We start from the raw sequence: 72,089 nt of genomic DNA, 5'->3' as shown, positions 1-72,089 counted from the left end.
GGCCCAACCTGGACGCAGTTACTCGTTGCAGCCGGCAGGCCGCAGCCCCAACAACGTGCTAATGCCTCAGCATCATTAGCACGGCCCAGCCTGGACCTAGTTTATTGCTTCAGCGTCACATATACAGAGAGAGAGAGAGAGAGAGAGGGAACCTGGGTAGTGATGACAAGTATCCAACCAGCAAAGAAGGAGATATTCCGGCGATAAAAGGCCTTAATGATGTTGACAATGCCTACCGCGTATGCCGATCCGCCACCGAAAGCGTTGCCGGCATTGGCAAATATAGAGATGAGTACGTGCTCCTTCATGTTAAAAGGTCCAGGATTCAAGGAGAATTCCCTGGACCCAAAACCCGGCAGACGGAACTTCGTCCGTGGGAGAACGGAGGCCATGAAGCGGCCGATGGGGAGCGTAGCGATCTGAACTGTGATCTGGGTTATGATGATGGGCTCCGTCCGGTAGGCGAAAAACTGGTTGAGGAACGACAGCAGTCCACATGATAGCAATCCCATAAACCACATTCGGAAAGTCCATACGGACAGCGATGGATCGTCGGTGTTTGCCACCGTCAGTCGCACTTCTTCAATCGGAGAAAGTTCCTCTTCATCTATCTCCTCCTCAATCTCTGTTTTCTTCCCCGTCGTCGCGAGTTCTATTTCCGGTGTCGCCATGGCGATTGGTGAAACAGAGAAGAAGAAAACAAGTATTTGCTATTTTGCTTTTTGCAACCGCATATAACTTGTATGCCCTAGAGTAGAGACCAGAGAGTAGAGAGATATGGAGAGGAAGTGTGAGTGGCTGGAGCCTGCTAGAATTTACTTTTCTTAGGTAACGATTGAATGGTTTTTTGAAGAAATAAATTGCGAGATAATTCAATGTAATCCTTTTGAAAGGTAAATATATTATATATAACGGACATCCTGGTTTTCCAAAATAAAAACCGGGAAATCAGTAAGATAGAGGACGTTTTTGATACGTCAGGAGATAGAGGAGTTGGTATCCTAATTGAACAGGGATCTGCTGCGAAGTGACCTTAATAACTGATCATGTGTAAGTAGTACGGAATATTACCGTGTTCAGTCGTGATTGGTTGCTTAGCTCTTGCGCCAGAATCAGCACCAGATCCGGAATTTGGATTTCGTCTATCCTCGCACGGTCCTCACACCCCTTCCAACCCTACATTCGGAACATCTCCCTACCTGTATTTTTTATTCAAGGATATTTTCAATGCTCGCATGCATGTAAGGGTCGTAAGGAATATAAACAAGATTGTGTGAGGATGAAATACGAATTCTCCACTTTTCTAATTAATGTTGCTGAAGCTTGGGTCGCATGGGAAGTTCATAATTTTGTCAATTTTAAAATCTTGACAGTTTGCATTGAAGGTGATTCATTGCTCATTATCTCTGGCCTCATAAAGAAGACCCAAACTCCTAGCTGAAGACCATCGTTTCGTCGAAGCTAGCTGATTTGTTAGAGTGTGGTGTCTCCTACATTCATTCTTCCAGGGAAGCAAACCAAGCTAGTGACTGGATGGTGAATCAAGTTCTCTCTCTCTCTCTCAGTTCGATTAAGTAAAGATGCAGATTGGATTCCCACAACCACCAATTTTTGGGGGTGGTTATTAGTGTTGTGCCTGTCACCAAATACCAAAAAAACTTATAAAAAAAGGGTAAATGGCTAAAACCTTTTCTAAAGTTCCTGGTTGTTTCTGAAACTTCCCTTAAGTTTGGTAATTGCAATTAGATTTTTGAACTTTATGTCATAGTTGCAAGTAGACTCCTTCTATTAGAATCCTCTAAAAAGGGGATTAAATGCCCAAAATAACCATACGGTTACTTTGACCAAAATGTTCATTTTCCAAGTTTTCTCTACATATGAATTGTTGCCCCAAACCCTTTTAACCTCTATTTTGAAGTTGATTCATTTTTCAAATTTGCCCTTCATATCAATCGCTCAAAGGTAAATCTTTTTAGAGGATATCAAAAAGGAGGGTCTACTTGCAACTGTATCATAAAGTTCAGGGGAGGTAATGGTATTTACCAAACTTCAAGGGAGATTTCAGCAATGGTTAGAAACTTTAGTGGAGATTTCAGCAATTTACCAAAAAATTATCATGCTGTCCTAATTGGATAGAGCAAAGTTAGGGATGGCAATGTTCCTCATAAAACCAGGGCCCCGCTCTGCCCCCCTCCCCCCCAAATGGGGTGGATTTTCGGGTTGGGGTGAGGACAAAAAAATATTTTTGCCCCAAACTAGGGATGGGATTTGCATATAATTTTCCCAAACCTGATGGTAAATTAGTACAATATCCCTAGGTTTAATATAATTTTTTCTAAAATTCTTAAAATCCCAGGACCCATAATTCTATTTTTAAAGTACCCCCAAATTATCATAATCCAATTCCTAAAATACCCATAAATTCTTATAATCCTATTTCTAAAATATCCTCAAATTAATTATTTTTAGGTGGTTGCCTCGGAGCGAGAAAATTTTGGATTTCCCTATCCCCCGATGATGAGTGGGTGACCCACACCAAACCCGTTGCCATTCCTAAACTTAGTACTGATGGAAAGGTTGGGTTGTCACATTTTCATCCCCTAGAAGGGTAGGGATCTACTTTGGTCTCCAACCTTGTATTGGCAAGGATGAACTTGTACATAACAATTTTTTATACAAACTTGTATATAGCAATGTTAAGCACTAATTACTCTCCTCAACTCCCATGAAATGAGAAGCTGAGGTTATCCCATCTCAAAAATTTTCTAATATAGTAGTAGAACCATCCCCTCCGCCCCCCCCCCCCCCCAACCCCCCAAAAAAAAACAGAAAAAGCTAAGGACACACAAATTTGTTTAAGCTGGCAAATGATATCTAATTGTTCCGATTTAAATTCAATGTCATTAGGGTGACCCAAAATCCATTTGTTTATGATTGGATCAAATATGAATCCATCCCTACCTTGGTTCATAATGTAGTTGTCAATTCATCTTGTTCATGAAATATAATATATATCAAAGTCATTTTTAGTTCATTTTATTAATGATATATAATGTTTTAATCTTTTTAGTTTAATTTATTTATAATTTTCAATGTCCTACTGCAATAAAATTCAATTCAAATCTAGTATAAATTCAATGGATAAGATCTAATTTGAATCCAAATATAAATGAGTCAAACCTGGATCTACTTAGATTTGATTCAATCTGTTTGCAGCCCTAATTCTTTACACAAGTCATACTATACACCACTTATTTGGAATATTGCATCATTTTGAGTAGGTCCTTAGCTACCAAGAAGTCGATTACCAAATGAACTATCAGTAGGTGGGTCTAACATGTAAAGCTCCAAATATTAAATGATTCTTCTTTAACAAAAAGGGAGAAACATCAAAGATGCCCTTACAAGGTTTTGGATGTTTGAATCTACTTCCATAAATAATGTAAAGTTATCTGAATTTTGACATGGCCAAATCAATGGCTTTATGAAGTCAAAGCCATCCATATTAAAACTCCTCCTCTGAATATGCCACCTACAAAATTTAGGCCTAATCACATGTTGCCACAGTCTAAAGTTTGATGTCTACTTTTAAAAAACTTCAGTGATCAAATAATTATTGGTTGATATATAGCTAACATGATTACTTTATGGAGGGATATTTAGTGATTGATCATCTCAGCTACAAAAACATAAGTGACATACATGTGTAAGACACTCTTTGAGAAGATAGAACTTTTAGTGAGCATGTATTGTAAATTAAAAGTAAGCCAAAATAGGCATTTTGGTCCATTTGATTTAAAGTCAAATTAAATAGGGGTATTATAAGGATTTTAGTAGAATTTTACCAGTCATATGCTAAGAGCAATTAATGGTGAAGCGAAGTGTTGTTTTAATTTTGTCTTGCCATGTCAATCAACAAGGGAAGATAGTATCCTTTTTAGAAAGGTAAGGTGAGAGTTCACTTTGGCTGTTTTGAAAAAACAGCTTGGCCTGTTTTGGGAGCCTCTTGCACATTGAAATTTTAATTAATTCAGATCCTCATTTGTCTTTTCAACTAAAATAATATTGTGTAAATACCTTTTTGCCCACATTCATTATGAGATGTTTCACAGCAGTCTCCCAAAACAGCTCAGGCTGTTTTTTACAAACACCCAAAGTTTTTCCCTAGGACTGAGTTTGGAAGGAGTACAAATGCAAATATGTAGAGTGCAAAACCTTATATTTTGTATGTATTTACGCTGTACATTTTTGCATTTGTACTCTTTCCAAATTGAGTCTAAGGTGATGCCTTAAAATTTATAAGAAACCTTAGGGGAGGTTAGACTTGAGAGTGGACGGGCTCCCCATATAGTATGCTCCATAGCAAGATTCACCTGTGCATTGGGAACATCTCCCAAACTTGAACTCGTTAGATTTTTCATTAAATTATTGTACCTTTTTGGTAGCATAAATTTTGTGGTTGTCCAAAGTTGTAACATGTTAAATATTGTAATGTCAAAAAAATTACAAATATTCAAACTTTAATGGATCAGAACTCGGCTCACATGTGATGTGGGACTGCCTGTTCACCTTGGTTTTTTTTTTAGTGTTTTCTTTGTTTTAAGTAGCAAGTAAAGTAGTAAACCCATACGATGCTTTGATTAGGTTAGGACTGAAAAATGTTTTCTACCGAAACAAAAGATTGGCATTTTTTATTTTGACATCAGTTTGGATTTAGGTCAAGGTCCATCTCTAAGGTTAGCCTTAGGTTGGCCCTTAACCCAACCCAACCCATTTAATTATACCCCTACTTTATTAAGAAAACCAAAAAGCGTCAAGAGAGAGTTAAGAGGAAAGAAGGGGTTTAATTAGTGGAAGGGGGACATATTACAAATATTAACTATTAGAGAAAGAGGGGAGAAGAATGATCTTATCAAAGAGGATAATGATAGATTTTATTAGAGAAAATAAAATAAGCTTTTTAATTGTGACATTATATTTTTAATAACCTATACCACTATTAAAAGTGTGAATGAGAGTTGGAACTTTTGTTGACTAAAATATCCCAATTTTTGAAATTGGTCATTCTCTAGTTATAAGGACAAAAATATAATTTGAATTATCACTTTTCTCCTCATTCAAATCCCTTTCATTATGTATTATATTTAGGGGGCGTTTGTTTTTTAGATTTTGAGAGAGGGTAAAGTTGGTCAATGGTATTTTGGTTCCCATTTACGAAGAAACCCATGTTCTTTTTTCAATTTTATGTGGGGACCAGGGAAATTTTATTTTCTAGGTTGGGTAAGTGATACCCATCTCCCAAGTGGGTAAATAACTTTTTCACCTAGGGGAAAGTTGCCAACACTTGGATGAGACAAAAATGCCCCTTCTAATAATGGATTTTTATGGGTAAAACAGTTATTGTCTTATTTACCTATAAAATAAAAGAACATGAGTAGCTTATCGAAAAGCAAATATGGCCTTAATGTATTAACTCTTAACATTCATTGGATCCAATTTTGATTATAACACCCCTATTTATGAATATTGTTCCTCTCTAATTATGAGGGCATAAAATGTAATTTGAACTACAATATGTCTCCTCATTCAATTCCCTTTCAATAAGTCTTATATTTAAGGTATTGACTCTTAATCCTATATTGATTAACTATATTAAAGGAAAATAAGTGTGGCAAAGAATAATTGTTTTTATTGATGATAGAAATAAAATACAAATTTAAAACTAACCCCAAAAGGAGTTATTTTCCAATTTGGTGGTTGTTCAACCAGTTGTGGAACCAATAATAATGTTCCACACCAACAATAAATTCATGGGTCCCCCTATGAAAAGTGTGGGTTCCATGTATTTTATAACTAGCGTGGAAGATTAGTGTTGGTTCCACAGCCTGCTGAACAATTATCGCGCTCAGCTAATCCTTACTCTTGGATCAAGTGTATCAACATTTGATGTCATAATTAAATAATAATAAAATTAATAATAATTAAAAAAGTTGAATGTAAGCTTTTAGCTTGTGGCTAGCTCATAACAAGGAGTTGCCTCCCATTTAATTTAAAAGGAAATGTGTCCTCTACAAACATTGGAGAAATGATTTTATTTTGAATATAGTGGCTCAATTTCTCCACCAATGAGGCACATAATCAGGAGATTCTAAATTCATTTGGATTGGGAGAGGAAGGTGTTAGAAGCCCCTCCCTCTAAGCTATAAATGATGGCCCATCATTGAGTTGTCTATGCTTATAACTTGATAAGTTTCCATTAAAAAAAAAGATAAAACAAAAATATTGTGAAAAATCCCTTCTACCATTTTTTTAATTTTCGTTTTTTAAGGTGATGTTGTCGAGAATTAGGTTCTAAGCTCCCTAAAACCTTCACCCCTCTCCCTCTAATCCTAGGATTACAATAAGCTTGAAGAGAAATTTCCAAAAACTTAGAATCTCAAACAACTTGAACTTAAACTAACAAGATACATGATAAAAATATAGCCAAGAATTAACTAAAGAAGATTAATAGCATAAGTTAAAATACTTATCTCTTATATTTAACCTTGGTAGATTTTGATAAAAGCTATTCCAAAGATTGAAAATGGTGTTTTTTAATGTGTTGGACCAAGAGGATGATTAACAATTGTTCCCCGATGGAAAAGAATGAATAGTTAAGAGGATTTTATTCTTTTTTTAAAGTTAGAACGTGAACACAACAAGAAATAGGGCAGTTTTGGCAAGTTCTAACCCTAGATTTGGAATTTTTCTCAAGTTCTTTTTGTAAGTGGTTAGGGATTCGAATGAAGTTTTTCACTTTTGTTTCTTGATTCTAAAAAAACTGCTTTTAGAGCTTGATTTTTGTCCATGGGGAAGGTCTAAAACTCATCCACCATGTGTCCTAAGGTTTTAGAAAAGCCTAAACATCCAAGAGTACTCAATAAACTCAATCTAATAGGTTTTATAGAGGATCTCCAAGGGTTCAATCAATCAATCTAAGATTTCCATGAATTTTTCTAGGGTTTCTTGCGCCAAGTGGAGTTGTTTTTGAAATTGTCTATTAAAGTTTGAATTTGATCTCTTAGTGGGAAAAAATGCATAAATTTGAAATAGCCATAATGGCCCTTCCCCTTATGTCATTTCCTTTGTTCAAGAAGGGTTACTTTGGAAGTTTGGGTTCTTTTAGTCATTTTGGCATATCCTAAATGATCTAAGGGGTCAGTGATGTTTAAGTGAAGGGAAAATAACAGCCCCACCCTCTTAAGGTCTTATGTTGGGATAGATGAAGGGGTGATTTAATAAGGAACGTTGAAATATATTTTTTTTTATTTAACAATCAAACAGGTGAATTAGGGTATGAAATTTAATGCACTAGGGTTTTTATGGATCTCTAAACACGGTGGTGAGATTTAATTGGTCAAATAAGGTTTTTATAATGAATATTTATAATTGATAACCTATAACCAATGAAATTTGCTAAAACAAGATCTTTCCTTGACAATGGGTCAAATAAGGGAATTTTGGGATGAAATTTGGTAAGTAAGCATTTTTGAATGTCCTAAATTTGATAGAAGAGATAGATCATTGATCAAATGTGAGGATTGAAAGATTTGGCTTGAATCAAGGTTTTAGCTTATGGCCCATCAATCAATAAAAACGCTTAAAATGGAATCTTACTTGTTTAACTGTCAAATAGAGGAATTGGGTTATGAAATTCGATGTATTATGTTTATTTGAGTCTTTGAATATGGTGGTGAGGTCCGATTGGTCACAAGAGGTTTGGGTGATGGAGATCTACGATTGATAAGCTTTAATTAATAAGATTTGCTAAAATAGAATCTTTGCTTAATAATAGGTTAAATGAGGAAATATTTTGATGAAATTTGGAGGGAAGGCATTTTTTTAATGTCCTAAATTTGATGAAAGAGACAAATCTTTGATTAGAGATATGGATTGAAAGATTTTGTTTAGATCAAGGTTTTAGCTTATGGCTCATTAATCAAGTATAATGCTTAAAAAGAGCATTGTTTGCTTAACCGTAAAACAAAAGAATTAGGTCATGAATTCTAACGTATTAAGGTTTTTTTAACCGCTGAATATGGTGGTGAGATCTGATTAGTCGAATGAGATTTGGACAATAAAGATCAATTACTTGATATGCTTTAATTAATGAGATTTTCTAAAACATAATCTTGATTTGCTTTGGAAGGAAATTAAGGAATTTAAGACTGAAATTGGATTATTACATTATTTTGAGGATTTTGGAGTCAATGATATGGGCATGGTTTCTTCGGTTATCATTTTTTGTATAACTTAAATATAAGCATCAAATCGGGATCTTTATTAATCAAACGATTAAACAAGGGAATTTTGAGTTGAATTTTGGTGTGTGAGCATGGATTAAGATGAGGAGTCAGGTGGAAGGTTCAGATTCGAGAAAGAGTTTATTGATCTTAATTGTTTAGTTTTATTCATCCAAGGCTATCGAAATGAAATCTTAGCATTTTTATGGTTAATAGCCATAGATTCAAGGTGGAATTTAGGGGTTGATTATATCTTAGTACCCTTAAGACACGTGTCGGATTTGGCTTCATGGATTCACGGTTTGAACATTGGGTAGATTTAGACCATTGGGAAGAAAGTTGATGTTATTAATGGTGAATCTTTAGAGTTTGGTCATGAAATTCAATATGTAATTAAGTTATAATTTCTTAAGTCTAAGGATCAATGTTCATGTTAATTTTAAGTTTATTTGTGTAGTTTAAATGGATGTTTAGGTTTCGATAAGTCTCAGGTCAGTCTAGTTATGTTTTCAAGTTTTGGGGTCTCGAAAGAACTTATAAAGAGATGGAGTGAAGGAATCAAGCAAAAATTTGGTGTTAACATTGATGACACACAAAAGTATAAAATACAAAAAAATGGTAAAAACACTTAGGCACATCTCTAATATTGTATATGTTAGATAGTATGTATTACCGTCAACTCCAATTAATGTATTGTACATAAGTTATCATAAAGGAACATTCATTTCAAGTGTCATTTGGGTTGTTATGTAAATTATCCTCGAACAGGCGTTTACTTATGAGATTAGTTGAGTAGGCTTGCGTTAGTTGTCTGCTAGTTGATAGCTAGTTGTGGGGCTTTCGACATAAAAAAAGGCTTCAGCTTAGAATTATGTATGAGACCACATAATTAATTTAATATGTGCTTAAATCTTCACAACAAGTAGATACACTTGGGAAAGTCTATCTTGACAAGGTTGTCATTCTCACACTACCCAAGTTTGTAAAGTAGCGTGTCTCAATTGCTTGGGTTGTATCCTAAGGTGTAAGGGGTGAGTTTTTATAAAAAACATTGAATTAGACCAAACCTAGCATGTTCCTAAACTTTATGATAGGTAGAACTAGTTGTTGTTCTTAATCCCTATACTTGATATTGATATTGGATTGAGTATTAGATTTGCCTATTTTTTATATACCAACAAGATCCTTCTAGGGTCAAATATCTGAGTATGTTGGAGAATTTAAGATGGTATTTCAACTAATGATCAATGTGATAGAATTTGCTATTATGTCAAGACATAAATAATATTTTGTACAACTTCCTCTTTGGACTCTAGAAATTTCCAATAATAGGATTATTTGATTCCTCAATGAATGATCCAAGTGGTCTTGGAAGTTGGACACCATATCATAAGGACAAAGAGAGAAAAAGTCATTCCCTTAATATGCTGTCAAATATTGTCAATAGAGAGATTAATTGCAAGTGATTAATTGAGTTGCATTGACTTGATTATCATATAATGGGTTGAACTACTGGACTTAGGCCATTAGGATGATAAGGTCCCTAATAGTTAAAGTGTTTAAACACTTTATGGGCCTGATTATAAGTCCATATTAGTATGGATAAAATTAGTCAATGTGGCTAATGAAAATTTAAGTAGTCAACCCCACAAACTTGAATAAAGCATGTAGCATATTTTCTCTCCCATTGAGTTGTGGGTCCCACCCCATACAAACTATAATTTTCCAATTGGATAAGAATTTTTTTAGAACTATTAGAGTGTTAATGGATAATTAAAAATCTCACATTAGAGTTCTAGTCAAATTATGTATTAGAGAAGTCTAATAAGAATAGGATTTGACTAATTAGACTAGTTAGATTAGTAAGATGGATTCCAATCTAATGGCTGATTTAAGAGGTTTGGACTCTATCTAATCTTATAATAAATGAGTTAGGAGTTGTAATTAGATTAAGAAAGGGCTCATGCATCCCTCCCAAATCTATAAATAGATTGGAAAATGAAGGTGTTGGATGCATCCTATTCTCTTATTACTTTTTGAATTTTGTCTTGCCTTTGTGAGAGCTTTTGACTAGGGTTTTGAACCCTATTCGATCAGTCCATTTATCCACTCTTTTCAATACTCTTTTAGGTTTGTTTTGGGTTAAAAATGTTGCCAAATTTGTGAGAAATGCCAGACATTTACTGTTATAACTTCTAGAGAAAGAATTCAAGACTACAAGATCAAAGTAGCACCATCTTCAACTTGTTGCAGTGATTTGAAGGATTTGGCCTGATTGTGAACACAACATCAAATTCTACATTTGTGGATTTCAAAATTAGGTAATGCACAAAACCTTGTTCCAAAAGGATCAGATCTTTCATGGTCCAAAACCCATTTGATCCCAAGAAGAAAAAAGCCAAAATTTTCTCCTATGGAATTTCAACATTAGAGTTTCAACAAAATTTTGATTTTTCACTATTTTAGTGGCTGGAATTTTTGCATAACACTATTATTGGATGATCATCTTTCAATATATTCATCATATTGAACAAAAATAAGTGTGACAAATAAGAAAAAATTTTATAACCATAGAAATATAAAAATTGTAAAAATTTTTGAAAACATATTATTTACTATTATCATCATCATAAAATATTACCACATGCAAAGCATATATAGATAGTTTAACTTAAAAAATATAATAACCACATCTATGAGAAATGAGAGAAGAAGGAAGACCATGTAAGCTTTGTGGTGAGAGGAACCTTCACCTCCTCTTTTTTCTCTTTCTAATATAGATATAGGTATCATATGTGGCCTCAAAATATTGATTACTTGGATGTTTTATTAAACCTCAAATGTCTTAATTTGGAATTGATTTGGCAAATCTCAAATGTCAGGCTTGACCTCATGCTTGGTTTGGACTTGGGCCTTCGCCCAATTCTTAGGGTTGGGCTTAGGTTGACCATAAACCTAATCCGACTTGCTTAACTTGCACCCCTAACTAAGATGGGTTGGAACCATGGTGTTATATTTTTGTTTTCGATCCATATAAACAATAAGCACTATGTGAGCATTCTGATTTTATTATACTAAAATCAAGTTTGATTAAACAGATTTAGCTTTATTTTTTTACCCTTTTACATCAGCTCATGTGCATTTAATGTTTTCCTCAATTGGGGGCTTTTATATTTTATCTGTTGCACTTATGTACTTAAAACCATAGTAAAAGATTATACTTGCAATGGTGGATCTATGTAGAAGTCAGTGTGGGCAATTGCCCCTACTAATATTTGAAAATGATTTTATATAATTATGAAAATTATGAAGAAATTTAATTTTTTTACAATTTCTCCCACTCAAATAAAATAATAGGGGGTCAAATAAAACTTAGCTTCTTAATTATATGAGGTTATTTTCTTAGAGGCGAATAGATAAGAAATAAAGAAAAAACATAAAAGAATAACACATATGTCTCTATTCCATATTCATCAAGTTATAAGGCCATTTTCTTTCCATTTCATATCCCTCGACAATTCAATCTCATCTCTCTACTTCATCTCCTCAAACCTAGAGATGGAAATTTTCCTTATCCCTATTGGGTATCCATCCTCACGACTCGGTACCCTGCCCCTATCAATCAAAGGTCCTAGATCCACCACTATATATATGCATTGTTTTTTGTGCCAAAAAGGTAATACTTAAACACCTTAGGTGTTTAAACAATAAACCATCCATGTACTTTTAAATACCTTATTTGGCTTAGTAGACAAACTAACATTCATTTAAACTCTCAATATTTCAAGATCATTCCCTGATTGTGCAAGCCAAAGGGTGTGCGATGGCCAATGAATTCTGAAGATTGAGGTCTAGATGTTAGTGTTTACGTGGTGAGAGGAAGATGTTTTAGGTTTCTTGGAAAATGTCCCCCTTCAATGGGAGACCAAACCTTTTATTTATAGAGGTGAACTTCCCATATAAACTATGTACCACCCAAGGATATTCCAGATCAATGCATGTTAGTTGGGGTAAAAGATCTTAGATTTCTTCCAATTCAATGGAGAGATATGCATGGAGTGAGGGATCAAGTACTAGTTGAGTAGGCCTTCCCTGACACCATTCCTTTGATCTCATGATGTGTGGCACAGTCCTGGTCTTTGAGCCTATCACACATTAAGTGCCACAATTCACTTCCATGTGAGGGAGGTTACGAGTATGAGCTTGAGGTATTTGTTGTCTCAGAAAAATTGAGACCATCGATTCTCATTGGCATGCACGAGCTTTTCATCCACACAGCCAAAGTTAGAAAGACAAAACAAGGAACTCCTATTCATGAAGCTAGTTTTACTGTGCTAGTTCAAGATGATAGAATCATTGTGCAAGTTAGGAGTAGCTTTGTTGTGCGTGTTCGGAATGGCTTTGAGGTTATTTGGTACTATAACTGTTTTTTAGAAAATCAATGCCAACTAGACACCACCTTGTTGTTGACGTTTTTTGGGTAAGAAGCAATATTTGGTTTGGGACTCAAGCTCAATGCCCGATCTATGAATCGTAGTGATGTGCATGTTCACTATCTTACATATTGGATGAATGCAGAATAGATTTCTCAACCAGTCTAGAACATGATCATGAAACTCCATAGTTTGGTTTAATATTCTAGCTCTAGCAGCCTTAGTATGAGGTGTGATGCTTTGATCCATCAAAATATAAACAACATTACAATATTCAAAAATATTCAAAAAATACAATATATAGAGTTTTTCGTCCCATTTAAGTTGACTTAGAATATTTATCGCCTTGGTGACATTTTAGGCATCTATATGAACACAAACTATGCTAATCCCAAGAACACGAGATACTACTATAAAAAGTGGGAATAACTGCCCATGGTTTCTAGAATTTTTCTTGATCAAAATGCCTCTCTCTTTTGAAACACTTCATCTCTATTTAGAGAGTAAAAACTGTAATTTGAATAGAACTATTAAATTCATTTTATTCCCTCACATTAAACATATATTAATAATATTAACTCTTATTCTCCCTCATTGAATCTTATGTTTAAGTTATATTTATTTCTCATCATTAAATTCTACTAATTAAATCCATAAACAATCTATACTATATATATAGTGTGAAAAAAATTTTGGACTAAAATAACCTTGTATTTCTTTGTTTGAGAAAGGGTATAAAAGTCATTTTATTGTAGCTTTAGTGTCAGTTTTAATGGGTACTGTAATGGCCATATTTGTGAATTTAATCAATTTCTAATTGTAAGAGTTGTAAATGTAACTTCAATTATTACTTCTCACCTTATTTAATCCCTTCTCATCAAGTCTTATACTTAAAGGTATTAACTCTCATTTTCTCTTATTAAATCATATATTTAAGTTATTTTTCACCAATAAATGGTAGTAATTAGATCTAGCTCAATATTTTAACAATATAAACTCATATCTTTTAAAACTAGCTAAAAAACAAGAACACTCTTTATCCAAGTGATGGCTAAGCAATTCAACCATTGGAATCAAATTGATAAACCTATTGTTATTGATACTTTTATTAATCAAATTAGACACATTTATGATACTTTTATTAATCAAATTAAAAAAAATAGGTTTAACAAAAAGAACTATTTTTATTGATAATGAAAATGAAATACTTACTTTAGAACTGACCAAAAATGAAATTAATTTACTATTTGGCAAAGATCAAAAGTTCAACCTTTGGGTCAAATGTATTAATATTTAATGTCATAAATAAATAATAAAATTGATAAAATATAAAAATTATAAATAAAAAAATACATAAATGTTGCAAAAAACATTCACACACATGTATAATATTAATTAATTATCATATTAAACAAAAAGTATATGCGACATATCAAAATTATTTTTAAACAAAAATATAAAAAAATATAGAAAAAATTGAACACATATATAATTCTATATTTACAATTCTATTAAAAATATAAATAAGATTGTGAAATTTTCTTTTGACTAAAATCAATGTTTTAAAAACCGACCCAAAAATGGAATCTCTTTGGATTCCAGTTTCTGAGTCAGCGGTTCAACCATTGCTACAACACCGCTTGCCCTCTTCTTACATTTCTCTAAATCTCTCTCAAATCCCAAATCATTTGATTCATTGGTGTATCTCAGATTTTAATATAAGATCAGTGTTTGATCTCTAATCTCTTGCATCAATTTTTCAATTTCTTCATTGAAGTTGCAATTTTTTTTTTGTTGTTACAACTTAAAATGAATCACATAAATTAGAAAACTCAAAATCAAAATGGAATAACTAAAAACCCTAACTAATTTTGACCATTGGGAATAATCGAACAAGATTTTGAGATATGAAATATTCTTTTATCATTTTTTGTTTTCTAATTTCTATCCTTAAAATAAATAAAAAATTTAGAATTAGTTTGAAAGCAACTGAATCATTATATGGGTTGAACATTTTAACAGTTAAACTATCTAGATCAGAAGTGCTTTGACCATTTCAACAATTTTTCATAAAATAGAGGTTAAGGGCCAAAGCAAAACCGGTGACCTAACCAGTTCCCCAACCAAAATGGTTCGGCCATCCGATCTGGTTTGATTTATAAAACATTGACTAAAATACTCATTTTTTTAATTTAGTCCTATTTAATTGTAAGGTTTAAATTATAAATTGAACTACTACTTTTCACCTCATAAAATTCCCTCTATTTAAATCTTACATTTTTCTAATAAATGAACAAAAGAAAAAAGATCTATACTATAATAAAAGTGTGGATGCATAGTAGAATTTTTTTGGACTAAAATTACCCTTTATTTCTTTGTTTGATAAAGCATATGAAAGTCATTTTTTACAGATTTAATGACATTTTTTATGGCTATTAAAGTGCCTATATTTGTCTATTTATTATATCTCTAATTGTAAGGGTTGAAAATGTAACTTCAGTTATTAATTTCCACCTCATTTAATCCCATTTCATTAAGCCTTATACTTAAAGGTATTAACTCTCATATTCTCTTATTAAATCCTATATTTAAGTTATTTTTCACCAATAAATTTTACTAATTAGATCTATGTCAATATATTTAATAATATAAACCCATATATTTTAAAATTGTCTAAAAAACAAAACCATTCTTTATCCAAGTGATGACTAAGAAATTCAGCCATTCAAATCAAATTGATAAGCCTATGAAGTCATAGTTAGGTAATAAAAATTTTAAAATAGAAATAAATATAGAAAATTACAAAAATGTAGAAAAATTTAGACACATTTATGAATACTTTTATTAATCAAATTATAAGTGTAATAAAAATAATTATTTTTATTGATAACAAAAATGAAATACATACTTTAGAACTAAAAATGAAATTATTTTACTATTTGGAAAAGATCAATAGTTCAACTTTTGGGTCAAATGTATTAACATTTAATGTCATAAATAAATAACACAAATTAAGAAATATAAAAATACAAAAATGAAAAAAACACATAAGTGTTGCAGAAAAACATTCAAGCACATGCATAGTATTAATTAATTATCATATTAAACAAAAAGTAAGTGTGACATATCGGAATTATTTTCATACAGAAATATAAAGAAAATATAGAAAAAAATGAACACATCTATAATTCTATATTTACACTACTATTAAAAATATAAATAAAATTGCGGAACTTTCTTTCAACTAAAGTACTCATTTTTTAATTTTATTCAATTGTATGGTTTAAATTGTAAATTGAACTACTGCTTTTCACCGCATTAAATTCTTTTTATTTAAATCTTACATTTTTTTATAAATGAATAGAAAAAACACCAAAAAAATAAAATATTATAAAAAGAAGAATCTAACCAAGCAGGTAGACCTATCAATGCTTGGAACTTCACAACTAGATCGATTATCACATATTTAGATGAGGTGTTTATGTAATCAGATTTTGATTTTGCAATATGCATCCAATTAATAATAAAAAGCAAAAAGCATATTAAAACAAAAAATAAAATTACATATTTATAGAAATTTTTGGATTATTACTCTCATTAGCATCGTCTAGAATTATCATGTGCAAAGCACGCGCATGCTTACTAATAATTTTATTGATATAAAGCACTATATTTTCAAAACAATCCACAAATAAAACCTAATGTTGATCGAAATCATCTTCTTCCCTATTGGAGGACAGCTTTGACAATGAGCGTTGAGGTTGGTAGGCCAATTTGCAAGGCAAACAAAATCAGAGTGTCCAGGAGTTTAGACCCGGGTTGAGCACTCCGATGCTTAAGTTAGTCGAGCTAAAGCGAGCAAGAGAGCAAGGGAGAATCGAGAGCTAGAAAAGAGATTGTTTGCACTTAATTGTGCATACCTTGTGAAGGAATGTTGTGGTCCTTTTATAAGCGTCGGGGTCCGAGTTCCATTTCAGGGTATCCGGGCACATCAGGCCTTATTAGTTTGTTATCTTTAGGGTGTGTTCATCCCACGTGGGTAGTGATCCTCATCTAGTCTCTCCGAGTCGTGCAAGAGTTGGGGTCATCCATACCAAGTAGGTAACATGTCGCCGCCTAACTCTTGACCGAATGGCATACTACCACAGATAAGGGTGATCCACCACGTAGGCCGGTAGCTTGGTACCCCGGATGTGAGCTAGCTAATCAAGTCCTTGGCTACCTAGGTCGAGGTCAACTCGGCCTTCGAGGTACTTGATTGGCTCTCCCAAGGTGATGTGTGTTGCCCAGTAGGGGGACGGTCTGCTATTCTTTCCAGGTCGAGATGTAAGTTAGGCAAGTCGGTTTAGGTCATCTCGAGTCTAGTTGACCTGTTCCATGTGGAGCTGAGGTGTCACCAGACGGTTTGGACATGCCATGTGTCTCTTCGTGGTTCGTTAGCCAAATCACGCTTCATCAAAACTATTTAAGTCGAATAGGTTAATCCATTATAACATAATTAAATACTAAAAATTTTTAAATATATAAATATAAAAATAAAAATTTATACACATCTCTCATAATATATATTAGTTGTGTTAAACAAAAATAAGTGTGATAAATAATAATTATTTTTATTAATGATGTATATGATAATACAAAATTTTAAATTGGTCTAAAAGTGAAACCATTTTCCCATCTAGATGGTAAGTTAATGGTCCAACCTTTTAGATCAAATAGGTCAATCCATGATGTCACAATTAAAAAATAAATATTTAAAAATATAGAAATCCCAAAAATACAAAAAAAAAGAAGTATAGAAATTTTATAGAAAATGCTTAGTCACAACTTCGATATTATATATTCATCATTAAATAAAAATAAGTGTGAAAATAAGATCTTTTTTTACTAATAATGAAAATGGTATACAATAAAATTGGCCCAAGAGTAAACTAGTTTTTATATCCATGCAAGTGGTAAGACAACAGCTCAACCATCTAGGTCAAAGAGATATACCGTGATGTCATAATTAAATAATAGAAATAAAAAATAGAAAGATGTAATAAATTGTAAAAAAAAAATAGAAATAAAAAGTATTCATATGTATTCATGATATTAAAAGTATAAGTATAATAAGTAAAAATAATTTTTATTAATGATGGAAATGAAATACAAAGATCAAGGAAAAAAGAGAATCAATGGCTAACTTGTGACCCCACTAAGGTTGCATTTGTAATTCCTTATTTTAAGGACTTATCTCCTTTTTATAGTTAAAAGCTCAGTGTTCATAGGGGCATTTTGACTACAAAAAGGAGATAAGTCCTTAAAATAAGGAATGCTAAATGCAGCCTGATTAGGTCAATATATTGTTGCTCGAGTTAATTGTTTTTTGCAAACAAGTAATTTGATGATAAATGGATCCAAAATACTGGTCTAATGGATCAATTGGTTGATTTGACAATAAGATAAAAAAACACTAATAAAAAAACCAATGTTCTAAAAATTAAACAAAACCACATTTCCTTCATAGTCAAACAAGTGAACTTGTGATGTCAAACAAGTGACAATAAGGTATCTCATTTAAACCAATAGGAAAGTATCATGTTGCCCCAATCCCTAATCAATTCCTAAAATGCATCCCCCTCAATCTATATCAACTCTCCCTCATTTAAAATATTCATATTAATTAATAAATAGTTAAATATGGTTAATATTTAATCTCACCCATATTCAATGAGTATTAAATAGTGTTAATACCAAAAGTTGATAAATGCGGTTAGTAAATTACCAAAAATTTAATATTCTTATAAGTATGGTTAGTAAATTACCAAAAATTAATAAATATTGTTATTAATTAATTCATTAACAACATTTTATAGAAATTGAAAACTCTTTAACTAATTTCTATAAAATTAAGAATTATATTTAACAATTATCAAAAAGTATAAAATTTTAGTTATTTTTATTATTATAATTAATAACCAAATAAAAATGGGTGAACAAAATATTATAATGTTAGAAAATGAAATTATTAATTAATTTCTATACCATTTATAAAAATAAAAATGGTTATCGTCAAATGACCCTGATATTTCTATTTCCACTATTGCCCCTCAGTCATTATACCCTTATTTTTATGATACAACAATTCAAGCATGGGTAATTCAATTATCTATTTCCATTATTACCCCTCTTTAGTCATTATTATTCCAATACATATCTATTTCTATTATTGCCCCTTTTGTCATTGATATTCCAATTGTATTTTATATTATTATATAGTATTTTATATTTCCCTTATTGTCCCTCCTTAGCCATTATACCCTAATTTCTCTATAACCATTACATATTTCTATAATCTATACCATTTATAAAAATGAAAATGGTTATCGTCAAAAGACCCTGATTTTTCTATTTCCACTATCACCCCTCAGTCATTATACCTTAATTTTTATGACACAACAAATCAAGTGAGGAATAAAGATATGGCATTTTTATTTATTTCTATTAAAATGAGAATGGTAGATGGATAATCCAATTATCTATTTTCATTATTACCCTCTTTAGTCATTATTATTTCAATTACATATCTATTTCTATTATTGCCCCCATTAGTCATTGCTATTCCAATTGTATTTTATAATATTAATATAGGATTTTATATTTCCATTATTATCCCTCCTTAGTCATTATACCCTAATTTCTCTATAACCATTATATATTTCTATAATCTGTAATAAATATAAAAATGAGGATGGTAACAATGTTTCGTCAAAAAGCCTAATTATACCTTCCCTTTTTATGGGGATGCAAATGGATCGGGTCATATTCAAATTACGGTATATCCAAATTCGATCAGATAAATTATAGGTCTAGTCCAATCCGATCAGATCTCACAAATATTGATTTAGATTCGAATTTGATAAGGATGTTGGATATTTGATTATGATCCAATCAGATTTATTTTATAAAATAATAAATTATTAAAAAAGAAAATATAATAATTTAATTAAAGAAAAACAAAAAAAAATTGAAGTATTTTTCAACTATTTTCATCATATATACATGTTTTTTTATAAAAAATAAATAATATAAAAAATTTATAAAAATGTCTATACTACTTTAAAAAGCACAAATGGCCTCAATAATATTTCTGGGATTTTTTTGAGGACAAAACTTACCCTCCTATATTGAAATTTATTTCTAAAAAATTAGGGAAAATAGGGTAATAAGTTACTGATATTAAATGAGTTGAAAAGAGGTGATTTTAAGATATTCAATGCATTCAATTCCCTCTCATTAAATCCAACATTTAAGTTAGGAAAGTTGTCTAAAACTCACCATGAGATTTCAACATTTCTCTTAAACTCACCACAATTTTTCAAAATGTCTAAAACTCACCATGTCACTAACTTGACATTAAACAAACTAACGGTGTTAATATATTATCATTTTAGCCTTCATAGAAAAATATAAAATATATACACATATATATATTATAAGATTTAGACATGAAAAAAAGGAAACGTTCAAAAAATATTTTCAAATATAAAAACATAAAAACACCGAAAATACAAAAAATATAAAAAATTATAAAAATTGAAAACAAAATAAAAAATTATTTTCAAATTATAGAAACTATAGAAATTGAATGGCCTCAAGAATATTTCTGGAACTTTTTGAGGACAAAATTTACCCCTCTATATTGAAATTTACTTATAAAAAATGAGGGCAAATAGGATAATAAGTTATTGATATTAAATGAGTTGAAAAGAGGTGATTTTAAGATATTCAATGCGTATTCCCTCTCATTAAATCCAACATTTAAGTTAGGGAAAGTGTCTAAAACTCACCATGTCACTAACTTGACATAAAACAAACTAATGGTGTTAATATATTATCATTTAAGCATTCATAGAAAAATATAAAATATATACACACATATATATTTTAATATTTAGACATGAAAAAAAGAAACAATTCAAAAATATTTTCAAATATAAAATACATAAAAACACATAAACTACAAAAAATATAAAAGAAATATAGAAACTAAAAAATATATATTAAACTTATTTTCAAATTATAGAAACTATAGAAATTGAAAAACAAAATCAGAAAATAAAAATTGTAGAAAAAACACCAAAAGTTATAAAAAACAGAAATTGCAAAAAAAAGTAACAAAAAATAAAGAAATGTTAATAGATCATAGAAAATAGAAAATGTAAAGAAACAGAAATTATGAAAAAAAACATTGGAAATTATAACAAAACACTAAAAATGCAAAAAGAAAAAGAACATTGAAAACTGAAAAGACCATTTTCCTCTAACTCGCCATTCAAGGGTAATTTGGTCATAAAAATTGTAATTTATGCTGACATGGACACCTCTATTAAGAGGCATAAAAACTTACTGACACGGTGACTTTTAGACATTTTGAAAAGTTGTGGTGAGTTTAAGAGAAATGTTGAAAACTCATGGTGAGTTTTAGACAATTTCCCTTTAAGTTATTAATTTGCATTCATGTTCATTGAATCATATATTTAAGTCATTTTATTTTCTTCTCATCATTAATTTCTATTGATTAAATCCATACTTAATAAATTAATAATTCTAATAACATAAAAGCTTATACTTTTAAAATATACCTAGAAAAAAATAGTGTTTTCATATAGGTGGTGGTAAGAAATTAAACCATTGTAGGTCATATGGGTCAATCCATGTTGCCACAATTAAATAATAAAATAAAATAAATGAGAATATTTTTAACATACATATTAAACAACAATAAGTATGATAAATAAGAAATGTTTTTATTAATGATGGAAATGGAATGTAAAATTTTAAGCCAATTGGAAATAAAAATATTCTTTTGTTCTTTCTCATTAAATCCTTTATTTAAGATATATTTTTCTCATCATTAAATTCTTGTAATTAAATCCACAATATTAATTTTAATAGTATAAAAATAAATATATTTAAAAGCAATTTGAAAACAAAACCATTTTCTTCCTAATTGGTGGTGGGCAAACAATTCGACCATTTGAGGTCATATATATTAATAAATAATGACATAATTAAATAATAAAAATTTAAAATAAATAAGTATGAAATGTAAGAAGTATTTTTATTAATGATGAAAATGGAATGCCAAATTTAAAATCTACGCAGAAATGAAATGATGTAATAGTCAAATAGTAAACTTTTTAAAAATAAAAAATATAAAGAATCACAAAAATAAAATAAAATAAAGATAAAGAAAATTTTGGGCACATAACTAATTTTCTATATTCATAAAAAATAAAATATTGGGTACACCTCTAATATTATGCATACATTATATTGAACAAAAATAAGTATTATTCATAACAAATAATTTTATCAATGATAGAAATGTAATACCAAATCTAATATCAACCTAGAAACCAAACTATTTTTCTTTTTGAGTGGTGGGATAGTGGTTTGAGTCAAATCATATCATAGACATACAAAAATTAAGTGTGATAAGTAAAAATTATTTTATATAATATAAATGAAATATATAATTTTAAGGGAAAATTATAGTCAAAGCCTTAACATTAAAAATTAAGTTGCAGGCTGGTCTAGAAACCAACAAAACTCTGACAATCAGCTCTCCATTTCAAATTACAAAAGCCTATGCCATGTCATTGGAGGCTTATGTGGTTGTTGCCAACATGGGACTCTTTATCCATGTTGGACATAGAGAAAAAGCTATTCCGAAAGAAGGTGTTTAGTTTCTCTCCTACTCTCTCTATATCTCAATCTCCCTTCCTTCTCTCTCACTTTCATAGTCATCTTTCGATATCATGTTCCCTCTATCTCTCCCACTCTCTCAGTTTCGGTCTGTAGCCGAATCAAACCTCTCTCTCTCTCTCTCTCTCTCTCTCTCTCGATCAATATCTCCTTCTCCCTCAATCTCTATCGTTCCCCTCAATCTTTCTCCCACTCCCTCTCTCGTTTTTTATTTTTCTTACAAACTTATACAATATTAATAAAATCATATAAAATAATTAAAGGGACCAACCACCAGTAAATCAAGTTGTAAATTTCTACCAAGTTGGTGTAAATTTTATAGAAACCACAAACCATTTTTATTTATTTTCAAATCACATAACCATTGAGCAAAGAGAGACGACCGTGAGAATGAGAGAGTGGGAGAGAGAGAGGGGGGAGAGAAACTAAAAACCCTTTTTTTATTTTCCAATCACCTAGCATTAAAGGGCAATTTTGGTATAAGATTTTTGTTGTGTCCAACATGGATTAAGAGTCCCATGTTGGCAACAACCACATAAGCCTCCAATGACATGGTGGGTTTTAATAATTTGAAATGTTAAGTCGATTTTTAGAGTATCGTTGGTTTATGAACTAACCTATACCCTAATTTTAAATGTGCAACAACCGGTTCTAACTATAATTTTTCTTAATTTAAAACTAATATGAAAGCAACACTATTTTCTTATCTAGATGGTGGGTCAATGGTCAAACCTTTCAAAGAAACCCATGATGTCATAATTGAAAAATAAATATTAAAAAATAATGAAAATGTACAAAATTTTGTCAAAAACATTTGAAAACATTTCTAATGATATATATATTCATCATATTGAATAAAAATAATTATTAAAATAAAAGTTATTTTTATTTATGATAAAAATGGAATACAAAATTTAATAATAATAATAATAATTGTTATTTTCTACAAACATTTAAGTTTATTTTTAATTATATTGCTACTTTTGTTAATTTTCAATTTCTATCATAACTACGAGATATCTACAATTTAATTAATTAATTTGAAGAAAATTTCTCATGTGCATTGCATGTGCTTAAGTATTTTTTAAATAATAAATTATTAAAAAAGAAAATATAATAATTTAATTAAAGAAACAAAAAATGAAAGTATTTTTCAGCTATTTTCATCATATATACATGTTTTTTTTATAAAAAATATAATATAAATAACACATTGGATCATTTTGAATCGGATAGGAGTGATCCAAATCTGATTCAATTTTTAATCAAATCTGATATTTATTTAACCTATCATTAAATGGGATGTACACTATGAAACGAAGTTTTTTCCAATAAATACTAACCGTTAACATACTGGCTATCAACCAAAGTTGCATCCTTTCATTTTTACCTTCAGCATTTTCTGTTATTCCAATGTTCATCTCTTATTAATGTGAAACTATAAAGTAGATTATACCCAACACTGCTCGGATAGCCCATACCTCTGAGTTGTGTTGGGCTTGGGTTTTGAGGCTCATGCATCAGCACGATATAGAACAAAAAAGTGGACCATGCTGGTATAGGCCCGCAGCCCATCACGGAACAGACATATGTATGTATATATATATTCAATTTTATTTTACTATTTTATTCAAATTATTTTGTATTTTTTAATTTCATATACAAACAATTGTATACCTCAAAATTCATATGGAATAAAATTTTAAGATTTTTTTTCAATTTCTTGTCTATTTTGTTAATTTATTTAACTTTTCATTATTTTTTTTTATTTTTTAATTAAAAATCATGCCTCTCACAGCCTAGTCTATGGCTGAGCTCGCCTGGGCTTGTGTTTTTGGCCTAACCTTTGAAGAGTTTTAGGCCAAGTAGGGCATGACCCACCCAGGACCACGTGTTGGCATGGCACGACCTATTAAAGCATAGAAACCCACAAAATCGTGTCATGTCGGCACGACACAACTCACTTTATATTTTCTAATGAAGTAGTGAAAAGTGCAAATTAGAGACAATACAAAAAAGGGCATGGAAGATAGTAGATAACACACATACAAACAGATGAGAAAGTAATAGCAAAGTATAATCATAAATTGTCAAACATCAATCGAACCATTTTCTAATGGCCTAAATCCAAGTTCTTCCCAACTTGGGTTCAAGTTGACATTTTTTATCACAAATTGTATTTTCTTTATCATACTTGATTTGCATTAATGAATTTAGTTATAGCTTTAACTATTATTTTTTCATTCATTTTCACTCGTGCATCGCATAGGCTTCTTCACTAGTTAAATAATAAAAATATAAATATAAAAATACTACAAAATTTCCAAGACATTAAGCATGCATTTAATACTATATATTCATCATATTAAATGAAAATCTATAGTACTACTAAAAAATGAGAATGGGGTCTAGATTTTTTTAAATTTTGACTAAAATACCCTTATTTTTTGAACTTGGTCTCCCTATATGAGGGCAAAAACATAATTTAAACTACTACTTTTATTAAATTCAATATATTCTTCATCGTTAAATCCTATATTTGATGTATTAACTGCCATTTTCTTTCATTAAATCTTATATTTAAGGCACATTTAATAAATGGGTTTTGTGGATTTTTTTACTAAAATGCCCCTATTTATGAATTTAGTCCCTCTTTACCTGTGTTAGCAAAACATGTATTAAAAACATGAAAGAGGTCTAAATTCTAGATTTTTTTTATTAAAATACCCTTATTTCCTAACTTGGTCTCCCTATATTGTGACGATAAAAAACATAATTTGAACTACTACTTTTATTAAATTTAATATATTCTACATTATTAAATTATATATTTAAGGTATTAACTCCCATTTCCTTAAAATATTATATTTAAGGCACATTAAATAAATGAGCATTGTGGATTTTTTTACCAAAACACGCCTATTTATGAATTTAGTCCCTCTTTAACTGTGTGGGCAAAAATGTAATTTAAAGTACTATTACTTTCCACTTAATATTCCCTCTCATTAAGTTATTAACTCTCATTCTCTCTCCTTAGATACTTTATTTGAAGAAGTTTTTGTTTCTCACCAATAAATTATACAAATTAAATTTATATTCAATATTTCTAATAATATAAAACCTATGCTCAAAACCAATACAAAAAATAATAAAAAAAAAGCACCCTTTTGTTTGAGTGGCAAATAAATAGTTAAACCATCCACTTAAAATGGGTTAACCAATGTTCTCATAGTTAATAATAAAAATTAAAAATTAAAAATAAATATAAATGTTAAAAAATTATAAAAAAATATGAAAAAAAAATTAGGCACCTCTCTAATATAATATATTTATCATATCAAACAACAATAAGTATGCTAAATAAGAGTGTTTTTTTTATTCGATAGAAATGAAATACAAGATTTAAAATTGACCCAAAGCAAAATCATTTTCCTATTCAAGTGATGGGTCAATGGATCAACCTTTTAGGTCAAATGGGTCAACCCATGATATCATAAATAAATAATACAAATTTAAAAAAGGATAAAAACACAAAAATTATCAAAAACAAAAAAAAATTATAAAAAAAACCCCATTCAGGTGCATTTCTAATATTATGTACTCATCATATCAAACAAAAATAAGTGGGCAAATTAATGATAGAAATAGAATAAAAATAAATTAACATAAAAAGAAAACTGCTTTTTCATCTAATTGATGGTCAATGGACCACAAGAAGGCAAATTAGGTGGGCTTAACTCGAGATTAAATTGACCCAGCTTATAATTTTAGACAAGCTAGCTTTGATTTTGGGTCCTTTTAATTGGGCCTAGGCCTAGGCTCCAAAGTTTGGGTTTTTTTATTTTCCAAGTTTGGCCCAAGCATATAGCCTTTAAGTAGCTAAAGTCATGCCTAATTATATATATATATATATGTATATACACACACTATACACATACACACACACACACAATTCTACACATGCATTTTATGTCAATATTTGTTATGGGGCTAATTGACATAACCAAGTCCAATACTAACCCAAGTGTGTCAAATTTTGATGTAGGTTGGGCCCATGTTGGATAGATCAATCATCATGCTTGACTTTGGTTTGAAGCCTTAGGTCCAATGCATAGGGTTAAGCCTATGTTAAGCTTAAATTCAAACCAACCAGTGATGTCATAATTAAATAATAAAACCATGGTTTTGAAAATCAGACCGGACCCAAGAACCAGTGACCAAAGCAGTTCCATTTCCGGTTTGGTTTTTGATGGAGCGCAATCCGGCCGGTCTTATCTGTCAATGAACTCGCCTCTGAGCTGGAGCGTCGAGGATCCTGAAACGGGAAAGAAGAGAGCTCCGGGGGGAACCCGGTGTGATAACTCTGAAGCTCAAGTCAGTAATCTATCAAGGCAGAGTGTAGACCAGATAGCACAAAGTTCACATACCTTGTTTGTTGGGGGCAGGGGTTCTTATAATCACCTCGCGCACTCGCTCCGAGGCCCTTGTCAGGTCGGGTATGATTAATCTTGCATCCATCAATTCGGCTATCATCCTTTCTGTTGGGACAGAACCGCCACTACCTAGCTGTCTCTCTAACTAGAGATGGCGGTGTCAGGTAGCGGTGGCAGGTGGCTGTTTTAGAGTGTGGCCGTCAAGCGTCAGATCCCAAGTCAGTTGGGTGTGACACCCTCGGTACGGACTTCCTTAGTGTTAGGAATGGTACGACTTGTTTGGTTTTGGTGCCCAGACGGTGATGCGGAGTGGTGAACGAGGCGAAGTCTTGAGTTTGGATGTATAGGGCAGGCCAGTTCGGCGAGGTGTATCCCGAACTACTACAAGGTTGGCCAGTTCGGCGAGGTATATCCTGAACTAATAAGGTAGGCCAGTTTGGCATGTGTCCCGAACTGTTTACCAGGTTGGCCAGTTCGGTGAGGTGTATCCCAAACTGTTACAAGGTCGGCCAGTTCGGCGAGGTATATCCCAAACTGTTACAAGGTTGGCCAGTTCGGCGAGGTGCATTCTGAACTGTTACAAGATTAGCCAGTTTGGCGAGGTGCATTCCGAACTGTTACAAGATTGGCCAGTTCGGCGAGGTGTATCCCGAACTGCTACAAGGTAGGCCAGCTCGAATTACTTTTTGGTTTGGGGCCGGGTGAGTTCGGGCCCCCAGTAGGGAGTTCGGTCTGTTGGTGTCCCCTTGGTGTTCGCGCTTTAGGCTTGCTTTTGTGCCGAGCTGTTGTCTTTGCCACATGTCACATAACTGTGAGGTCGGGCCAAATCTTCCTTCATCAATTGCCCCCCACTCCTCGTGCCAAGGGTCTTGCCCTGGTGTGGGAAGTTTTGCGAGGTGGTAGGTGGATTTGTCCCGTCCTTTGAATCTTGACTGCGCGAGTTGCTTTTGTGAGGGTTCTTCGGTTTCCGAGAAGGCGGGAAACTGACGACGCATTTTGAATTTCAAAAATTCATGCCGCTGGGACGTGACAGCGGGTCAGAAAAAGGCGCGCCACAGCTGGACGTGCGCTGGCATTTGTCAGGGAGACGTGCGGCACGGTCAGTTTCAGAAAGACGTGCGTCAGCGCGACGTCGGTTTCAAAAAAGACGTGCGTTGATGTTTCGCTTTTTTTGGAAAGACGTGTGCCAATCATGTCTCAACCTCAGGGGACATGCGGTCAGCGCAAATGTGGGCTGTCAGATCATCTTTGATCTGCATGGTCGGTTCTTGGTTACTGTAGCTATAAATAGTGGGGGACCCCAGTCGATTTGTCACTTCTGCGGTTTGCCTATTGAGCTCGCGTCCAACTTTTCAGCTCGTGCCCAAGTTTTTTCAGCTCGCGTCTAGGCTGGTTACATAGCCTCCAAGGTTTTTTGGCTTGTTCCCGTCTCCGGAGCCTTCAAAACTTTCTTCCGGTGAGTACTTTCTTGAATCCACCTCCTTTCCTCAATGTTTAGCTTTGATAGCTCAGACGACTCTTCAAGTAGGACTGATGTAGGTTCTACAAACTGAGCCGTATCCCCTGACTGCCTCAGTGATCTTGAGGTGGAACCCGAGGACTATGAACCAGTAGGCCGAGCCGCTTCGGGCAGTTTGGCATCTACCTCTCGCCGAGGTCGGATGCTAGACAGGTTTGGTCCATCGACCATGACGCCTGAGGGGCTTTAATCTATACTTGTGTCTTACAATCTGCCTGGGGGGTATACATATTTTATTCCTTCGAGTAGCTTTCCTTGGGAACACGGTCCTGATGAGATCGTGATTTTTCGATAGCAGCTCACTGCGGGGTTGCGACTTCCTTTCCACCCCCTTCTCGTCGAAGTCATAAACCACTTTGGTGTCACCATTGGTCAACTTCATCCGAATTCTTTTCGGAACCTGGTGAGGACAGTCTCCCTTTTTTGCGAGTAGAATTTCCCTTTAGACTTAGAGATATTCTCCTCCATCTTGATGCTCAGGAGACAGGCGGGTTCTCTTCCTGGGGGAAGATGGGCGTATTACCTTTCTCCTCGCCCGGCAATGGGCATGGCTAGGTTTGAAGTGCCATTACTACTTAACGGAGGCCAAGCTTATTGCAGCCGGCCTGAGTTTGGGTAGGTTTCTAGTTCTGTGGTTTCTTGTTGCTTTGTTCCTTTATTTTTTCTGATGTCGAACTCGTTTCTGCAGGTGTGATGGACACGGAGAGAACTCGTGGGGGGCGTCTGTTCCAAGGTATGAAGAGGAGGAAGTGGGTCGCCAAGCGAACGCGTACCGAGCTGCCCCCGGAAGAGGAGCATCAAGTTCCAAACAACACGCCGGATCTGCCCAGGGAGCCCGAGGTGACTCCACCGATGCATGAAGCTGTCGGGGCACCTTACGCTGAGACCACTTATATGGGCACTCCTGCATACTCAAGTGCTCCTGCTCACTCTGAGTCTGCTCATACACGGGCTGGGCCCTCGGGTTCGGGAGCTCAAGGGGAGTTCAGGAGCGTGTTGCCGCCGAACTACGCTCTTCAGAAGAGTAGGGAGGCTACTTTCCCTGAGGAGATAGCGGCGTGGACCGATCTTCCTTTGAACCAGGTCGCCTACTGTGTCGTAACTAATGTTATGGTGGTAAGTCAGATTTCGTCTGCCTTTTTCATTTTCTATCGCTTTTGCTGTCATTGTTCACTTGTTTCTTTTGGTAGGTGAATTCTTCAATTCATGCCTTAGCAGCCCAAGTGGAGATGAGCTCGTGACAGGCGCGAGCTGCTGAGGCTACCGCTCATGCTGCTGAAGAGCCTTTCCGTGCTACAGAGGTGAATACCCGAGCTGCAGAGGCGGCCGCTTATGCTGCCGAAGAGGCTGCTCGTGTCACAATGGCCAGGAAGGTGAGGTCTCAGCGCGATGCCAAGGCCATGGGGGTTGTTGTCAAGCACATGGCAGACTTGAAGCTGGATTTGCAGCATCAAGTCGAATATCTTTAGGAGGACATTAGGGAGAAAATGCAGATTTTTTCCCAAGGCATTGAAGACGCCAAGAAGAAGGCCTTTGAAGACTACATTGCCTCTCCGTGTTTTGACGATCTGATGCTGGATTCTTACAGGAGGGGGTTCAAACTGAGTCGGTGGATGATCCGGAACACATACCACGACCTTGATGTTAGTGCCATATCCACTTCGCGTATAACTCAGGAGATGGCCAATGCTGTCGATGGCGAGCCGGACTCTGAAGGAGAGGCAGGGCCTTCGGGTGTTGTTGAAGTGCTTTCTGATGGCGAAGAAGTAGCTCCGGGCATGTAACAATTTTTTTTTTGTAAGTGCCTTCTGATGGCCAATGCATTGTTTCTTGCAATGGAATAGATAATCTTTTTGCCCACGTGTCCCTTTTTCCCGAACTGTTTCTTTGTCGAGCTGATAATATGCCACTTGTCCGGGTTATTATACTTCCACGACCTGTTTTGCCATGAGTCTTTTGCAGCGAACTGATTTTTTGCCGAGCTGATAATATGCCTTTTTCCTTGCTTGTTTACGCTGATGTTCCTCTTGGCTCTACATCGTGGCCCATGTCCTGATTTCGTCCACTTCGTTTGGCGGTTTATAGGTAGTATCGCCTTAAGTTCATGATGTTCCACGCTCGAGGTACTTGTTTGCCTTCCAAGGTTTCGAGCTCGTATGCACCCCGAGCGCTCTCTTTACTTTATAGGGCCCTTCCCAGTTTGGTCCAAGTTTGCCCATGCCGGGTTCGGGCACCATAATCTTACGAAGGACCAGGTCGCCGACTCGAAAGCTTCGTTGCTTTACTCTGGCATTGTAGTAGCGAGCTACCTGCTACTGGTAGGCCACTGTCCGGATATGCGTGAGGTCCCTTACCTCATCCAGTAGGTCAAGGTTGGTACGTAACTCATCTCCGTTTGTCCGATCGTCGTACGTTTCTAGTCGCAATGTTGGTACTTCGATTTCCGTCGGGATCACTGCTTTAGTGCCATAGGTGAGGTTGAAGGGGGTTTCTCCCGTGGTGGATTTTTTTGTAGTTCGGTGAGCCCACAAGACACTTAGTAGCTCTTCGGCCCACAGTCCCTTAGCTTGACCCAGACGTGCTTTCAGTCCGCGCAGGATGGCTCTATTCATTACTTCCGTCTGACCATTTGCCTGCGGGTGTGCAACTGAGGTGAAATTTTGTCGAATCCCCATGTTCTGGCACCACTCTTGGAACTTGATATCCTCGAACTATTTTCCATTTTTGGAAATTAGTACCCGAGGTAACCCGAAACGACATACTATGTTCTTCCAAAAGAAGTTCTGTATGTTTCGGGCCGTAACAGTTGCCAGAGGTTTGGCTTCTATCCACTTCGTGAAGTAATCTACTGCAACAACTAAGAATTTTCTTCCGCCTGTTGCTGGCGGGAATGGTCTCAGGAGGTCGATGCCCCATTGTACAAAGGGCCACGGGCTGGCGAGGTATTTTAGGTCGGAAGCAGGCTGATGGTGGATATTGGCGTGTTTCTGACACTTGTTGCATTTTCTGACGAGCTCGACGGCTTCTGCTTTCATCGTTGGCCAGTAGTATCTTTGTCGAAGTGCTTTTTGGGCGAGTGTTCTGCCCCCCAAGTATCCATCGCACAGGCCTACATGAGTGTCGTGGAGTACGAACTCGGCTTCGACAGGTCGCAGGTAACGCAAGTAGGGAAGCGTGTAGGACCATCGGTATAACCGTTCGTCTATTATGACGTATTTGGCTATCTGGCGCTGCACCCTCTTGGTCGCATTGCGTTCTGCAGGGAGGGTTTCGTCTATCAGGAAACTCGCGAGTGGGTCGATCCAGCATAGCTCTGCTTCGATGACGGGAGCGACCTCCTCTGTCCCCCCGAGAATACTAGGCCGAGGTAAATCCTCTATGTACACGGTTCTCACGTTGTTGTGACTTGTGCTGGCTAACCGGGACAGAGCGTCGGCCTTAGTGTTCTCTGACCTCAGGATTTGCCTGATGAAGTGTGACTGAAAGTTGAGCAGGGCCTCTTTTACTTTCGCCAAATATGCGATCATGGAGAGCTCGCGTGCTTCATACTCGCCCGTAACTTGGTTGACTACGAGCTGTGAATCGCTACAGATGACCAAGTGCTTTGCCTTTACCTTTCGCGCTAAGTTCAGCTCGGCTATCAGTGCTTCGTACTCTGCCTCGTTGTTGGATGCCGCGAACTCAAAGCGTAGTGCGTATTCTAACTTTGTTCCGCCCAGGCTGCATAAGACTATTCCAGCCCCGCTGCCTTGCTAGTTCGAGGAACCATCCACTTGAAGGATTCAGGGCTCCTCATCCCAGTTTGCGTTTCTCCTGACCAGGAGAGATGCCACACTGGCTACTACTTCACAGGGTTCAGACTCTATTGGCTCGGGAGCTCTGGGTTTGCTCGAACTAGGGACCTCGGGCCTGTAGGGCTTCGTTGCTGAAAGTGCACTCGACGATAAAATCTGCTAGAGCTTGGGCCTTAATTGCAGTCCGGGGTTTGTACTGGAGATCGTACTCACTGAGTTCGATGGCCCATTTCGTCAGCCTACCGGAGACCTCGGGCTTCAGCAAAACTTGTCTTAGCGGTTTGTCGGTTAAGACGACGACGGTGTGAGCTTGGAAGTACGGGCGGAGCTTCCAAGCTGACATCACTAGTGCATAGGCAATTTTTCTATCTGCAGGTACCTTGTTTCTGCTCCCTACAGAATTTTACTAACATAATAGACGGGCCGCTGGACCCGATCTACTTGCTTTACTAATACCGAACTGATCACTTCGTCGCTCGCCGAGAGGTACAGTTCTAGGACTTCGCCCTCCTCAAGTCTGGCTAAGGTTGGTACGGTGGCGAGGTAAGTCTTTAGCTCGTCGAACGCGAGCTGACAATCTCGGGTCCATTCGAACCCTTTGCCTTTGATTGCCTTGAAGAAAGGCAGGCAGCGGTCTGCCGACTTGGACATGAAGCGGCTCAGAGCGGCTATGCGGCCGTTTAGCCTTTGAACTTCTTTTACTTTCAGAGGTGGTCTCATATCAAGGATGGCCTTTATTTTGTCCGGGTTGGCCTCAATGCCGCGCTGGTTGACAATGTACCCTAGGAACTTACCCGAGGTGACACTGAATACACACTTGTTTGGGTTTAGTCTCATGTTATACTGACACAGAATTTGGAAGACAGAATCCAAGTCTCTTATTAATTCTCGTGAAAATTGTGTTTTGACGACCATGTCATCTACATAACATTCGATTTTCGTGCCAATTAAAGGCCGAAAAAGTTTATTTACAAGTCTTTGAAAGGTCGCACCAGCATTCTTTAGCCCGAAGGGCATGACCTTGTAATAGTATAGGCTGAACTCGGTAATGAAGCTGGTTTTTTCTTGGCCAGATTGGTCCATCTTAATCTGGTTGTAGCTTGAGTAGGCGTCCAGGAAGCTTAGTAGCTCGTGTCCCGAGGTCGTGTCCACGAGGCGGTCAATTCGGGGTAGGGGAAGCAGTCTTTTGGGCAAGCTCGGTTCAGGTCGATGTAGTCGACGGACATGCACCACTTGTCGTTGGCTTTTTTCACCAGCACTGGGTTGGCTACCCAGTTCGGGTAATGAACTTTCCTTATGAAGTCCGCTGCGATGAGCTTTTCGACTTCATCGTCGACCGCCCTCCAGCACTCCGGGGTTAAGATGCGTTTCTTCTATCTAATGGGTCTGACTACAGGGTCAAGCTTGTGAGTTATGAGGCCATGGTCAATACCGGGCATATCTGTCGTGGACTATGCAAAAATATCTAAATTTTGGAGTAAGAAACTCACCAGTTCAGTTCGCAAAGGCTCCTTGATGGAGGCGCCAATTTGCAGAGTTCGCGTCAAGTTTGTAGCCGAGGTCAGGACTGCGACTGTTTCCTCAGTGGGCGAAGCTCGTTCCTCGTCCTGCTCCGCAGGTCGCTCTAGTTCGAGGTCGTCGGCTGCCTTATTTTTTTCCCTTTAGGGCGGCAACATAGCATTTGTGGGACTCGAGTTGGTCGCCCCGCGCTACCCCCACACCGAAGTCCATGGGGAACTTCATTGCCAGATAATAGGTGGAGACCACTGCACGCAGAATATGCGTAATTGGTCGCCCTATTATGGCGTTGTATGCGGAGGGGGTTGCGATCACCAGGAAATCGTGGTTGAGTCTTACCGCGCACGGCCATGTGTCGACTTCCACAGGTACTGTTATTTTTCCCAAGGGCCTGACTTCCTCTCCGCTGAAGCCTACCAAAGGAGTGTGAGCAGGTTTCAAATCGCTTTTCTGCAACTGCAATTGGTCGAACACCGATTTGAATAGTATGTCCGCCGAACTACCTGAGTCGACCAGCACGGGCCAGACTTCGAAGTCGCTGATCCTTAGCTTTATGACGAGCGCGTCGTCGTGGGAGTAGTGAACACCTCGCGCGTTGTCTTCTGTAAAAAAGATCGGTTCTTCCTTCTTCGGCCTCTTGGGAGGGTTCTGCTCCTCTCGGGCTGCTTCGTGAACTGACGTCCTTGCTGCCGCCGAAGTGCATCCTGCCACCACCGAACCGCTCACTATCACATGGATGGTTCCCTGGACTGGCCTTTCTTCTAGGGGAGGTCGCTGCAAGACTTCGGCCGGTCTGTTGCTTGGCTCGGGGACATCCTTCCCGTGTTCCCCTTGCCGACCTGTTTTATTACTATTGTCGTAGTGTACAGAATTTCTTAAGTACCCGTGATAGATGAGTCCTTCTATCTCGTCACGGAGATTATTACATTGCTCGGTGCTATGATCGTGATCTTTATGAAAACTACAATATAAATTTTTGTTCCTCTCGTTGGGGTTGCTCTTCAGGCGAGGTGGCCACTTTACGTAAGGCGCGTCCTTGATTGTCATCAGAATCTCGATCTGCCTTGCGTTCAATGGCGTGTAATCCGTCTGAATTGCTAAGGGAGCTCGGGACGGCTGGCTCGGCTTCGCCTCTCGGTTATGGCCTCTTCTGTTGTCGGGGTTGGAGGGCTGCTCGCCCTCTCTTTTTCTTTTTTCCACCCCGCCTTCGATTCTCTGGTTGATCTCTTCCTCTGTTCTCATAAACTTGTCCGCGAGCTTGAGGAAGTCGGCCACGGTTGCTGGCTGGCTGGCCACCATGTGCCATTTGAACTCTTTATGCGTCATCCCTCTTTTGGTCGCGGCGAGCTGTACCACAGGGTCTAACCGAGGGATCTGCAAACATGCTTCATTGAACCGTTTGATGTAGCTCCGGATGGGTTCTCCCTCTCTTTGGATTACCCTGAAGATACTTTCCTCGGTTTTGGGACACCTTTTACTGGTGACAAAGTGCGCAGTGAAGATCTGCACGAACTGGGGCCAGCTTTTTATTGACCTGGAAGCTAGGTTCCGGTACCAGGTGTGGACCACCCCTCTGAAGGTGGTGGTGAAGGCCATGCACATGCACGACTCGCTTGCCCTAGCGAGGTGCATTTGTGACTGAAACGCGTCGACGTGGTCATTGGGGTCGAAGGACCCATCATACTTGTCCAGAGAAGGGAGTTTGAAATCTCTAGGCAAGGGGACTGCCAAAAGTTCTGCTGAAAGGGGGGAAGGAACTGAGAGAATGGGGACGGTTTTTACCTCGCCCGAGCTCGTTTCTTCCTTGCCTCTAAGCTCGGGTAGCACGCGAGTAGCAGTTCGGCGACTTCGCCGGCGCCGTCTTTGAGTGGGCCTGGTGCTGGTGCTGCTTGCCTCCGTGTTGCCGAGCTCGATGGGCCCGGGTTGCTGGCCTGCTGCTAAAGCGCTGAAGCGATTCTCCGTGAGTGGGAACTCGGGCTTGGAGCACCGAGGTGACTTTGTTGGCGAGGTTCTTGACCCACCCGCGGGCTGCGAGGCGGGGGTGATCTTTCTTTGCTTTCGGCCCGGGGATGAGGCCTGACTGTTAGGGGGTTTTGCGGTCGAGAAGCCTCTCCTTGGTGAGGCCATCCACCTTGGGGGGAGGCCTTGACCGGCTTTGAAACAGGGTGCCGGGGGGGAGCGGCTGGTTCAAGGGTAGCTGAGGGAATTGTTGTTGATAATGGTGTTGGGAGAGGTGGTGGAGTTGGTGCTGCTGGAACTGCTGCATTTGGGCCTGCATTGCCCGCATGCATTGCATCAGATCATCTATCTAGTTTTGGCGGGTTGCCAGTGGGACAGCAGTTGGTTCCGCGAAGTTCGTTTCAATGGGTAGTGGGAGAGGTGCCACCGCGTGTGGCACATTCAAGCTTGGGATCCCATCCACTGAAAGGGGGATGGTGAACTGCCCAATGCACACCACCGGAGCATGAAGTTGTTCTCCGGTAGTGGCTGTTTTGGTTCCACGTCCGGCACTGCTGAAGGAGGCCATTTCAGTGTTGGAATGGGTGTTGGAGTTTTTGAAAGGAGGGTAGGTAGAAGAGATTTAGAGGGAGGCTTTTAGAAGCTATTTCCCATAGACGGCGCCAATTGATGGAGCACAATCTGGCCGGTCTTAGCTGTCAACGAACTCGCCTCTGAGCTGGAGCGTCGGGGAGCCTGAAACGGGAAAGAAGAGAGCTCCGGGGGGAACCCGGTGTGATAACTCCAAATCTCAAGTCAGTAATCTCTCAAGGCAGAGTGTAGACCAGATAGCGCAAAGTTCACATACCTTGTTTGTTGGGGGCAGAGGGTTCTTAAAATCACTTCGCGCACTCGCTCCGAGGCCCTTGTCAGGTCGGGTATGATTACTCTTGCGTCCATCAATTCAGTCACCGTCCTTTCTACTGGGACAGAACCGCCACTGCCTAGCTGTCTCTCTAACTGGAGATGGCAGTGGTAGGTGGCTGTTTTAGAGTGCGGCCGTCAAGCGTCAGATCCCAAGTCAGTCGGGTGCGGCGCCCTCGGGTACGAACTTCCTCAGTGTCAGGCATGGTATGACTTGTTTGGTTTTGGTGCCCAGACGGTGATGCGGAGTGGTGAACGAGGAAAAATCTTGAGTTCGGATGTATAGGGTGGGCTAGTTCGGTGAGGTGTATCCCGAACTACTACAAGGTTGGCCAGTTCGGCAAGGTATATCTCGAACTGATAAGGTAGGCCAGTTCGGCGTGTATCCCGAACTGTTTACCAGGTTGGCCAGTTCGGCGAGGTGTATCCTGAACTATTACAAGGTCGGCCAGTTCGGCGAGGTATATCCCAAACTGTTATAAGGTTGGCCAGTTCGGCGAGGTGCATTCCGAACTGTTACAAGATTGGCCAGTTCGGCGAGGTGCATTCCGAACTGTTACAAGATTGGCCAGTTTGGCGAGGTGTATCCCGAACTGTTACAAGGTAGGCTAGCTCGGATTACTTTCTAGTTTGGGGCCAGGGTGAGTTCGGGCCCCCAGTAGGGAGTTCGGTCCGTTGGTGTCCCCTTGGTGTTCGCGCTTTAGGCTTGCTTTTGTGCTGAGATGTTGTCTTTGCCACGTGTCGCATAACTGTGAGGTCGGGCCAAATCTTCCTTCATCAGTTTTCAAAACCATGGTAAAAATTAAAAAATAGATAAAAATACAAAAATAAAATAAAAATACATAACATTTATAGAAAATTTTAACATATCTAAGATATTATAAACTCATCATATCAAACAAAAATAAGTGTGATAAGCAAGAATTATTTTTAGAGTTTATTATGTAAATGGAATAAAAATTTAAAGTTGCCCAAAAATAAGATTGCTTTTTTTAGTCAAATAGGCTAGCACGTGATGTCATAATTACATAATAAAAACTCAAAAATATATAAAAAAGAAAATATATAAAATACAAAAAAATTGTCTATACAATTTATGCACATCTCTAATATTATATATTTATCATGTTAAACAAAATAAATATGATAAATAAGAAGTATTTTTATTAACAATAAAAATGATATATAAAATTTAAATCCACCAACACACCATGCTTTGAATAGTTATTCTTTTTAAATGATTATAATAAAGATACTAAAATTATTAATGTTATCTGAAATTACCATATGCAATGCATATACATATTTAATAGTACTTTAAAAAATGAGAATTATTATGATTAATGATGAAAATAGCTAAAATACAAAAAAAAAAAGAATAAATAAAACAGACTGTTGTCAAATAGGTCATTTGTTTCACCAATCACCAATACATACCATGCTTCAATTACTTATCTTGATTACATGGTTTTGATAAGAAATTAAAATTATTATTACTATTGTTTTTTTTTGTTATCATGTTTTTATTATTGTTGTCGTTCAAAACTGCCACGTGCATCGTAGTTTTCAAAACTGGACCAGATTGGGCCGACCGTTCAAAACTTGACCAACTGGAAAAACTGGGACCGATTCTATTTTTCCCCAAAATCGGAAATTTGCCAAAAAACATTGATTTGGTCAGCAAAGTGCTGACCTGGGCGGTTGCACCATTCGAACCATTCAACAGTTTTGACCATTTTTATTTTTTTATTTTTTATTTTTTATCAGAACGGGCTATTTATTCGATTCGAACGATTAAACCATTCGACCCGGGAACCGGACCCCAACTGGTTCATTGTCAGGTTCAGTTTTAAAAGCCTTAACATGCATTGCACATGCATCTTTACTGATGCATAAATAAACACCAACCATTCAATTCAGTGTGTATATTGAGCCTTCGTGCCCCCACAGATGGAACAAAAGAATTAACAGACGAGAGTATAACAAAACCAACAGCGAGCAGTTTCATTACGAGGGACAAAAGAATGGTGAATATAAATCGTAAAACAATCTCTACCAAAAAAAGAATTAATGGATGAATTTGACTATGGGGCGTTTGATAACAGTTGAAATGGCCGAACTGAAAATCTCATTGCTTCGTCTTTTAGTGATTCAGTTTGTAAGGATGTTGTTGGATACTTAATGGCTGAAGGATGTTGTGGGATACTTAATGGTTGAAGCTGATGTTGGTTAGACTAATATACCATTGAATATTTTATTTATTTAATTATTTTATCCATTCAATTTAACAACTTCTTCTAACTTTAATTATCAAAGGACGACCCAGACTAACTGTTGAAATCTTTGGATGTTGACATGTTGCAAATCCACTGCTGTACTCTTTGAATGAATGGATTGAACTCTATAGAGTCTTTCTCTCTAGGGTTTTCTTGGTCTTCGCCGTCCATCGTCCATCTACCTTTGGGGAGCTCCCCTTTCCATTTCTCCCTTTTTTTTTTTTTAATTTCTACTGTTCCTTTTCTTCCCTCATCCCCTACTTTACTCTTCTTTCTTCCTCCCAACTGATTCTCTCTTTTCTTCTTCCCACCATTATTTTGTTCAATCCTTTCTTATCACCCAACCGCCTTTCCTCTCCCCTATTATTCTCCTTTAGTTTTTTGTTTTTCTTTTCTTTTCCTCATGTTATGCTTTTAATTTCTTTTTAATTTCTTTATGTAGGGGTTTTTGACAAGGGGATTGCTTTCTCTTTGATCTTGTGTTGGGCAATCAATACCAATGGTTGCTACCTTGCATTTGCCATCCATGGTTAATTATGTTCGTAGTTCTCCGGTGGATGCAATTATCGATGGGGTGATAGTCTCTAGTAGCGGTTATATTCGAGGTTCTAAATATCGACATAAGCCAATACATCAGTTGGTGCTTTTTTTATGTTTTATTTTTTATTTTTTGAAAATTGGTTCAAAGGGATCATTTAAGTCCTAGCTACCCTCAGAATCATGGTCTGAGAGTGGTATTAGCTGATATGGGCCGATACATATCGATACTTTGAACCTTGATTGTAACATTTGGGACTTTGTTGTCTTTACTTCACCCATACTTTTATCGACACTTTGCAATTTCTTTTGGGAACCTCTCCTATCATTTTCTCTCTTCGCTTTTGGTGGTTGGAGATGTGTGGGATTACTACTTCTGTTGATGATTCTTACTTCACCTTTTGTTTGGTTGCAGAAGCTCTTCCTTCATACACTATTTATATTTTGTTCTTCCTGAGAAATTATATATGAGTTTTCTTGGTTGGCTTTGTTGTCAATTCTCTATACTTGTACCAATTTCTTGATTGAATGAAATATGATTAAGCTTTCAAAAAACGAATGGGTTGAACCCTTTTATTTAGGAGTGCCCATTTAGGAGGGCTTTCACAAGCGGTTTTTGCCATTATATGGGCTAAAAGAGTGAGAGGAACCGCCATGAAGTTGTATTTGCGAAAAAATCTTTAACTTTGAAAATAATACAATAACTACAAAACCAACTGTTCAATTACCTTTAAGAACAAAGCAATTCAGTCAACGTAGAACTCACTTGAAAATGATATTTTTTTGTGTTCACTCTGAAGCATTAATGTTTTCCTAAAAAATAAATAGTTTTTTTTACTTGGTAATTGATGGTGCAAGATCTGAATGCTCCTAGTTGGAGGGCATTTCGAACGTCGATCTGCTTAGTTGGCTGGTCGAATTGCAAGAAAATAATGCTCAGAGGACCCAATGTGGGTGCTCCAATGCTTAATTCAGCAGTTGTATGTGAGCTGAAGGCTTGTAAGCTAGAAGGCTAGTGAGCAAATAATCGTGTATACCTTGTAACATTGGGGTTGGTGCCCTTATATAGGTGAGCTGTCGTAGGTCTTACGAAACACCTCCAAGATCCCCCGCCCGTGCTACTAGGAGTTCATTCTACACTCGGAGGTGGACTTTGTGTGAGCTGATAAGGCTTACCGAGTTCGTCCGATCCGGGCGGGATAAGGATAAGGCTTGCGGATGTGCGGTGTGATCCCAGAGAGGTCAAGGACAACTGGCTAGCTTCTAGAAGTTGGCTACGTGTCACCTTGGCAAGTCGGGTCATCACAAGCTTCTCGAACCTCGGTCTTGGCGGAGGTGCCTGAGGTACCCGAGCTGACCTATCCTGTTGAGGTGGTAGGGAATGCTGAATCATCATCCAGTTAGCAGATTGTTTCCACGTGTCTGGGTGTTGATGGGTCAGGCCAAAATACCTTTCATCAATTTCCCTTCACTCCCATGCCAGGGGTACTTGACCCAGTGCAGGAGTTCACGACAAGCCTGGGTGGATTTGGACTAGTCTCTAATTTGGTTGAGGTCCGATCAACGAGTCATACCTAAACGACCCAACTGGCTCAACCTTAGAGCTAGATCGCGTCTTGGGAACGTGTGGACGTCACTTGGATTATAAATTCCGCAGACGCCAAACACACGCTCAACCAATTTCGACCTTGAAAGTCGAGCGAGCGCCCTCATGGGAACTGTGGATCCGGTTGATCAGAGTTGTCCGTGATCGGATACAACGGCTATAAATAAGGGCCTTGGAGTCCCATTTTCTTTGTCTTGATTTGAGCTCTTGCATTCTAGAGGTCGCGTGCTAACTTTGGAATCTCTAGGTCAGTCTCCTTCTTTTTAGGTAAGTTGTCTTCCTTTGGTCCAGTTTTTCCTTCGTCTTCCTTTCCGTCATGTCTAGTAATGGTAGTTTGTTTGGAAAAGAGAGTACGGGGTCTAATCGGGCCGAGGGGGCACTTGGGCTCAATATCTAGCGTCTGGTCCGGTCGAGGTGGGCACCTTGGTACAAGACCGAAGAGCTTCTCATAAGAAGGGTTCGTCTACACACCGTGCACGCCAAACTAGAGAACTAGATAGCTTCGGCCCTTCCACAATGTCCGCCAAGCAAATCTGTGATTTGGTTGCTTGGTACAAATTCCCTGACCACTATGGTTACTACCTTCCCTTGGAGGGTTTTCCTTGGGAACACGAGCACAAGGAGATAACCATCTTCGTAGAGCACCTAATTGTTGGGCTTCACTTTCCACTTCACCCTTTTACCGTTGAAGTTTTAAAATTCTCCGACATCACCATTGATCAACTCCACCCAAACTCGGTTTGCACCCTGGTCAGTACCATCTCTCTTTTTCATGACTTCAACCTCCCCTTAGACTTAGATACTTTTAGCTCGCTGTGCTCCATTAAACAGAATCCAACTAGTCCCAAGGGCATGAACAAGTTTAGTTATTATATATCATACCAACCTGGATATAAACTCCTTCATGAGTATCCCTCGAAGGTCCCAGCCTAGAAGAGGAGATACTTCATGATTGCTATTGATGACGGGTGGCCTTTTCCAACACACTAGAGGAATGGCATCAATAACCCCAGAGATCGATTGGATAGGAAGATGAAGAAAAAGATGTGTTCCCTAGCGAAGTTTGGCCCAAAGTTAAAGGACTATTTGGCCAAGGAGAAGCTCGTTAAGGCTGGGCTGAGTCCCCCGAGTAGGTCATCACTTCGGGCGCGGGTACTTCGTCTTTTCATGCTACTTTCTTTTATATTACTTTGATTGATCTTCTGCTCGTCTTCTGAAGGCATCATGTTTGACCTTCCAATGACTCAACTCTTCTCTAACATGAAGAAGAGAAAGAGGAAGACACTCTGAGGCGATTCTTCCTAGGAATCAATTGTTGAGCCCGCTACCCCTGCTAAAGTCGAGGAGGTTCCAGTTATCAACTTGGTCGAGGAGGACAAAGAGAGGAGGTCACCGCCTTGTCAGCCTGAGGTGGCCCAGCCTTCTGAGCCTCGATCCAATCATTTCAGGCCGAATCTTCAGGTAAGGGCCCCAAGGAGAACTGAAGTATCATGGACTTTCGAGTCAGCCTCAAAAGGAGCACGAAGGCCATTTTTCCAAGGAGATCTCCCAGCTTGCCAAGCAGTAGACTCCTGAACTAGGCGCGAAGGCACTGTGCTATGTCATGGTAGTATGTCTTCGATCTCATTACTGTGTTGTCGCTTGGATGTTCTCTAGTACTTAGTAAAATTTGCTTCTTTTGCAGACCAATTCCATAGTTCATGTGCTCTTGAAGCAGTCAGAGCAACAGGCTGCGAAGGTGAAAACTGCTGAGGTGGTGGCCACGAGATACCGGGCTAGGGTAAAAAAGGCAGTCGGGGTCGTCAACAAGTTAGAAGCCGAGTTGGTGACAAAAGACGAGCAACTACAAAAGGAGGTCGAGAGGTTGATGTAAGAAGCCGAGGAGTAGAGGACCACTTTTGCTGAGTGCGAGGCTGCTCTCACCCAGGGGATCAAGGATGCTGAGGTTCTTGTCGTCTAGAAATATAAGGCTTCGTCGAAATTTGATGAACTTAGGGAGGACCCCGGTATTGCAGCCTTCTAAAAGGGCTTCAAACTTTGCCACTAGATGGCAAGGCGAAAGTTCCCTAAGCTCAACCTTGGATTTGTCACCACAATGGGCATCACTATGGAGATGCTTAGGCCAAAGAAGACATAGACTCCGAGGAGTAAGATGATGACAATCTCAACAAGGAAGCTATAGAAGACGACCAGGATGTTGCTGCCGAGAAGTTATGGACACCGATGAAGTCAAGGAGAATTCAGCTACTACTGAGGATGGGGGGCAAGGACTCACACGATGAATGATTACCTTTGCCTCTTTTCTTGGACCCCCATTGTATAAACATCACTAACCAAGCCTCTGAGCTCAACATAGTAGGTTTTTCAACTTTTTTTTTATATACAAATTGACATTTTTGAAGTAATGAAAATGTAGTTACTCTTTTAGCCACCTCACGTACAACATTTTTCTAAATATTCAATTTCATAAAAAAATTTCCAAGTGTAGGTTCTCCCGAGGTGCCTAACTTCTAGAACGGCTAGGCACGATATGGGGTAACCCGAGGTGAGTAGGTACAGTAAGGTATATGACCCGAACTACCTATGCACTGATAAGGCATAAATAAGATTTACCCAAACTACCCATATGCTTAAAAAGCAACTAGGTCTTATTTTATCATGGTATCGAAGTCGTTACTAGTTCAGCATCGGGGCCCTTAGGCTTAAAGTGACATGTCGTCCACTCTTTGATATATCATTGAAGCAGGTGGTCAATCGTACTTAGAAAATTTTAGATGTAACTAATACTTCAAGCACACGATCTTATAGCCTTCCATTGAGAACATCTTCATTGAAAAAAACATATAAATGCATGTCATAATGTACGAACAGTGTGAGCATTAGTTTTGTGAGCACGGTGTAAAAGACTACGAACAATGTGAACATTGAAGCTGATCTCCTCAAAAATTAAGTAGTGAGATCTAGACTTGGTTATAAATTATATGTTTATAAATTAGATCTGTCAATGGGTCGGATCTACTCGAGGTAAAACCAAACTGCCTATTAGTTTTGGTTATGTGGTTTAGGTAATTATGAATGTCCAACATAATCGGGGCAGATCCGATTATGACAATTAATAATTAGTTTGATTTTAGACCTCGTCTATTTTATAGAACCAATTAACGGGACGATCAACCCCCTCCCCCGCCCCCACCCAAGTAAGCTCTCTATCGCTGTCCTTAATTTTTCTCCTATTATGAGAAACATCAAATTGAATTATGCACCAAGTATTTATAGAGCTGGAGCTTATAACGGTTTTGGGTATGGATAGAAAAAGATAGATTTGCTTTTTTGAATATTTTTTGATCGAAAGATGTGATTGATTTTGGACCTCCGCTTTTGTTGGTGGTGGGTTTGACTAAAATAATTGATTTAAAATAAAAATAATTGATAAATTTTAAATTCTCAATAAGAGGGAGGAACCATCCAGGAAACTCCATGGGGAGGCAAACGATAGCGTAGGCCTCACCGTTTGTCTTCCTGTCGCTATGGGTTTCCTCCTCTTCCTCTGTTACAACTTACAAAATATCTAAAATACTAGTTGATTTTTTTTTTCTTTTTTCTTTTGCTTTTGGTTGGTTGAGGCGTTGAGCGAATCAAGAAGGGCAAACAAGGAGTGCGGGTTAATTTTCTCTGTTTCTTTCTGATGATTTGTGATGGTTTTTTCGGTATCTGAACTGGGCAAAGATTGGAAGCTGGTTTTCGAGGGTTTTATTGAGGTAAGAACCTTTGGGTTATTTCTCCCTTGGTTGATGATTGATGTGGATACGTTTACTGAGTTGAGGAATGCTGAAGATTGAAATCTTGGTCTTTCCTAGGAATGCAGACGGTGGAGACTCCTTGTTTGACCTACGATGATTCGGATGTGAGCTTTTGATTTTCGAATCTTCCCTGATTTGATGGAAATTTTTTTTTGAGGCTACTTTTTTCATTTCTTCCATTGAATTTGATCGAGAGTTATTGGTGATAGTGCCCTGATATTGGATTACGGAAATTTTAAGATTTTTGAAACACGGAGATCAGAACTAAAAGGGGATCTTTAAATAAAGGGGAGAGTTTTGGATGGTAAAGGCTGCATGAATCTTGGGTTGTATTGTTTTATTACTCTATTGGTTATCTGAATCGATAATTTGAAGGGAGAGAGAGAGAGAGAGAGAGAGAGAGAGAGAGAGAGAGAGAGAGAGAGAGAGAGAGAGAGAGAGAGACTATTTTCTGAATACATATGGAGCTTGAAGAATCAATTATAAATGGTGAGGCAGAGGAAACCGAGAGTCGGAACAGTCGGGACAGTCAGGAGAACTCTGCTGAAACCTCTATCAAGGAAACCCGTCTCTATCGGACACAATTTCCTGGCGCTGTGAGGAAGAAAGCTTATATATTTGATGGCCTGGGGGGTTACTTCACCAAGGAATGGGATCTCACAGAAGGGAATGGCAGAGAATTTTGCTGGTATCACGTTGAACTTCCAAAGGGAAATCAGAAACTCTCATTGTCAGCGCAATACCTTATTGATGTCCTTTGCCCTCCTCTGAAACTCCAAGATATCCTCTCACTCGTCAGTAATGGGCCCTTCTGTGGGCATGTTGATGGAGCACTTGTCTTCAGGGTTAATTCACCAGGCCCTTCTTCCAGCAATTTCACCCTCAGGATTGCTGCAAGAGTCACTGAGAATTCTGTGATCACGGTTTCTCTTGGTCGTGTTCCGAGATTGGGGTTCTCTCCATTGTCTCAATCTCTTCTTTACGAGATTCCCAGTGTGGAGAATCCCGTTGGAGGTGAGGAGAACGGAGAGGGTGGGATCGTGATCAGAGAGCATGTTCTTGAGTTTCTGTTGACAATGAATCATTCTGAGGAGGCTGATAATCCAGTTCCACACACTGTCTCGAATCTTGTTGTTCATATTATTGACACACATGTGGATCACATTCAAGATATAGTGACCAAGCTCGAGATGGAATTGGATTCAGTTGAGCTTGAGCTCGATAAAGGTAGTTGCCTTTTAATATCTTATTTAAGCTATAGCATAGATTTATTTTTGTTCTGTTAATTCTTTTATTATTTCATGCTGAGTAGCTCCCTTGATTTATTCCCTTCTTTTCTGGTTCAGGAATATGACATCTCAAATTTAAGATCAATTTAGAATTTTTAGCATCCTATTTCTTGTTATTTCCTAGGTAGTCTATGCTTCTGTTTTCTTACACTCTCTGAGGTGAGTAGCATTACAGTTGAACTGTAAGGTGTACCAGTGTGATGGTAGTTGAAGGAAATTAGGATGCCAATTTCAGGAGGGTTTGAATTGTTGTAAAAGATTAACTATGGGAAGTAGGATTAGGGCTTTAGCTAATGAAACTTGGGTTTTACTAACGAAAGAATTTAAAAAACAATGGAGATATTATTATAAGTTACAAAGAGATTTTTTGGGGAACTAAAAAGATACTCTGTGGTTCTATTGTGTGGAAGATGTGGTAAAAATGGAAAAACTTACTACTCAAGAAAGTTCAAGAGTTGATCAGTCACACCAAGCAGAGTTATCTTACCTTCAACAAAGAATCTTTTTCTGTGTCTGGATGCCACATGCAACCACATGCAACAACTACATTTAAAGTTAATTAAAGCCTTTGCTGGGCATTAATCACTGAAAATTGGGGTTATTTTATGCCATATAGAAATGACTTGCACTCAACCCAGAGGTTTACATTCTATTGATGGGTGCATATTTAGGGACTTGAACTCAACAGTTATGATTAACTAAACTAAACTAATTTCATACCAAGTTGCATCCAGATTAACCTCTTACTGATTTAATAAAAAATAAAACCACAAGGTTTTGTAGAAAAGATGAAACAAGCCTCTCTGTATGTGCAGGAGTAAGGCTGCGCACATCTGTCCCTCCCCAGACCCCACATTGGTGGGAGCCTTGTGCACTGGGCTGCCTTTTTTTATGAAACAAGTGAAAATAGTGAAAATTCAGCATAGAGACTTCAAATTGAATCTTCTATGGAAATGGAAGTAGAATTTCTCAATATACTCTTGAAATTCCATAGATATATTTGAACAGTAACATCATACACATTAGAAATAATAAATAACTGGGCTTACCATAAATATTAGATGTATCTTAAGTTCACTAAAACTGCTATTGAACTAGAATTTGAAAGAATTGAAACTAAAAGTTTCCTGAGACTCTTATTCGCGTTTAAAACCCATTTGTTTATTCCCAATACTCAGTAGGTCCCATAGGGTTTTATAATGCAGTCATAAAGAACTCCTAGATGTTGTTGAACTAAGATATCAATAAGTAAATAAGTTGGATTCCCCAGTCAAGTGAATCTTGAGCTTTATCTTGGATTAGCAGGTAATGGTGAAAGCTTGACAGGTCTACTTCAGTCTAATTCTTATTTGTTGCACCATGAACTTGCATACAACATGGCAAGGAAAGGTTTGTTTTAATTTGCAAGCCGCAGTCTATTAATTTGTAATTTCTACCTTGTTACCTTTAATCAAAGACTATGATTACTTTGGCATATCTCCCCTCTATTTATTACTGGCCACAGGTAATTTTTTAATAGCAAAAGAAAAAGATCAATAAAAAAGAAAAAGGGAGGGTACATGAGGAAGGCATTAAGATATCACCAGAGGGAAATACACGACTACATAAGACTCAAACAACCAACAAAAGTTTACAAAAGACTCAAAATAAGAACTCAAAGAACCAGAGAACCACCAGACTCAACTAATAGGCACAAAAGCATTCCAAAATCCTCAACCCCAAAGACTCCCACACACCACCAACTACACCAAATCCAATACGGCACCTAGCAAAAATCATCACCCTAGTCTCATCCCTTTCAAATAATTCCTCTTGCCTTTCATCATCTTCGTTCCAGATCTCGTCACTTTCGCCAACCTCTGCTTTTATCAACCTTTCTTCTTTCTTTGATCTCTCAAACTCCTCAAATGCTCTTCTAGCAAACTCCTCACCACCCCAGAAAAACCGGCATAGCATTTTACCAACTGCTACTTCTCTTTTAACGATTTCCTCAATAGGCAAGCTTCCTAACCCAACCACCTTTTCTTCAGAAGTAGTAACCAACACCTTCGGTCGACTCAAGAACTTCAATATTCTTCTTTCTTTCTAGTTGTAAACCTTCTAGCTGAGAATCCAATCTGAAGTGATTATGGGAGTCATGCCCAACAACAGCAGCATTAATCAGCATGGACATCTTCACACCCTTTCTCTTACACCTTTATAAAGTTTTTTTGTAGGCCCCACCTAATCAGACCAAGTTTCAGACGAGAAAGACTTTAGTAAGTTGAACAATTTGAAGGTTTTTTGACCCCCAAGGTTTCTTAGTGGTCACCACTACAACTTCACTCAAACTCTTCTCTTTGGTCTTCCTCCTTTGGTCCAACTCCACATCAATCCTTCCGACCACTACTTCCTTGAAAACAAGGTGATCCTTGACTGATCTCTCGACCTGTGAAGAATCATTGCAGCCCATGGCATCAGCCAAACTTACCCCTCCAGCCTCACCAACCTCTCTCCCCATTTCGTCATTACTGCTCCCTTCTACAACTTCTTTCCCCTTTCCTTAACCCAACCTTCACTTCTTTAAAAACCTCCCCTGGAACCCTTAGAAAGGTCTCACCAAAGCCAAGAATGTTTTCCTGAGATGAACTGACCTCAATCTCCTCACTATCACCCACGTCTAAGGCTAACACCGGATCACTAGGCACTCGAACACACGAACCTGAAACACTTTCAGCATCTGAAGCATTTTGAACTTGAAACTCCTTTTCCGATATCATAGAAGTCTTCTTTCCATTTTTTGTCATATTTAGAAAACAGAGAGCCCATCTTATGATCTTATTTATTTGACTTTGGATGGGCCCCACATCTTTCATTTATTCTCAGAAACTTGCAGTCTCCACATTCATTAAGGCCCTCCAAACCTACTCCATGCAAACTACTCTTTTTTACAATTCCCAAAATACCCTCATCTTCAACCTCCATCCCTCCCCCTTTGGCCTGCCTGTTCATCTCCTCTTCCTTATCAGCATTGAACTATAAACTCTTACTCAATCATCCTTCCACAACTCCAGATTGTTTATCCACCTCAGCAGATAAGATCCTTCAAAAACAATCCTAAGATCATAGATTTCTCCATCAAAGCAAAGAGATAAGGAGGATGGGGCTAAATGATAAGACAGCCATAGGTAATAAACAACATAGAATATAAATTACTGAAGTTAATATCTTAACACATAATATCTTACAAGATTACTTCATCCTTTCTTCTGTACTTCCATAATGCCATGGTTATGAATCTGCTGCTGCATTCGTAAGTTCAAAAAGTTTATCCTACTCCTGTAAACATGTCTTTTACAAATTTTCTAGAACTTTTCCAAGGACATAAATTTATATTTACAAGTAGATTGTGTTGAAAAGCATAAAACGCTAATTTTCTTCATGGTTGACAAAAAGACATTAGCCATCAAATTATAACATGGGTAATATTTCTTTATACCCCACTGTGGTTTTGGAATAGAAGAAATTTTGACCCAAACTTATGCTCTATGTAATCGCACTGATCCGTCTCCATATATAGTCTGACATTATTTAAGATCATCATGTTGGTAGGCCATGTTTCTCTCCCTGTTCCTTTGATCACAGAGTCTAAAATAAGAAGAAACTGCTGTCATATTGAAATTGTTTGTTCTGTTTTCCTCATCAAAGACATTATACCTTGTCTCTTATCTAACAATTGAAACATGGACAACATGGCATTTCTTGTATTCGTTGTTACAGGAAGTGTAATTCAAGTTGATTATTATGCCATATCTAGGAACTTGGGGAAGAGCTTTCCAGGTAGCTTCCCTTGAGTAAAAGCTCCCTTTGTAAAAAGTAGGTTTTCTATTTACCCACTGACCAAGTTATATGAATTCCTCTTTTGTTTGCAAATGCCAAAGATCATCCACAGGGGAAGGTCATTTGTTTCCCAACTTGGAACAATCAGAAAAATCTACCTTTTTCAGTGTAAAAAGCATCAAGGAAAAAATAACTTTCTTTTGGTTTTGGCATTCATAACCCTAAGGAATTATTAAATGTAATTAAGAAGGAAATACTTTTTTTATCAATGAAGAAAACTTTTATTAAGCATCAAAAAGAAAAGATTACATCAGGGTGGAAAGGCCACCACCACAAGAAACTTTAGATTTTCGCCCAAAAAACATGTTTTCTTGTAGTCCCTTGTTTAGCCAATGTGTCTGCCATCCCATTTGCTGTTCTTCTAACCCATCTAAATGTGACATTCATCCCTCTTGCCAGGGATTCAATTTCATGGACTGTATGCCTGTAAAACCCATGGGATTTTGGTACTGTTTCTTGTCCATGAGATAACCGCTTGAGAATCTCCTTCCACTTCCATGTTAAGAAACCCACAGCTTAGCAAATTTAAGGCCCTGAAGAAGACTGTACAATTCTGCTGTCACTGCATCACCATTGGTTACAGGACCTGAATATAAAGCAAGCACCTTCCCTTCTGAGTCTCGAAAGACCCCTCCCATCCCAGCTGAAGCCTGATTGCCTACGTAGCTACCATCAAAGTTGAGTTTTACACAATTGGCTTCTGGATGTTTCCATTCCATCACTTTTCTTTCCTTATTTTGAGCTGACATAGCCACCTCCTTCTACTCTCTCAGGATATCATTTATAGAGAAAGATTTAAAATCCTCCATTGACTTTACCCAATGAGCAACCTTTATTTTAATTGTTTCTGCAGCATGTCAATGGTGTTAATCTTACCAAGGAAAACTTCCCAACAAAAAGCCTGAATCTTAGGAGGGATTGGCTTACCCCAAATTTCTTTCGCAGGGAAATTCACCCCCAAACTAGAATGCTGAATTTGGAAGTTGAAGAAGGATGCGCAAGTAGAAAGACCATGTGAGGAAATGGACCACACTCTCTTGTCCTCAACACATTGATCCAAAAAATGGAGTCAAGTTTGCCCAAGAGGAGGATGAAAGAATCACACTCCATTTCCCTTAGAACTCTTCTAAACCCCAAATCCCAACTTAATCCCGAGGCTGAGAAATTCACAAACTTAGAGATGGGTTCACATTCATAATTGGGAATTGAATAAAGCACAGGAAATTGGACCTAAAACAAAATTCTTGACCCACTACCCGCATCATAACGAATGTATAAAGAAAGAATATACCTCATAAATAGCTTTCCGAGAGGAGGAGTTTGCATTGGGGGCACCTTTGCATCCCAACCATTTTCCGACCAACAATGAATGCTAACGGGCTAACTAAGAAGGAAATGTTCTACTAAATAACTGGGAAGAGAAATTACTTTAGGCTCCAAACAGCGGGTATGCTGCTACTTTACCCAGTTTCCTTAAAGTTTTCACCCATAGTTTTCAAGGTGCCAAGGCAAGGCTTGACAACAAGGGGGTGCCTTGATGCCTAGTCGCCTAGACAGGGCTAGGCAATGGATTTTTTAAAGTAAAAAAAAATATGTCTAGGGTAGTTTCCTAGGTTTCATAACCATATTTCCTTAATTATCCATAGTTTTCATAAAAAAAGTATGAACTTAATTTAAAGTATAGAAAATCAATATATTCATGAGAAGAGAAAGAAGAAAGAAGAAAACTAAAAATATTTATGTTAGTGTTGACTAAATAAGGGTAGAATAGTCATTTGGGTTTTATTAATATGGCAATGTGTCTTTTAGTTGGTGCTGATGTGTCCCAACTTAAATAGGACATAAATGACATTTGATATTTATCTTAGTAAACTATATATCCTGGCCGACCTAAGAGAGAATGAGAACCATTCTCTTTTCTTGGGTTCGAACAGGTTTTTCTTCTTCGATTTCTCCTTCTCTTCTTCTCTCCCTCTCTCTCTTAATTCTTCTCTTTTACAACAAGTTCATATCTGAAACTGACGAATATAAATCATCACATGGTATCAGAGCGCCCAGGTTAAGTCAGTCTAGATCTGTTTGTAATCTCTCAGTTTTCTTCTTTTTTTTGGAGTTTCGTTAAAGGGCTGAAAAGGAGTTGCCGTATCTTCATTCTGGAGCATTTAATGTATTCGGTTGGGTGTGAAGTTGTGGTTTCAGGTGATCGGTAGAGAACCCTCTAATCGATGGAACGAAGAGGGCTGCAACAGTAGGTTTCATGGTAGGTTCAGATGTGTGGTACTCTTGTGTGTGATGTGTTTGTGAGGTGCCGAAAGTGACAATAGTGGGAGTTAACATTGCTGAAACCTGTGACAGTGTATGCTTCAGCAATGGTCAGTCGTATGATGGTGAGTGATTAACTTGAGGAGTGAAGTACAGTGTTGTTGGAGTGCAGTGTAGTGATTACTGGGTAAGGCAGGTTGAAACAAAAAAAAAAGTTTATTTTTTTTTTACAGCCATGGGAGATAATGAACATAAGTTGGTTATGATCCCTCAAGACTACTTGAATGTACAAATGACCTCAATTAAATTGAATGGAGAAAATTACGTACCTTGGGCCAAATCTGTTGAAGTGTTTATCAGAGCCAAAAAGAAAGTAAAGCATATAAGAGAAAAAATCCCCAGTCGATTCCCAGGAGTATGGTGATTGGGAGCAAGAAGGTGCACAGATTATGACTTGGCTATGGAATAGTATGGAACCTAAGATTAGTGTAAACTTCATGTTCATAGACATAGCCAAGGAAATTTGGGATCATGCAAGGAAGCTTTATTCAGGACAGGATAACACCACCAGAGTATATCAGCTCTATCAAGAGTGTTTTAGTCTGCAGCAAGGCAACCAGAGTCTTGAAGAGTATTATGCTAGTCTGAGAAATTTGAGGAATGAGTTGAGTGTGTATCACCCCCTTACATCTGATGTTAAGATTCAGCAACAACAGAGAGAGCAACTTGATGTAACCAGATTTCTGGTGGGACTGAAGCCTGAATATGAACTGGTGAGGGCTCAGATACTAGGTGGGTCTGCCCTCCCCTCTCTCGATGAGGTGTTTTTCTGTCTCCGAAGGATTTCTGTTGGCCCTCCCGAGTACCCCATCATATCCGATAGGACTGCCCTTGTGGCGGCCGTGGTGGTAGGGGAGTAGCTCATCAGGGCTAGCTAGGCCGTGGTGGTAGAGGTGGACACATGTATAGTTGTGGTGGTTGGCATGTTGGAGGTCGAGATTTAGGGGAGCTCATGGTAGAGGACGTAATCATGGTCCGAGAAAGTGTACGCATTGTGGTATAGATGGGCACACTGTTAATTTTTGCTATGATCTACACGACCCACTATCATCCTGTGCAAATCATGCAATGGCAAGTGGTGATATGGAACAAGGGAGTCAACAGACCGGTCAGACACCTTCACCTATAGATGCCTCTGAACAAGATTTCACATACTGAATATGAGCGGTTGATCCAGGCTACTTCTCAGCCAAGTACAGCTACGCTTGCCCACCCAGGGCTTGTCTGGCATCCAAACCCTCCCACTTGATCATTGACACTGGAGCTTTTGATCACATGACTGGGACATCAAGTGCATTCTCTTCACTTTCTTCATCCTCTACAACCCACACTGTCACCCTTGCTAATGGTTCCACTTCTTCCATAAGTGGTATTGATGATGTTAAAACTGGTTCATTATCTTTGTCTTCAGTTTTGTGTGTACCCAAATTTCCTTTTAATCGTATGTCTGTTAGTAAATTGACCAAGTCTCTTAATTGCTCTATCACCTTTTATCCTTCATCTTGTGTACTTTAGGATCTCAAGATGGGGATGAAGATTGGTGGAGGGCATGAAGCTGGTAGACTGTATTACCTTAATGGTGGTGGTGGTGGTTCTTCAACAACTCTTCAATCGTCTCTCACCCCTCTCCAGTGACATTGCAGACTTGGGCACCCATCTCTTAAAGCACTTAAAGCAACTTGTTCCAGCATTGAGTCATCTTTTTACTTTGGATTGTGAGTCATGTTAGTATGGGAAACATCATCGGGCTTCCTTCAGTCTTAGAGTCGATTATCGTATGTCGAGTCCTTTTTCTTTGGTCCATTTAGACATTTGGGGTCCAAATAAAATAGTGTCACACAATGGATACAAGTACTTTGTTATTTTTGTTGATGATTATTCAAGGATGACATGGCTTGAATAATCATTGCCATATCTTAGAAATCGCTCTGTCCCTGTTGCACCATATGAATGTACCCAAACGTTTCTAGAGTGATGTTGTGTTTACATCCTGCTTTCTTATTAACAGAATGCCTATGTCCATCCTTAATGGTCAGTCTCCCTTCTTTGTTCTGTTCCCTACGTTGTCTCCTTTTCCTCTTACTCGGGATTTTTGGTGTGTGTGCTTTGTTCATGATATTGGTCCCAGACTGGACAAATTAGATGCACGATCTACGATATGTGTCTTTCTTGGCTATTCTAGGACCTAGAAAAGGTACAAGTGTTACAATCCCAATTCTTGACATTGTTTTCTGTGTCCTGATGTTACCTTCTTTGAGTCGGTTCCATTCTTTTTTGGGTCACATGTATCTTCCCCTTCTTTCCTTTCGCTTCCAGTTCTTGTTGCGGACCCCATTCCTCTTGTTCCAGCTGCGCCTAAGTCTTCACCTTCGGTGCCACTTCCTCCTACACGACCACCTATCCATCAACGGTATATGCATTGACATGCATCGACCTCTCCAGCTTCTTCACCGTCGACAGATCTAGAAGTGACTTTTGCAGCACCATCACCCCTCGTTTCTGACCTTGACCTTCTCATTGCCCTACGGAAAGGTAAACGTAGTTGTACCCTTCATCCTAACTCCAATTATGTTTCTATTTCTCACCTATCTCCTTCCCATTGACAAATTGTTTCGTTATTATCTTCTGTTTTTGTTCCTAAGGATGTCCAGGAAGCCCTTATCTCTCCGAGGTGGCGTCAGGCGATGGAAGAAGAACTCTCCGCTCTAGCTCATAATCATACGTGGGATCTCACCACTCTTCTCTCAGGTAAGCATACTATAGGGTGTAAGTGGGTATCTATGGTCAAGAATTTGCCTAATGGTAGTGTTAAGAGATTGAAAGCTCGGTTGGTTGCCAAGGGTTATTCACAGTTATATGGTATTGACTACACAGAGACCTTCTCTCATGTTGCCAAGATTGGCTCTGTTCGTGTTTTGATCTCCCTAGCTGCTATACATGATCGGCCCTTGTTTTAGCTTGATATTAAGAATGCTTTCTTGCATGGTGATCTTCTTAAAGAGGTGTATATGGAGCAACCACCCGAGTTTGTTGCTCAGGGGGAGGACGGTAAGGTGTGTAGGCTCAAGAAAGCTATTTATGGACTTAAACAGTCCCCTTGTGCTTGGTTTGGCAGATTCAGTGAAGTCGTAAAGAAGTTTGGCATGAAACAGTGTCAGGTTGACCATTCAATATTCAGTTATGACTCTGATGTAGGGAAGATTTTGTTAGTAGTTTATGTTGATGATATTGTTATTACTAATGGTGACAAGCCCGAGATTGACAGATTGAAAACATTTCTGCATGATCATTTTCAAACAAAAGACCTTGGCAAATTGAAATACTTCTTAGGGATAGAAGTGGCAAGGCCCAAGTATGGTATTAATTTGTGCCAGAGGAAATATGTTCTTGATCTATTGGAGGAGACAGGCTTATTGGGTGCCAAACCAGTGGAAACACCCATGGAATTGAATGTCAAGTTGAACAGTGATACAAGTGAGGAGTTTGAAGATCCAGGAAGGTACAGAAAGTTGGTGGGCAAGCTAAACTATCTAACTATCACTCGGTCAGATATCTCATTTGCAGTGAGTGGTGAGTCAATTTATGTAGAATCCTCGGGTTCCACATTGGGACGCGGTCCTAAGGATTGTAAGGTATTTGAAGGGAGCTCCTAGTCGTGGCTTGCTATATAAGAGTGGTGGAAATATTGAAATAGAGGGATATACAAATGTTGATTGAGCTGGATCTATATCTGGCAAAAGGTCTACTACAGGTTATTGTACTTTCCTTGGGGGTAACTTGGTGACGTGGAAGAGCAAGAAGCAGACCGTGGTGGCAAGTAGTGTAGAAGCTGAATACAGAGCCATGGCACATTCAACTTGTGAACTAGTGTGGCTGAGAAATCTCCTATAGGACATGGGGTACTCGATTACCACTCCGATGAAGTTATATTGTGACAACCAAGCTGCAGTTCACATCTCCTCTAACCTAGTTTTCCGTGAGAGAACAAAACACATAGAGGTTGATTGTCACTTTGTGACAGAAAATGTTCTTAGTGGAATGATAAGTACAGCATATGTTAATACAAGGTGTCAATGGGCAGATTTGATCACCAAAGGGTTGAGTCGGGCAAGAGTGGATTACATATGTAACAAGCTAGGACTATATGATATATACTCTCCAGCTTGAGGGGGAGTGTTAGTGTCGACTAAATAAGGGTAGAATAGTCATTTGGATTTTATTAATATAGTGATGTGTCTTTTAGTTGGTGCTGATGTGTCCTAACTTAAATAGGGGCATAAATGGCATTTAATATTTATCTTAGTAAACTATATACCCTGGCTGACCTAAGAGAGAATGAGAACCATGCTCTTCTCTTGGGTTCGAACAGGTTTCTTCTTCTTCGATTTCTCCTTCTCTTCTTCTCTCCCTCCCTTCTCTTTTACAACAAGTTCAGATCTGAAACTGACAAATATAAATCATCACAATATATATATATATATAAACACAAAATGAATATTTTAGTTTAGTAATATCTATTTTATAATTATAATCTCAAAATATTAAGAATATAAAAGCATTTTATAACACAATGTAAAAAGCTGCTTTGCGATTAGACAAGGTGAGCTTCCAAGGGCACCTTGTTGCCTAGGCGTCGCCTTGACAACTAGGTTTTCACTTTCAAGTATATGGCTGGAACAGGAGGAATTTATTTCTCCCCTTTTCTTCTTCTTTTTCTTTTCTTTCCTTTAGGGGTGCAAGTCAGGTGATTGATTTGAAGAATTTACGCTGCTGGGCCCAGGCTTTCGGGCCCAGGCTTCAGATCTTGATAAATTCTCAACCTGAGCCTGCCCAAGTTGCACCCCTATTTTCCTTTGCCTTTTTCTTTTAGGATGGGTAGGGGATTTTACTTGGAAGTATTTTTTTGTCATCACATGAAAGTCTTTTAGGGAGAAATTCTTTTCCTTTCTCTAACCTTGTTTGCAAGGTTAGAACCCTACTCATTGATCTGAAGGCTGCTATGCTTATTAGCTTCTAACTATCAAACCACCAGAATCAATCTCTCTCTCTCTCTCTCCCCCTCTCTCTCTCTAATGCATGCACACCTATACCAAGGTTGTAAATATTGGTAAAGGCCAATACACTGATTGGGGCGCATTGGCCTGTATCGGGCTGTGCCTTATCTTTTTTTATTTTAGTTTTTTTCACATTGGTTCAGGGGGGTCAGTTTAAGGCCTGTTTACCCCCTGAACCAGGTCAGACCCCAAAACACCTGTAATAGGGGTGTTTTGGGGGTGGACCGATAGGTCCAATACGATACATATCGGCTGATATGCCCCAATACGTTGCGATTTTTTGATCCTTGGCCTATACCACCTTTCCTAGCTTGTACATATTTTGACAACTAGATTTTCTTTATCAAATAAAACACTTGGTTGCAAGCTTGTAAATAAAATGTGTAATGTGCTTACTTGGGGAGTATCAGGGATTGGAGGTTTTGTGTCAAACTGGAGAGAAAACATGATTGTTCTGCATCTCAGGGATTGGAGGTTCTGCATGGATCTTGAAATGCAGTCAAATGAGGAAAAGGATGGGGATTGTTCTGCATGCTGCATGATCTTGGATTAATTCTGGTCTCCTCTACTGTTTTGAGATGGAATACTAAAGAAATGGTTGGTTTTACTGATGGATGCCAAGATTGGGTGTTTATTAGGATTTATTTTATAGAGTTTATTCGCATAGGAAGCTTGTATAGATGCATAATTTGAGATGTGATGTCCATCTTGTATAGCATCTTCTTGTAAATTTTCCATAGTTTTAGATTGTTGCTGCTTGTTAAAAAGCAAAACAATTTCTCAAGGAAAAGAAAAAACTTAGTGTTAGATTACTTAATTGATGATAGGGTGACAAAAAGAAATGTTGGGTTGCTTACCTTTCCATTAGAAAACAGATTTACCCTTGATACTATGACATCTTTTTTTTATACTGTACATTCCTGTAGTGTTATAATGACCTGCTTAGTGTGATTTGAAATTGTTTTTCCCTTAATACTATTTTCTCCTTCAAACAGGCTCACATTAGCATGTCACATGCTCTTTTATAAGATACTGGTTGGCTTAATTGCTTATGTAGTGTTTTCGTCCAGCACTTAGTGCATATTCCTGTCTGTTTGAGTTTACATGATTTGTTCTTTGACTAAACTTCTATATATGATATCTTTCTCTTGATTGAAGGTAGCTTTGCTCTGAAAAAGCAAATGCTGGATGACAGAAGATTTCCTAAGATGCTTCTGAATTTACAACGCCTACTGCAGGTAGTTCTCAACTCCAGGCATTTCATTGACAATGGTATATATGACATGCTGGGTGGTTAGAATCATTGGAAATTGACAACCAGATGGGCACCGACATGTTTTTCTTGTACTGTTTTCTAAACCATATCTTCTTTTTTTTTTTTGGAATACTCAAAATACCAAAACTTCATAATTGTTCTACCCAATTTAGTTTTCTCTAGGTAAGGGGACATTTCAACATGAAATCTAGCATGACATGGGCCTCATTGTTCAAGTTCAAATATTGTTTAATTTTTTCCCTTAAATCAGGTAATTGCACACGGGGAGCAAGTATTCCCACGTGTTAAAGAAAAATGTGCTACAAAAAGTTGGTTTGCCAGTGAAGACATTGTTTCCCTTGAAGAGCTGATTGGACGCCTTAGAAGGCTTAAGGAGAATGTTGGGTTCATAGTAAACCGTGTCAGAGCAATACAGACCAGTCTCGATAGTTGGCAATCTGAGCAAATAAATAAAAAGCTTTACTATCTTTCTTTCCTTTCAATAATATTCCTTCCTTTATCAATCATCACTGGGGGTAAGTTTCCTTATTTTTCTGATTGTTTCTGAAAGAAGTTTGCTAGTTTATTTTTCTTGAGCTTTGCTTTAAGCTTTCTGTTAGTGAGAAGTATCTAATATCAACCTTCTTCAATGGTGGATGCTTTCAACAGTATTTGGGATGAACGTTGGGGGAGTTCCATGGACAGAGCAAAAAGATCCTGCCCTAAAAGATGGATTTCACAATGTCTTGTTGATCTGTCTCATTGTGCTACTGCTTCTACTGCTTTGCTTTACTTTCCCATCTCTCTATGTCCGTGTATCTGCTTGGCGGAGAAGGGCGATGCTGAGGAGTTGGTCTCTGAATAGGAAGTCATTCTTAAGGAGAACTATTGGAAGTGGAATACAGGAAAGAGGGGGTTATTTCCGCCTTTGAAAGTCCTAGATTATCTTTTTAGTAAGTGCCATGCTCCTTTTTCTCTTCCAGTTTCCATTTGTTGTAGCTTGTCTTTGTAGATGTTTGCTTACCTGTAAGGTTTCCTAGGGAAATTTGCAGCTTGTTGCTCCGGAGAATATTTATTAAGTCATTTCTCAAGGAACTTGATGGAACAATGGATTCTCCTCTTCCTGTGTTTGAAGGTCGTCAAGAACTTTTGAATGCTCTTGAACACACCATAGCTGTACAAATGAGAAGCAGTTGACTGACTGATGATGAGAATTAACGTTCTTGTTGAGTCTGAACAGAAGGAAGGCAATTTTCAGTTGGACAGTGCTCATCTGTTGGACCCCTTGTATCTTTATGATTTGATTTATTTATTCTTTTTATGAAGTTGGAAAGGTCCTTCAGTTTTGATTGTGTATGATGTTCATTCTTTTAAACATGTCCACTCTAAATATGAAAAGTCCAATTTGATGTTTGATGGTCCTCAATCGCTTAGCCCGCTATTATATCCTGTTTTCCTGGAACTTCTAGGGGTGCATGCATGTAAACAGCACATGGTTTTAGCACCTTGTTCCACTAATTCTGTTCAGCATGAATGTCAGTCCTCTTCTTTATATGAATTTGACAAATTGTCATGGAAATTTTCTCTTTCAAAAGACAGCGCTCTATGAGGAGCAGATCCAGACTTGTATCAGGCTGTTGGAGCTCAAGCTTGGAACTCAACTTGAGTTCGATTGAGTTCCATGTTTTTCGCTCGAACTCAATTCGAGCTAATTATAAATAAGTTAGTATTAAAAATTATAAATACGTTAATATTAAGCATATTAAAAAATATAAGTATATTATGAAAGTTAATTATAAATTTATTTATTTATATTATATAAAAGTTAATGTAAAAAATCAATGCTTTTTATTTTATAAATACAAATATATTAAAAAATAGTATCTTATTATGAACTTGATTAGGCTTGCAAGCCACTTAAACCGGGTATTGTGAAGCTCGAAGTCAGTTCGACCAAATACTCAACTTAATCAAGCTCAACTTGAACTCAATTACTTTGAGCCGAATTCAAGTATTTACTGAGCTGGTGCTGACTATATCGCAAGTAGGCTCGGCTTGATTACACCTCCTTAGTGCACAGATGAAGTAAAATGCAACCTGATGCAAAGTAATTTAAAACCCAAAGCAAAATTGAACAAGAATTTGCATTTTTTGCATTTATACTCTTATTTGTAATATTGGTTCAGTTTCGAAATAGTATAAATACAAATATGTACAGTTCAAAACTTTTTATATGGTATTTTAAACCTTATATTTGCACCGTAGGCTCAGTTTAGGAGTACAAGTACAAACTGTAGTGTAAAACTTTATATTTTGTATGTATCTGTACTATACATATTTGTATTTATACTCCTTCCAAACTGAGCATTAATATTTGTTTTTGAACTCTTTCTAAATGGAGCCAATGTGAATGAATTTAAGGCAGGCCCAGCCTGAGCTTGAACCAGCCCAACCCGGAATTTTACATAGGCTGGGCTTGGATTTTTGGTCCTCAGACTGGGCTTGGCCCAAGAAGTTGAGCTTTTTATTTTTTGGGCCAGAACCCAGCCCGAGCCTGGCCCAATTATATACATTTTTACATATATATGTATATATGTAAATGTTGTATATATATTTACATATATATATATATATATATTTGCATAAATACATTTATATATGTATAATTTTAGAGTAGGTTCATTGACCAACCCAAGCCCGGCCCGGGCCCAAACCCAATCCGAGTGCATCAAATTACGGGGGGGCTGGGCTCAAGTTGGAAAAATCGGGCTTGGCCTCAGGTTCAGGACAGGCTCAGGCCTAAAGCCCAGATTTTAGGGTCAGCCTGGGTTGACCATAAACCCGGCCCAACCTGCCCGACTTGCACCCCTACAGTAAAGGCATAAAGAAATAGAAAGTAATAAGTTTTTCTCCCTTTAAAACTCTATCATTATCCAAAACCGGGCATTGCCACCACCTCTTATTTTTCTCCACAAACCACCATTTTCTACCATTGTTTTAACAGTTTACTTATTTGCACCGCCTCTTTCAATTTTAATCATATGAATGTTCTGAAATCGGCCAATTAATCCGAACCATCCAAATGATGCTCTAGATTTTACTCTAAGTTTAGTAGACCTAAATATACCTTGTGTGCATAAAAGATTTCTTTTACCTTTCAGCATTTCAGATTTTCAAAAAGAGCCAAAGAAACCAAGACCCCAACAACTACCACCAAATGATCAAACCTAAGTAGCAACTACCTTCTACATTCCTCCTTTCTCCTGTTCTTTCCTCACCCGAGAAGCTGATCAAATATGGTGGCTACCCAAGAAAAGGAAAGTGATAGAATTCAGAGAGGTAATACCCTGTTACTGAGCCTTCTTTGTCCCTACTTTCTTTGTCTCTCTTGTTTAGTGACTTCAAGAGGCAATATCCCTGAGTGCTTTCACATCCAAAAACAGACAAAAATATAGAGTGGAGGTTATATTACAATTTACATGTGACTATGATAAACAAAGAAGTATCAGATTGCAATCCAACGGTAAACAAACAATTTCATTTTACCATTTCCCGTATACGATTTCACAAACCATTTTCTTGAAGGATAAAGTTCTATTTAAAGCAGAGCTCCCTATTTTAAAGCAGAGTAAGATCCTTGAACGATGGAATTCTATTGCGGTTGCAGAAATAGAGCAAGAAAGAAGGTATCATTTGAAAAGGAGGGATTTATTTTTTTCAAAGGGCCAAATAGGATTTTTAGAATATTAAAAGATCTTTACATTACATTGATAAAAAAAGTATTAAAAAGGTTCAAGAGACGAGAGAAGAAACTGAGTATGTTTTAAGTCTTCCACTCTGAAAACAATTGCACGTTAGCAAAATAATACATTTTCACTAATGTGGCAATTGTTTTTATTTTGGAAAACAAAACCATTCACATTGATAAACACCCTCCTAGGAGTGCAAGCTAGGGGACTGGGTAGGGTTTATTTCAACCCAGGCCCAAGCCCAAGGTCAAGCTTGATATTCCCAACCCAAACCCAACCTGCACTGAAATTTGATGCACTCTGGTTGGGATTGGGCTGGTCAATGAGCCTAGTCTAAAATTTGACATACATTTTTGTGTTTGTGCAAATATGCTTGTGTTTGTGTATAATGCATGTATGTATGTACATACTATATATACATGTATATATGCATATATGTATAACTGAATTTGTATAGTTGGGCCTGGTTCAAATTGGCTCAGGTTAGGATAAGTACAAGCTGGGCTTGGTTTGTGATGGTGCATGATCTGGAAGCTCCTATCTGGAAGGTTACCTAGATGCTGGTCGCTTATTAAGATTGTTCAAACTACAAGAAAACGGATCAAAGAACTCGGGGTGGTTAACCTGATGAGATCGCTCCGATGCTTAAGTTAGTATTGTGTTCTGGTAGCGAGCTAAAAGCTTGAATTCAAGTAAGCTAGTTAGCAAGTAATCACGTGTACCTTGTGCTATGGGGGTTAATGCTCTTATATAGCTGAGTTGCCGTAGCTCTCATGAAACACTCCCGAGATCTTCTGCCTGAACCCTAGGAGTTCATTCCACTCCAAAAGGTGGATAACGAGGTGGTTGATAAGGCTTATCGCATCCATCCAATTCAGGCGAGATGACGACATGATCTCGAAGTGTTCGGAGATAGTTGGTAGGCTTCTAGTGTTAGACAGTATTGTATGCCCTCAACTTCAATCCGATTTGATGTACTTTTGATATTTAGTGTAAATAAATAAAGCGCATGCTTGATTCATGTTGTTTGGTATAATTTTGTGTAAAACCCTAAAACTGGACACTTAATGAGACACATGTTAGCTTTAAATGTTCACAACCGTTGGATAAGTCTGGGGAGATTTATCCTGCCAAGGCTGATACTGGTGTGCTGCCAAGTGTTGGGATGGCCTGTCTTGGCCACCAGGGTAAGACCCAAGGCACATGCAGTATGGGATTACTCGAATCCTTCAACTGGACCAGATTTTCAGTGTTGCCCTAGACCTTGGAGACAGATGGGCAAAACTGGAAAGTTACACCTTACCCCTGGACTCGATTATGATACTTCACTAGATGTCGAATTAGGCTGTCTTTGATATGCCAATCAGTGAGATCCTTAGCATGGATAAAAACCTGAGTATGTTGGAACAGTTTGAGAATTCATCTGAGTGGGTGATCATAGTGACAAGATCAACCCCTTTGTCGGACAGAGGTAATGATCAGGAATGCACTCTCTCTAATGGAAACCAAACCGCCGGCAGTTGATTTCAATCGTTGGAATTTTGTTTTGCAAAATTAATATATATATATATATATATATATATATATATATATATATATATATTTGTATGGTTTCAAAATGTTTGCAAATGGTTTTAATTCCCGGGATCCATGAGCAGAGGGTGCGGCACTATTCCTTGCAGCCGAGGGAGAGGTCATCTCTTGTCGGGCAGTGCTTGATTATTAAGGACTGAGAGGTTAAGTGTAAGACCATTTAGGATAGTACCTGATGAGCTAATCTTGCACCTGCCCACAGTCCCTGGGTTTTTATAAGATGGCTTGGCCCAAGGACCACTTAATGTATGTGTTGGGCCCATAGGGTCCATGTGATGGGCTCAGGGGTTCACTGAGCTTTTCAGTGAATTCGGCTGGGCCTTGTAATAAATGTAAAGGCTGGGCCGAACCCATGTGGCTGGTGTGTAGATCAATGCTTGGGTCCCACGCCATACAAAGAAGCCCAACTGGGCAGCAGATTGGAAACTAGTTAAGCACTGAACACTTAATGGGCCAAAAGCCCATTTCGAGCTGGGCTGATATGATCATCCATCTGTGGGGCATATCTGGAATTAAAGTTAGCAAAAGGATTGGGCCTTTTACCTTATCCACTCTGGGAGACCAAATTCAAATCAGATTTGAATTTGGTAACCTCCTGATAAGATCAGGAGTAAGCTAACTTAATTTGTAGATAGGATTAAGATCATCCCCTATCCAAATACTGATTTGGATTGGGATAACTCCTAATTAGGAGGTTTCTTAATCAAGAAGAAAGAGGAGAAACCCTAAGTAAAAAATAATCAGATCTCGAACCTAGGGGTCTTGTGCAAGAAAGCATCCTGCGAATTGAGATTGGATCTCATACACACTCCAGAAAGAAGAGAAGCTATTTAGCCATCTTCATCCCAAGAGTTCTCCTCCAACCGCCGCCATTCTTTCTAACAAGATTCGATCTTTGAAGAATAAAGAAATCAAGAAATCAGTTCTTGACATCAGCTTTGCAGAAAAGACTGAAAAAGATTTGGTGCTCAGAGTTTCCAAAGGATTCTTGCAAAGGATCTAGTGTGTAGGACGCACTCTGCTGGTTTCGTTCCACATATAGTTGTGTCATCTTCAGCAGGAGCGGATCTTGGTGTCCTCTTTGGGTGTGAACACCAACTTTGGGAGATATTGCTTCTTTGGATCAGGTATAATTCCTCCTTTCCCTTTTGGTTCAAATCTGGTTCGATTATGGTTCAAACAGGATCCTTGAATATTGTATTCTAAATTTAGGGAATACAAATCCCAATTGAGAGAAGGTAGGAAAATTTTTGAAATTCGCCCACCCATTCAGTAATCTTTATGGCGTCCATTAGATGGATCCTACCATTCTTTCATCTAGATGCGTGCCACACGTCACTTTGGAAAGCTGAATCATCCTGAGATGCCCGGTCTCCAGAGCTCCAGGGGTGGTCGAGGTGCTCGGAGTGATCCGACCTGCCGAGGTGTAGTTTGACCCGCCAGGTGGCCGGGAATGCTGAGTCATGCATCTAGTCACTAGGTTGAGTCCACATGTCTGCCGCTCACTAGGTCGGGCCAAATTACCCCTCATCAATTGCCCCCCAATCCCCATGCCAGGGGTCTCGATCTGGTGCAGGAAGTTCAGGTGGATTAGGCTCGATTTCCTTTCGGTCTGATGCCCAACCCAATGGTTGGACCGCAATGACACAACTCGATCAGAAAAAACCAGATCGCATATTGGGGACACACGGATGCCACGCAAGTTATAAACTCCGTGGATGCCAAAACGAGTGCTCAACCGAATTTGGCCTTGGTAGGCATGCAGCTGGTTTTCATGAGAGCCATTGGATCATGCAGATCTAGACCGTTGGATGTCAGGTATAATGGCTATAAATAAGGGGTCCCTGGGACCCATCTTCTTCACCATATTTTGCGTATTCAGGTTTTGAGGTCATGCATCTATCTCTAGGTCGGTGCCACCTACCCTTGTTCTCGAGCTCGCTTCATTCTCTTCTTCGGTCTTTAGGTGAGTTCGTCTTATCTCCTCTTCTGCTTTATGTTTGTCTTTTCCTTTCCACTTAGTTCATCATGTCTAGCATTGGTACTAGTAGTCTCTTCAACTTAAGTGATGAGTCCGCCAGAGCCAAGGTGGGGACCTCGGCACAAGCTGAAGAGTCAAACCCTGCTGAGGTGAGCGCTTTGGTGCATGGTTCTGACTCCAACCCGTCCGAGGCAGACGCACCCCTGCAAGAGCGCGAGGCTTCCAGGAAGGGAGCCTCCACCTCATGCCACACTCGGGGACCAGATAGCTTTGGCCTTCGATCATGATGACTGACAGGCTCCTGGCTCTGGCTGCTCGCTACAGGCTACCTGATAACCTTGTATATAGCTTTCCTTTAGGAAAGTATCCTTGGGACCATGATCACAACAAGATCATGGTGTTCGAGGAGCAGCTCATGGTCGGACTATGCTTCCCATTCCACCCCTTTATTATTGAGGTCGTCAAGTTTTTTGACATCACCATAGATCAACTCCACCCTAACTCGATCTGCACCATTGTAGGTACCATCTCCCTCTCCCATGACTATAACAGGCCTTTGACCCTTGACATCTTTAGTTTGATCTGCTCCATCAAAAAGAACTCTGCCTGTGTCCTCCCAGAGAATAGGCATAGCTATTACATGTCTCCTCATCCCGGGTATAAGGTCTTATATGACGCCCCCAATAACGTCCCAGCCTAGAAGATGCGCTATTCATGGTTCACAACACCGCAGGGTGGTCATTCCCTACTCATTGGAGACCGACCATTTTGGACTACAGCATCAAGTTAGAAAAGAAGACAAAGGTGAAAATCCGTTCTTGGGTGCAGCTCGGTATGAAGCTAGAAGACTTCTTGTCCAAGGAAAAGCTCATAAAAGTCAAGCTGAGTCCTCCTGGTAGGTTGCAACCTCGATGCACACACTTGTATTTTCCTTTGAATTCATCCTTAACTGCTTTGGCTAATCTGACTGTTATTTTTCACAAGAACCATAGAGGATATTCCCGCAAGTTGATTCTTCGAGAGCATGAAGAAGGGGAAGAAGAGGAGGGCATCCAAGAATGCTCGTTCTCAAGAGATTCTTGGCCCACCCGTCACCGAGACTATTGTCACTGTGGAATCTCCTGTTATCGACCTAGTCAAAGAGGACCAAGGTAAAAGTTCCCCACCTCACCTACCGAGGAGACCCCGGCGCCCTAGCTCCAAGCCACCCACGGGGCCGGGGGTGTCCAAGCCACCCACAGTGCAGTCGAGCATCATGAACCCGAAGTACAACCACCTTAAGAGAAAGGAAATAGTCTACACTACGGAGGTCGTCCAATTTTTCGAGCTACCGGTCACTCAGCTCGGGCAAAAGGCAGCCAGTCATTGTATAGTGGTACGTATCTAAACATCGAGCCATGCTTTTTCCTCATTCTCTCTCGATACTCAGAAATTTTCTTCCTTCTTTTGGTAGGTGAACTCTATGATCCATTTTTTGGTGCAGCAATCAGACCTACATCTGAAGAGGGCTCTGCTAGTCGAGGACTCCAAGAAGGCTCAAAGTGAACTGTAGAAGGCCCTCGGTCAAGTCCATAAACTAGAAAATGACGCCCGGGCTCAAAAGGGATTGGTCAAGCTCCTGATGAAGGACAAGGAGGACCTTCAGCAAGAGAAAGAGAATATTCAAGCTCTTTTGAAGGAGCGCGAGACCATATTCAATGAGGCGATAACATAGGTCATGAGTAATGTCGTCTAAGCTTACAAGAGTTCGGAGGAATTCCCCCAGCTAAGGAAAAAGATCAGCATGGCTGCTTACCAGAAAGGCTTTATGCTCAGTAGATGGCTGACGCGGCGTGAGTACCCTGGGCTCGGTCTGTCACCACGATCAGGGTAACTCGGGAAATGGCCGATGAGACGGAAAAAGATACAGACTCCGAAGAGGGGAGCGGCAACGGTGACCTTGGCGAAGAGACAGTAGAGAAGGTTGTGGAAGACACTGAGGAGGCTGCTGAAGAGACCGTTGTTGAGGATGCCATGGAGACTGATCTACCCGAGGATGTTGCTGGTGGGGGTGAGGAGCTCCAGAATGACTGACTTTACTTGCCTCTTTTCTTGGACCTCCCATATATATTTGATGTCCCGAGCCTCCGAGCTTGGTTAACTAGCTGTAACTTTTCCTTTTGTGTTTTTTTTGAATGTACTAAAATTGCACCTTGAATGAATTGAATCTTTTTATTCCTCTCCTCGTGCATCAATTTTTCTAAGTGTGAATTACTCCGAAGTGCCAAGCTGGCGAGCTAGGCATAAGTAAGAATAATCCGATGTCAATGTACGTCGAAGTGAGCAGACACTGTAAGGTATGTGACCGACCTATCTGCACACGAGCTACTTCTCACCTGCCCATGCCGAAGAGGCAACTGGGTCTTATATTGCACATGCTAAAGTGACTAGGTCTTAGGTTGCCCACGCTGAAGCGACTAGGTCTTAGGTTGCCCATGCCGAAGCAACTGGGTCTTAGGTTGCCTATGCCGAAGCGGTTAGGTTTTAGGTTGCGCTGAGGTCATTAGCTTGGCATCGTGGCATTTAGTTAATTTTGGCAGATGTCTAACTCTCAAGCTTACAGGTAGTACTTTTTCAGTTTGTCAACATTCCATGCTCGGGGTACCTACTTCCCTTCCATCGTCTCTAGATAGTACGTGCCTTCTCCGAACACATGTCTCACCCTGTACGGACCCTCCCAGTTTGAGCCGAGCTTACCTACACTGCGCTCAAGTACCATCACCTTGCGGAGCACCAGATTGCCAACTTGGAACTACCGTCTCTTGACTTGGGCATTATAGTACCAAGCTACCCACTACTAGTAGGCCATGGTCCGAATATAGGTTAGGTCACGTACCTCTTGGATCAGGTCCAGGTTAGTTTGGAGCTCATCGTCGTTTGCGTCCTTGTCGTACGCATCAAGCCTCAGAGTTGGCATTTCAATCTCGGTAGAGATTATATCCTCCGTTCCGTATGTCAAGTTGAAAGGCATTTCCCCGGTTGCAGTCTTGATGGTTGTTCAGTAGCCTTGAGGAAACTGGGTAGCTCGTTCACCCATAACCCCTTAGCTCATGCCAAGCGAGCTTTTAGTCCACAGAGGATTACTCTGTTCATCACCTTGGCCTGTTTGTTCGCTTGAGAGTGTACAACCGAAGTGAAATTTTGTTGGATCCCCTTCTCGGTGCACTAGCTTTGGAACTTGATATCTTCGAACTGCTTCTCGTTGTCTGGTATCATCACCTTGGGTAGTCTGAAGCGACACACTATGTTCTTCCAGAAGAAGCTTTGCACGTTCCGAGCTGTAATTGTAACTAACGGCTCAGCCTCCACCCACTTCGTAAAGTAGTTAACCACCATGACCAAGAATCTTCTCTGCCCAGTTGCTGGTGGGAATGGTTCGAGGATGTCTATCACCCACTATGCAAAAGGCCACGGGCTAGTCAAGTACTTCAGATTGGCAATAAGTTGGTGAAGGATGTTGGTGTGCCTCTGACACTTGTCAAATTCTTGACGAGCTCGAGTGCATCTGGGCTACTGCCCTACCCCCCAAGTGTCCTCAGCAAAGTCCTTCATGGATGTCATGAAGTACTCGATCTGCTTCTGAAGGTTGCAAGCAACGTAGGTAAGGAAGCATGAAGGACCTCCTATATAGCCACTCATCGATAATAACGTATCGAGCTAATTGACGCTCTTGTTAGACAGTTTTGTATGCCCTTAGCTTCAATCAAAATTGATGTACCTTATGAGTTTATTGTAAATGAATAAAAGTGCATATTTGATTCATGTTCCCTTGGTATGTTTCTGTGTAATACCCTTAAACTGGACACTTATTGAGACTTGTGTTAGTTTAGAATGTTCACAGCCAGTGGGTCGGTCTGGGGAGACCTATCCTGACAAGGATGACACTGTGGTGCCACCAAGTCAGTTGGGGTGGCTTGTCTCAGCTACCGGGGTGAGACCCTAGGCACATACAGTGTGGGATTAATTGAATCTTTGAACTGGACCAGATTTCCAGTATTGCCCTGGACCTTGGAGATTGATGGGCAAAACTGGAAAGTTACACCTGACCCCTAGACTCGATTATGATACTGCACTAGGTGTCGGAACCTGGGTATGTTGGGACAATCCGAGAATTCATCTGAGTGGGTGATCATAGTGACAGGATCAGCCCCTTTGTCGGACAAAGGTAATGATCGGGGATGCACTCTCACTGTTGGAAACCAAGACTGTCGGCAGCCGATTTCAATCGTTGAGATTTGTTTTGCAAAGTATATTTTATATGAGATATAAAAGTATATATATATATATATATATATATATATATATATATATATATATATATATATATATATATATATATTATGGTTTCTAAAATGTTTGCAAAAAGGTTTTAATTCCCGGGATCCATATAAGTGGAGAGTGCAACACTGTTCCTTGCAGCCGAGGGAGAGGTCCTTTCTTGTCGGGCAGTGTATGATCATTAAGGATAATACTTGATGGGCTAATCTTGCATCTGCCCACAGTCCCTGGGTGTTATAAGGTGGCTTGGCCCAGGGACCACTTAGGGTAAGTGTTGGGCCCATAGAGCCCATTTGATGGGTTTCAGAGGGTGCACTGTCTTTAACAGTGTATTCGACCAGGCCTTGTAACAAAGGCTGGGCTGAACCCATGTGGCTGATGTGTAGATCAATGCTTGGGTCCCACGCCGTACAAGGAAGCCCAAATTGGTAGCAGTTAGGAAGGTTAAGTGAGCACGTAAGCTTAATGGGCCTAAAGCCCATTTCGAACTGGGCTATTTATTTAGTTAATTAAAGGGGCGAATTCTGAGATGGATTAGCAGATAGGATAGGGTCTTAATCCTATCCACTCAGAGAGTCCAGATCTGAATGTGATTCAGATCTAGAAACCTCCTAATGGGATTGGGAGAAAGCTAATCTAATCTGCAGATAAGATAAGGGTTTATCCTTATCACTAGAAGAGAAGGCTGATCCAAATATGATTTGGATAAGCACCTCCTAATGGGATTAGGAGCTGATTTTTTAAGTTAACAAAAAGAAAGAGGGGGCGGCAGCCTTGAGAGAGACCAAGAGATACATCAGATCCTCTTTAGTGCTGAAATCAAGAAGAGAGAATTCTGCACCCTGCGAATACTCTCTTGCCGCCTCCCTGTTCTTGATGCCATGTTTGCCAGTTCGATCTCCAGTTGTGGGAGAAGTCAAGATTGGATCTTGACATCAATTCTTTGAGAATGGATTGAGAAGAAAGTTGTGCTCACGTACCATTCTACTGATTCTTGCGAAGGACAGAGTTCTTGGGGAAGAACACTGCTGATTCTGCTCCATCCTGCACTATGCCATCTTCAGTGGGAGCAGTCTTTGGATCCTTCCTTGGGCGTGAACACCTTCGTTGGGAGATATTACTTCTCCGTATCAGGTATAATTCTCTCCTATTCCTTTTGGTTCAGATCTGGTTCAGTTTAAAGTTCAAGAATGATCCTTGAAAATATGATTTTCTAAATAGGGAATGTGATTCCCAGTTGAAGGGAGAGAATTTTTTTTTGAAATTCGCCCCTTATTCCGCAATCTTTGGGCGTCCATGGGATGGATCTCTCATCCCTTCAGCTCTACCCTCCGATCTACATTACGATCTATTAGTAGGGTTTTATAGAGCAGATAATTGACAGACGGATCAACCTATCTCGGTTCCGCTTACAACATAGGAGCAACCTCTTCCCCCCCCCCCCTCGAGAATGTTGGGCTGAGACAGGCCTTTTTATGTACACTGTTTGCATCGTGTTGTCACTAGTGCTCGCCAACCGTGATAGGGCGTCGGCCTTAGCGTTCTCGGATCTCAGTATCTGTCAGATAAGCCAAGAGAGGAAGGTTGACAAGAGCTCTCTTACTTTAGCTACATAGGCTACCATAGTCGGGTCTCGAGCTTCGTAGTCACTATTGACCCGGTTCACCACCAACTGGGAGTCACTGCACACTACGAAGTGCTTCACACCGATTTCCTTCACCTGACTTAGCCCGATAATCAATGCCTCGTAATCCGCCTCATTGTTCGACTCCTCGAATCCGAACCAAAGAGCATACTCCAGCCTCACCTCGCTCGGCTCGTACGGTATTAATCCAGC

At 38.6% G+C, this 72,089-nt stretch overlaps 2 protein-coding genes across 9 annotated transcripts in view; one reads left to right on the top strand and one right to left on the bottom strand.

The window, feature by feature from the left end:
* The window catches only part of LOC148876528 (oligopeptide transporter 4-like), a 13,933-nt gene extending 12,888 nt beyond the window's left edge, over positions 1–1,045 (bottom strand). Inside the window, exon 1 of the mRNA XM_088972434.1 lies at positions 153–1,045. Within this exon, the coding sequence (XP_088828560.1) occupies positions 153–671 (519 nt within the window). The 5' untranslated portion in view covers positions 672–1,045. The remainder of the gene's footprint in view (positions 1–152) is intronic.
* A 43,286-nt stretch (positions 1,046–44,331) lies between these two features.
* Positions 44,332–60,038, top strand: LOC148876527 (uncharacterized). Of its 8 annotated transcripts, none has more exons than XM_088942356.1 (7): positions 44,332–44,771; positions 44,871–46,040; positions 47,408–47,491; positions 58,516–58,595; positions 58,884–59,148; positions 59,282–59,565; positions 59,665–60,038. In XM_088942356.1, exons 2-6 carry the CDS (start codon positions 45,275–45,277, stop codon positions 59,542–59,544), a joined length of 1,458 nt encoding a protein of 485 aa, XP_088798482.1. In that variant the 5' UTR covers positions 44,332–44,771; positions 44,871–45,274; the 3' UTR covers positions 59,545–59,565; positions 59,665–60,038. The 8 variants fall into 8 exon arrangements, with proteins under 8 accessions (XP_088798482.1, XP_088798421.1, XP_088798256.1 ...); XM_088942295.1 differs by having other exon boundaries at positions 59,653–60,038; XM_088942130.1 differs by having other exon boundaries at positions 47,405–47,491; positions 59,653–60,038.
* The last annotated feature ends 12,051 nt before the right edge of the window (positions 60,039–72,089 follow it).

Source organism: Nelumbo lutea, chromosome 1 (assembly GCF_056320005.1).
Source record: "Nelumbo lutea isolate HS-2025 chromosome 1, American lotus-T2T, whole genome shotgun sequence".
NCBI classification, from domain to species: domain Eukaryota; kingdom Viridiplantae; phylum Streptophyta; class Magnoliopsida; order Proteales; family Nelumbonaceae; genus Nelumbo; species Nelumbo lutea.
The sequence above is the reverse complement of the archived record's forward strand: the minus strand, read 5'-3'. Positions and strand labels throughout refer to the sequence as shown.

Coding starts and splice junctions, on each gene's coding strand:
- LOC148876527 (XM_088942130.1), top strand. CDS start 45,275: ATGGAGCTTGAAGAATCAATTATAAATGGTGAGGCAGAGGAAACCGAG. Junction 46,041..47,404: donor TGAGCTTGAGCTCGATAAAG/GTAGTTGCCTTT, acceptor ATCTTGGATTAG/CAGGTAATGGTGAAAGCTTG. Junction 47,492..58,515: donor ATACAACATGGCAAGGAAAG/GTTTGTTTTAAT, acceptor TCTTGATTGAAG/GTAGCTTTGCTCTGAAAAAG.